At 42.1% G+C, this 72,089-nt stretch overlaps 1 protein-coding gene and 1 long non-coding RNA gene across 6 annotated transcripts; both read right to left on the bottom strand.

Annotated features, from left to right (window-relative positions):
- Positions 1-36,380: 36,380 nt before the first annotated feature.
- Positions 36,381-40,188, bottom strand: LOC124647021 (peroxidase 2-like). The gene is made up of 4 exons (XM_047187026.1): positions 39,892-40,188; positions 39,002-39,784; positions 37,204-37,302; positions 36,381-36,416 (listed from the first exon to the last, which is right to left on the bottom strand). Exons 1-4 carry the CDS (start codon positions 40,186-40,188, stop codon positions 36,381-36,383), a joined length of 1,215 nt encoding a protein of 404 aa, XP_047042982.1.
- Positions 40,189-40,922: 734 nt separating this feature from the next.
- Positions 40,923-43,591, bottom strand: LOC124708312. Of its 5 annotated transcripts, none has more exons than XR_007005095.1 (6): positions 42,560-43,591; positions 42,368-42,473; positions 41,940-42,102; positions 41,544-41,864; positions 41,391-41,459; positions 40,923-41,309 (listed from the first exon to the last, which is right to left on the bottom strand). It is a non-coding gene; the product is annotated as an uncharacterized LOC124708312 (long non-coding RNA). The 5 variants fall into 5 exon arrangements; XR_007005096.1 differs by having other exon boundaries at positions 41,544-41,835; XR_007005094.1 differs by having other exon boundaries at positions 41,544-42,102; positions 42,560-43,399; positions 43,471-43,591.
- Between the last annotated feature and the right edge of the window lie 28,498 nt (positions 43,592-72,089).

Here is a 72,089-nt window from a genome sequence, read left to right as displayed (position 1 = left end):
AGAAGTTCCAAGATCAAGTCGAGGCACCAATAGCCTGACAAACAACACCCCACACAAACTTCGCGTCAACATACTCAAAGAAAAGATTTACGATGTTTTCATTTTCATTACAGAATTGATAGTGTGGGCTGCCTGCCTAATTACTTTCAACGAGTTATCCTTTGTAGGAATTACATTATGCGAGATAAGACAAAGCCAGATCTTGGCCTTGAGGGGAGCTTTGCTTTTCCAAATGTGCTTGAAACATTTGTCCAAGCCATTACTACACAAATGCTTGTAAACTGACTTCACAGTAAAAAAATTCACTTCTGACCATTTCCAGAAAGGTTTGTCTCTCTCATCAGAGAGGTTAATCTGGATTAGCAATCCTAGCAAACCATCATTTGTTTAGGCAGGTCTGCGTTTAGCCACCTTCTAAAATTAAATCCCCAACTCAAAGTAGCAACACCAGCAATAGTAATTGATTGTTCATTGCAAATGTTGTAAACATCACAAAACTTATCCTTCAAGGGACAATGCCCTCACCACGAATCACACCAAAAACTTTTCGGATTTCCATCCAACCTACATTCTTCTCCCACATAGATACAAATCATTCACATGCATCATGTATGCCCACGGAGGGGAATCTACAGGCTTGTGTTTTGAATAAAAAACAGCAGAATCCCTCAAATATTTTCTCCTCATGAAATCATGCCAAGGACCGGAACTATTCTCGATTTTCCACCACCATTTACACATCAAGTTGTTGTTGAAAATATAGAGATATTTCAAATTAACCCAACCCACCTTTTCTTCTTCTTTGGTTTACAGATCCACTTCCATTTGAAAGAAATGATATTTTCTTTTATCTGCACTCCCAGCCCAGAATAAACATATGATAGATCTATCTAGTTCCTCAATATTTGATTTATGTAACAATCTCATCGACATTTGGTAAATAGCAATCCAATAAAAACATGCATCAACTTTAATCACTATGCCTCCAATAAATATTGTATTACCAATGCATCCACTTATTTTATTCTTAGCTTTCTCCCCAAGAAAACCCATCTCAGCTACAATTGTCCTTCTATCAGACACATGAGTACCTAAATATTTAATTTGCCATTTACCCTTCACAATTAAGCATTTCAGCATAACATTGAGATTTTTCATCACTACACGGAGGATGGCCTCCATCGCGGATCGATCATCGTCGTTTTCTCCTACGCTGATGTCGATAATGTCCCACATATGGCACACCTAGAGGATCACCTTCATCAGCAGGAACCGTGTGTTGTAGTTGTTCCTCGTCAGCATGGGTTAGGTCGTTCCTGAGCCGCCTGATGAGCGCAGATTGCACACCGTTGGGAAACCCAAGAGAAAGATATGATGAGCACAGCAGCATGTTTTTCCTCAGTAAGAAACCAAGGTTTAATCGACCAGTAGGAGAAAGCCGTGACTTCTGAAGGTGTTGTTGGCTGACTATTGGCAGGGCGCACTACCGGCGTCAGCAACAACGTGGAACCTGCACACAATACAACCAAAATACTTTGCCCCAATTTTCAGTGAGGTTGTCAATCTCACCGGTTTTGCTGAACACAAATGATTAAATGTATCGGGTGGAAGGAGATGTTTACAGTAATTAAAGATAACATTGCTTGCAGTAAGTAACAAAATATGATTGCAGTGGATGAATTTATCAGTGTAAAGGAAAGGACCGAGATCCACAGTTCACTAGAGGTGCCTCTCCATAAAGATAAATAACATGCTGGATGAACAAATTACAGCTGGGCAATTGACAGAATACCGACCATACATGACAAGATGATTACTCTGAGATTCTTTTGGGCATCACACCATAATACATAGACCGTAATCCAACTGTGTCTATGACTAATAATCCACCTTCCGGTTATCGTCCGAACCCCTTCCAGTATTAAGTTGCAACCTACAGATTATCGCATTAAACAATGTGTGTAAACTAAACAATAGAACCTCGGATAAAACATTGTTGTTTTCTCCCTTGTAGCAACAACACATCTACAATCTTAGAAGTTATTGTCACTCTTCCAGAAAACTAGAGGCATGCACCTACTATCGAGTATAAATACTCCCTCTTGGAGTCACAAGCATCTACTTGGCCAGAGTATCTACTAGCAACGGAGAGCATGCAAGATCACAAATAACATATGACAAGAATATATAATCGATCTCAACATAGTATTCAATATTCATCGGATCCCAGCAAACATAACATGTAGTATTACATAAAGATGATCTTGATTCAAGGTGGCGATGGGGACAGGGATGACCGGGGATGACTCCACCGTCCCCGCCCCGATCCCCGCTAGTCCCCATCCCCGCCAGTACGCACTAGGCTATCGGGGGCGAAACGTCCCCTGTCCCCGCGAACGGCGGGTACCCGATCCCCGTCGGGGACTCCACGGGGACCTTGACGCTGACGTGAGATCTGGGAAGGCAGCTGGGAGTAACGAAGGGATGGCAGTGAAGGGCTGATGCCGATGCGGCCAACACGGCGGTCTGTTGTGGAAGGACGCCAGGGACAAGCTGATGTTGGGGATGCCGTCATCGAGCTGATGCAGAACAGATCTTGAGCGCTGATGCAGGGGGATTCCGACGACGAACTCGTCCTTGCACTGGCGGAGGGGCTCGTGCAGGAGAGGAAGGACCGAAGGAGGACGGGGAAGGGGCTCATGGAGGAGAGGAAGGACCGAAGGAGGCGCTCGTCGCTCGCGGTCGTGGAGCAGGATTGCAGGGAGGTCGTGGCATCGTGGAAGTCTGGAAGTGATGAGGGGAACAGGCTGCTCGTGGCCTTCGTGGGATCTGGATTTGGTGTAGTTTTATTAGACTGATAGGTAGGGTCTCGGGTATCCACGGGTACCTGTGGGGAGAATTTCCCCCCATCCCCGCCCCGCTAGCTTGTCGGGTACCTGCCCCGCTATCCCCACGGGGACAATTTATCCCCCGTACCCAGTTCTTAGCGGGTATATCCCCGCGGGTATCCGCCCCCACGGGGAAAACTGCCATCTTGAATCTTGATCATGTAGGGCAGCTCACAAGATCTAAACATGAGGCACAAATTGGAGAAGGCAACCATCTATCTACTTCTATGGACCCATAGTCCAGGGATGAACTACTCACGCATCACTTCGGAGGCGGGCATGGCGATATAGATGTCTCCGGCGATGATTTCCCCCTCCGGCAGGGTGCCGGGAAGAGCTTCAGAACCCTCCCGAGTTAGGGTCTGAAATGGCGGCCGCAACGGAATTTTTCGTGGATGGAGGCTCGGGTATTCAGGGTTTTCCCGAGATCGTGAATAAATAGGCAGAAGGGCGAGGTCGGTGGAGGCCAGGGGGCCCACACCACCCCTAGGCGCGGGCCAGGGCCAGGCCGTGCCTAGGTGTGGTCTGGCCGCCCTGCTGCCTTTCTTCGACCCTCCTTCGAACTTCGTCTTCGTTACGGAAAAATATTGACTTTGGCTTTTGTTTCGTCCAATTTCGAGAATATTTCCCCTATAACTTTTCTGAAATACAAAACAGCAGAAAACAGGGAACTGGCACTGTGGCATCTTGTTAATAGGTTAGTGCCGGAAAATGTATAAAAGTGCAACGAAGTATGAGCAAAACATATACAAATTGGTGTAAAACAAGAGTGGAGCATCAAAAATTATAGATACGTTTGAGATGTATCAAGCATCCCCAAGGTAAGTGATAACAAAATAATTTTTGAGGTGACATGAGGCCAACACAATCTGGATCAAGCATTGTAAAGCATTGTGAGCTGGGATCAAAGTACTTTAAACATAGGCATGATAGATACAATTCTATCAATAGAACTTAGCAGCTATGCTATAACATGAGAAGTAACTCAAACAAAGTATCATGAATAATAGTGCATTGAAAGCAACTGTTTGTTTATGAGCATAGAGAAAACATAGTAAAGTGGTACTGAACAGGTCCTTTATGAAGTAGCAAAACATAAATGCTAGGACACCTTCAAAGTTCAGAGGGTGACTAGATACAAGTAATTCAAGAACAAGCAATAGCATATATAATCATGAATCAATCAATAATAGTTTTGGGACTATGCACATTGCACTAAGAATGACAACTATGCTCTCTTAATTGGTGCATAAAGAAGAAGGTGACGACTCAACATAAAAGTAAAAGAAAGACTCTTTGCAGAGTAAGCAAGATTAACAAGTTTTATAAACCTTCCAAAAACTATGGTACTCATTATCTTTGAGCTCTCATTGCCCCTATCATAGGCATCTTGAATGGTTAAAGTTAATGTGATGGCAAATATGAGCTATATGCTTGACAAATCACAAGTTGAAAATCTCATGCCCCTTGAATACGAGTACCTAAACCTCATGCTACTAAACTTAGGTCCCAAATAAGTTCTTTTTATTGTAAGTATAGATTTATCATCGATAACTGCCAATGGGGTACCTCATGCCCCATGATATAGGAGCATTCCCATACCAAAATGACAAGACAAACAGACAATGAACATCTGAACAATCTTTTTATTTACTATGGGTATAGCTTTTTATTGAAAATGCTTCATAGAATGCTCACTATAATTCGCTTTAAATTTTCACCATGAATGATGCATGGCTTAGATTAGCGGCCCAGGCATTTCTCTAACACATAGACAAACTCCATGGACTTACAAGTTTCCATTTTATTTCGCATCGCTAGGTATCCATAGACAAAAGAACATGACATCAACTAAATATGAATAAGTGCAATGTTAAAAGCGTTTCCCATGAAAGTATGGTTGTGCTAAATCCCAACATGCAATTTGCAAACATATAAACTTCATAATATAGTCACAATGATCAAGCTTATTAAGTGCAAGAAAGTAAATATGCCATTAAATTCATGAGAGCTTTACTAACTAATTTTCTCATGCCAAAATTTAATTTGGAAGATAAATAAAAACATGATGAATATACTTGGAATAGCAATAATGCTAGTAGGTAGATATGGTGGACACAATTGGCAAACTTTGGTTATTGGTGGTTGGATGCACGAGTAGAGCTCATACTCAGTACAGGCGAAGGCTAGCAAAAGACTGGGAGCGACCAACTAAGAGAGCAATAATGGCCATAATCATGCATAGCGAAAAAACATTATCAATCAAACCATAAAGTGATATTACAAGTCAAAAACTAAATGATCATAGAGTTTTTAGTTGACTGGTTATAGTCATAACATGGTAATAAGCATGTGCCAAGTCAACCCAATAAATCATCAAAGGCGAATACCACAATATTATGCTTTTATGATGGAAACAACACATGATTCTTTCAATAGCACATTATGCACTCTCAGATATTTGATACAAGTCATGCTACCACAATAAATACTAAGAATATGACAAAAATAACATCGAACATAACATGCCAAAGTCTATGCCACAGTCTAGACAAGCTTCCTTTTGCATCATTATAAACATGAAACATTTTACTCGTCTCCAACAACAATCAACTTATTTGAAATAACTCTCAGAGATGAAAAACAATATATACCAGAGAGCTAATCATATATAAATAACGAAAACTAAAAAGCTCTGGAAAAATTTGAATGAAAGAACAAGAGTTAAACGCAGTACTAAAAAACTGGAACACTCGCAGAACAATAACAACGAAAACTAGAGCGTTCTATGAAATTAAAACAGAGCGTGTCTCCCTCCAAAACAAATATGCCGGGATCCAACCATATGCTACAGCAAACAAAACAAAAATAAAACAAAAATAAAGACGCTCCAAGAACAACACATAGCGTATGAAGCAATAAAAATATAGCGCATAGAGAGATGGCATGTTGCTTTGTTGATGAAGAGGGGATGCCCAAGCTATGACGCATGTACCTCTTGGATATTTCTTGGGGTGCAGGGGGCATCCCCAAGCTTGAGCTTTTGTCCATTCTTCATCTCATCACATCATTCTTCTCTTCCTACACTTGAAAACTTCCTTCATACAAAACTTCACACAATTCTTTGTTAGCAGCATTAGTACAATCAAAATAACAAATTCACTTGGGTTCAGTGGTAACATATATCAAAAATCTATTAAAGCATTAGCTACTGTAGCAACCTCTTCAAAAATCCATTTCATCAAAAGAACTCAAAAAGAAAGAGATTAAGAAGCAAATGCAAATAGTGGCAGAAATCTGTCAAAACAAAACAACAGGTAAAGATCAATTTTTTCGAAAATCTTCTATTGCTCATCTCGAAAAATGTTCAACAAACAAAAGTTAGATAATAACCTGGGGCATACACACTAAAATTGGTAGCTCAAAATTCCGCTTTGGCCGTTTATACGAATTTTTATGGTGACATCACAGAATCTGTTTTCAGGATAGCAACTTCCCCAAATCTTACTTTCTCCCATTAGAGGCTATTCTTGGCACAAAAACGAAATAAAAATGATAAGGAGAGGTTATTACAGAGGTAATAACTTCAAATACTCAACAAAATAAAAATTACAGAAATTAAACATGGGTTATCTCCCAATAGTGCTTTTCTTTAATGCATTTCAGCTAGGCGCAGAAAAAGAGCTAGCATCAAGTATTATCAAGTGAAGAAGCATCAAGATCAATCACTTCCTCTAAAACACAACTTGTCAAAATAGGCACTTTAGATACTGATACGTCTCCGACGTATCGATAATTTCTTATGTTCCATGCTACTTTATTGATGATATCTACATGTTTTATACACATTATATGTCATTATTATGCATTTTCTGGAACTAACCTATTAACAAGATGCCGAAGTGCCGGTTCTCGTTTTCTGCTGTTTTTGGTTTTAGAAATCCTAGTAACGAAATATTCTCGGAATTGGACGAAATCAACGCCCGGGTTCCTATTTTGCCCGGAAGCATCCGGAACACCCGAGAGCCGCCGGAGGAGGGCCCTGTGGGCCCCGGATGATAGGGTGGCGCGGCTCGGGCCCCGGCCGCGCCAGCCTATGGTGTCGTCGCCCCTTCGACCTTCTGACGCTGCCCTTTCGCCTATATAAAGCCCCTGCATCGAAAACCCTTACGGAGGAAGCCACGGTACGCGAAACCTTCCAGAGCCGCCGCCATCGCGAAGCCAAGATCCGGGGACGGGAGTCTACTGTTCCGGCACCCGCCGGACGGGGAAGTGCCCCGGAAGGCTCCTCCATCGACACCGCTGCCATCTCCACCGCCATCTTCATCACCGCTGCTGCTCCCATGAGGAGGGAGTAGTTCTCCATCGAGGCTCGGGGCTGTACTCGGTAGCTATGTGGTTAATCTCTCTCCTATGTACTTCAATACAATAATCTCATGAGCTGTCTTACATGATTGAGATTCATATGATGATGCTTGTAATCTAGATGTCATTGTGCTAGTCAAGTGGGTTTTACTTATGTGATCTCCGGAGACTCCTTGTCCCACGTGTGTAAAGGTGACGAGTGTGTGCACCGTGTGGGTCTCTTAGGCTATATGTCACAGAATACTTATTCACTGTTATGAATGGCATAGTGAAGTGCTTATTTATATCTCTTTATGATTGCAATATGTTTTGTATCACAATTTATCTATGTGCTACTCTAGCAATGTTATTAAAGTAGTTTTATTCCTCCTGCACGATGTAATGGTGACAGTGTGTGCATCCGTGTTAGTACTTGGTTTATGCTATGATCATGATCTCTTGTAGATTGCGAAGTTAACTATTGCTATGATAGTATTGATGTGTATTATTCCTCCTACATAAGCATGAAAGGTGACAGTGTGCATGCTATGTTAGTACTTGGTTTAGTCGTGTCGATCTTTCATGCACTCTAAGGTTATTTAAATATGAACATTTAATTGTGGAGCTTGTTAACTCCGGCATTGAGGGTTCGTGTAATCCTACGCAATGTGTTCATCATCCAACAAGAAAGTGTAGAGTATGCATTTATCTATTCTGTTATGTGATCAATGTTGAGAGTGTCCACTAGTGAAAGTCTAATCCCTAGGCCTTGTTCCTAAATACTGCTATCACTGCTTGTTACTGTTTTACTAAATTACTACTGCTGCGTTACTACTGCATGTTTATTTCCTGCAATATTACTACCGTCAACTGCACGCCAGCGAGCTATTTTCTGGCGCCGTACTACTGCTTATATTCATTCATACCACTTGTATTTCACTATCTTTTCGCCGAACTAGTGCACCTATTAGGTGTGTTGGGGACACAAGAGACTTCTTGCTTTGTGGTTGCAGGGTTGCATGAGAGGGATATCTTTGACCTCTTCCTCCCCGAGTTCGATAAACCTTGGGTAATCCACTTAAGGGAAACTTGCTGCTGTTCTACAAACCTCTGCTCTTGGAGGCCCAACACTGTCTACAAGAATAGAAGCACCCGTAGACATCAAGCACTTTTCACGGCGCCGTTGCCGGGGAGGAAAGGTAAAAGGCACTCATACTCCGGTTCCGGGTAACGATACTTTTCACGGCGCCATTGTGTGTGTGCTCGAAGCTATTTCCTTTAGACTCTGCAATTACGACATTTGGTTTCTTGTTTACACTAGTTAGGCATAATGGACAACAATGACCTTTTTATTCTATTTACTGATTTAAGACATGGATGGTTTGATGCGAAAATTAAAAAACCCATGGAACATATTAATATGAATGCTTTGAACACTATTGTTGCTAATGCTATGGAAAATTCTAAGCTTGGGGAAGCTGGCTTTGATGAGCATGATATTTTTAGTCCCCCAAGCATTGAGGAGAAAATTTACTTTGATGATACTATGCCTCCTATATTTGATGATGAGAATAATAATGATAGCTACTTTGTTGAATTTGCTCCCACTATAACTAATAAAATTGATTATGCCTATGTGGGGAGTAATAATTTTATGCATGAGACTCATGATAAGAATGCTTTATGTGATAGTTATATTGTTGAGTTTGCTCATGATGCTACTGAAAATTATTATGAGAGAGGAAAATATGGTTGTAAAAATTTTCATGTTACTAAAACACCTCTCTATGTGCTGAAATTTTTGAAGCTACATTTGTTTTATCTTCCTATGCTTGTTACTTTGCTCTTCATGAACTTGTTTATTTACAAGATTCCTATGCATAGGAAGCATGTTAGACTTAAATGTGTTTTGAATTTGCCTCTTGATGCTCTCTTTTGCTTCAACTTCTATTTCTCGCGAGTGCATCATTAAAACTGCTGAGCCCATCTTAATGGCTATAAAGAAAGAACTTCTTGGGAGATAACCCATGTTTTTATTTTACTACAGCAATTTTTGTTTTGTTGAGTCTTGGAAGTTGTTTACTACTGTAGCAACCTCTCCTTATCATGTTTTTGTGCCAAGTAAAGTTTCTATGTTAAAGTTGATGTTATATTTGGGATCGCTGCGCAGAAACAGCATTGCTGTCTGTCACGAATCTGGGCACAAGTCTCTGTAGAAAATTCGAAAAAATCTGCCAATTTACGAGCGTGATCCTCAGATATGTACGCAACTTTCATTAGTTTTGAGTTTTTCCATTTGAGCAAGTCTGGTGCCATTTTAAAATTCGTCTTTACGAACTGTTCTGTTTTTGACAGATTCTGCCTTTTATTTCGCATTGCCGCTTTTGTTAAGTTGAATGAGTTTCTTTGTTCCATTAACTTTCAGAAGTTTTGTGCAATGTCCAGAAGTGTTAAGAATGATTGTGTCACCTCTGAACATGTGAATTTTTGATTATGCACTAACCCTCTAATGAGTTTGCTTGAAGTTGGGTGTGAAGGAAGTTTTCAAGGGTCAAGAGAGGAGTATGATATACTATGATCAAGAGGAGTGAAAGCTCTAAGCTTGGGGATGCCCCCGTGGTTCATCCCTGCATATTTCAAGAAGACTCAAGCGTCTAAGCTTGGGGATGCCCAAGGCATCCCCTTCTTCATCGACAAAGTATCAGGTTCCTTCTCTTGGAATTATATTTTTATTCGGTCACATCTTATGTACTTTACTTGGAGCGTCTGTGTGTGCTTTTATTTTTGTTTTGTTATCTTAGTTCTCTGAATAAGTTCATCCTTGTGTGGGAGAGAGACACGCTCCGCTGGCTCGTATGAACACATGTGTTCTTAGCTCATAATATTCATGGCGAAGTTTCCTCTTCGTTAAATTGTTATATGGTTGGAATTGAAAAATGCTACATGTAGTAATTGGTAAAATGTCTTGGATAATGTGATACTTGGCAATTGTTGTGCTCATGTTTAAACTCTTGCATCATATACTTTGCACCTATTAGTGAAGAAATACATAGAGCTTGCTAAAATTTGGTTTGCATATTTGGTCTCTCTAAGGTCTAGATAATTTCTAGTATTGGGTTGAACAACAAGGAAGACGGTGTAAAGTCTTATAATGTTTACAATATGTCTTTTATGTGAGTTTTGCTGCACCGGTTCATCCTTGTGTTTGTTTCAAATAACCTTGCTAGCCTAAACCTTGTATCAAGAGGGAATACTTCTCATGCATCCAAATACTTGAGCCAATATTCATGCCATTTGTGTCCACCATACCTACCTACTACATGGTATTTTTCCGCCATTCCAAAGTAAATTGCTTGAGTGCTACCTTTAAACAATTCAAAATTTATCACCTCTTATTTGTGTCAATGTTTAATAGCTCATGAGGAAGTATGTGGTGTTTATCTTTCAATCTTGTTGGGCAACTTTCACCAATGGACTAGTGGCTTCATCCGCTTATCCAATAATTTTGCAAAAAGAGTCGGCAATGGGATTCCCGAGTCCCAAATTAATTAAAAAAAATAGACACTCCTCCATGGTATGTGATTGTTGGACGGCACCCGAAGGATTCGGTTAGCCATGGCTTGAGAAAGCAAAGGTGGGGAGGAGTGTCATCATAATAAAACTAAAATAAAAAGGCACTCCTTCATGGTATGAGATTGTTGGCGGGCACCCGAGGATTCGGTTAGCCATGGTTTGTGAAAGAAAGGTTGGAAGGAGTGCCATCCAAAAATAAAATAAAATGGGAGCCGCTCTTTGAAGGTTTGTCTGGCAAGGGGGTTAGAGTACCCGCTACCATTCGTTGACAACAACAAACACCTCTCAAAACTTTATGCTCTCTTGATGTTTTCAAAATCAAAGCTCTAGCACAAATATAGCAATCGATGCTTTCCTCTTTGAAGGACCATTCTTTTACCTTTATGTTGAGTCAGTTCACCTATTTCTCTCCATCCCAAGAAGCAAACACTTGTGTGAACTTTGCATTGATTCTTACATATTTGCATATTGCATTTGTTATATTGCTTTGCATTGACAACTATCCATGAGATATACATGTTACAAGTTGAAAGCAACCGCTGAAACTTAATCTTCCATTGTGTTGCTTCAATACCTCTACTTTGAATTATTGCTTTATGAGTTAACTTTTATGCAAGACTTATTGATGCCTGTCTTGAAGTACTATTCATGAAAAGTCTTTGATTTATGATGCACTTGTTTACTCATGTCATTACCATTGTTTTGATCGCTGCATTCATTACATATGTTTACAAATAGTATGATCAAGGTTATGATGGCATGTCACTTAAGAAATTATCTTTGTTATCGTTTTACCTGCTCGGGACGAGCAGAACTAAGCTTGGGGATGCTGATACGTCTCCGACGTATCGATAATTTCTTATGTTCCATGCTACTTTATTGATGATATCTACATGTTTTATACACATTATATGTCATTATTATGCATTTTCTGGAACTAACCTATTAACAAGATGCCGAAGTGCCAGTTCCTGTTTTCTGCTGTTTTTGGTTTCGAAATCCTAGTAACGAAATATTCTCGGAATTGGACGAAATCAACGCCCGGGTTCCTATTTTGCCCGGAAGCATCCGGAACACCCGAGAGCCGCCGGAGGAGGGCCCTGTGGGCCCCGGATGATAGGGTGGCGCGGCCCGGGCCCCGGCCGCGCCAGCCTATGGTGTCGTCGCCCCTTCGACCTTCCGACGCTGCCCTTTCGCCTATATAAAGCCCCCGCATCGAAAACCCTTACGGAAGAAGCCACGGTACGCGAAACCTTCCGCGAGCCGCCGCCATCGCGAAGCCAAGATCCGGGGGACGGGAGTCTCCGTTCGGCACCCTGCCGGGACGGGGAAGTGCCCCGGAAGGCTCCTCCATCGACACCGCTGCCATCTCCACCGCCATCTTCATCACCGCTGCTTGCTCCCATGAGGAGGGAGTAGTTCTCCATCGAGGCTCGGGGCTGTACCGGTAGCTATGTGGTTAATCTCTCTCCTATGTACTTCAATACAATAATCTCATGAGCTGCCTTACATGATTGAGATTCATATGATGATGCTTGTAATCTAGATGTCATTGTGCTAGTCAAGTGGGTTTTACTTATGTGATCTCCGGAGACTCCTTGTCCCACGTGTGTAAAGGTGATAGTGTGTGCACCGTGTGGGTCTCTTAGGCTATATTTCACAGAATACTTATTCATCGTTATGAATGGCATAGTGAAGTGCTTATTTATATCTCTTTATGATTGCAATATGTTTTGTATCACAATTTATCTATGTGCTACTCTAGCAATGTTATTAAAGTAGTTTTATTCCTCCTGCACGATGTAATGGTGACGAGTGTGTGCATCCGTGTTAGTACTTGGTTTATGCTATGATCATGATCTCTTGTAGATTGCGAAGTTAACTATTGCTATGATAGTATTGATGTGTATTATTCCTCCTACATAAGCATGAAGGTGACAGTGTGCATGCTATGTTAGTACTTGGTTTAGTCGTGTCGATCTTTCATGCACTCTAAGGTTATTTAAATATGAACATTTAATTGTGGAGCTTGTTAACTCCGGCATTGAGGGTTCGTGTAATCCTACGCAATGTGTTCATCATCCAACAAGAAAGTGTAGAGTATGCATTTATCTATTCTGTTATGTGATCAATGTTGAGAGTGTCCACTAGTGAAAGTCTAATCCCTAGGCCTTGTTCCTAAATACTGCTATCACTCGCTTGTTACTTGTTTTACTAAATTACTACTGCTGCGTTACTACTGCATGTTTATTTCCTGCAATATTACTACCGTCAACTGCACGCCAGCGAGCTATTTTCTGGCGCCGTACTACTGCTTATATTCATTCATACCACTTGTATTTCACTATCTTTTCGCCGAACTAGTGCACCTATTAGGTGTGTTGGGGACACAAGAGACTTCTTGCTTTGTGGTTGCGGGGTTGCATGAGAGGGATATCTTTGACCTCTTCCTCCCTGAGTTCGATAAACCTTGGGTAATCCACTTAAGGGAAACTTGCTGCTGTTCTACAAACCTCTGCTCTTGGAGGCCCAACACTGTCTACAAGAATAGAAGCACCCGTAGACATCAGATACCCCTGGAGATGATTCAACATGTAAACCACTCTTAGTTGTACTAAAAGTTTTATCAACTTTAAACATATTATGGGGTTTTGGTTTAGGTGCCTTGGGAACATACATGAATTTTTGCTCTTTTCCCACAAAAGCTTTCTCCTTCTTAAACCCAAGAGAGGAAAAGATTGAATTTAAAGTTTCCATGGCCTCCTCTAGTTTACCAATTCTAAGGTTTATATTATCATGGGTATTGCTAGCTTCTAAAATAGTGATTCTTTTATTGATACTTTCTATTGATTCATTAATTTGGCTAACATTATCAAGTCAATTTGGCAAAGTTTTCTCTAGAGAGCTTAGTATTTCTATAAGATCTTCCAAAGTGATCTCCGTTTTAAAAACATTAGTAGGTGGGATTCCTACCAAGCTTTCAATTAGATTGCAGGCTTCCAAAGCGGGAGTACCCAGAAAATTACCCCCGTGAGAGTATCCAAAACATGCCTATTCCAGCTAGATAAACAAACATAAAAATTTCTAAGGAGGATCATAGTAGAATATTTTTTAGTACATCTATGATGAGCATTACTTATTCTATACCAAGCATCTTTCAAACGTTCTCCCCCTTGTTGCTTAAAAGAATGAACCTCAACTTTAGGAATACTCATTTTAGCAAAATTAAAACTAAGCAACAGAAATAACAGCAATAATCAAAACTATTTTTTTTGCTTTTCATATAATGAAGCAAACAAGACAAAGTAAAATAAACTAAGCAAAACTATAACTAAGTAAAGAGATTGGAGATGAGAGAGTCTCCTTGCAGAAATCCTCTTCCTCCACGGCAACAGCGCCAGAAAAGTAGCTTGATGAGTGCATATTGCACAACATTGGGGAACCCCAAGAGGAAGGTATGATGAGCACAACAACAAGTTTCCCTCAGTAAGAAACCAAGGTTTAATCGACCAGTAGGAGAAAGCCGTGACTTCTGAAGGTGCTGCTGGCTGACTATTGGCAGGGTGCACTACCGGCGTCAGCAACAACGTGGAACCTGCACACAACACAACCAAATTACTTTGCCCCAACTTTCAGTGAGGTTGTCAATATCACCGGTTTTGCTGAACACAAAGGATTAAATGTATCAAGTTGAAGGAGATGTATGCAGTAATAAAAGAGAATAGTGTTTGCAGTAAGTAAACAGAATGGGATGGCAGTGGATGAATTTATCAGTGTAAAAGAAAGGACCGAGGTCCACAGTTCACTAGAGGTGTCTCTCCATAAAGATAAATAACATGCTGGGTGAACAAATTACAGCTGGGCAATTGGCAGAATACCGACCATACATGACAAGATGATTACTATGAGATTTGTTTGGGCATTACAATATAATACATAGACCGTAATCCAACTGCGTCTATGACTAATAATCCACCTTCCGGTTATCGTCCAAACCCCTTCCAGTATTAAGTTGGAAGAAACAGATTATCGCATTAAGCAATGTGTGTAAAGTAAACAATAGAATTACCCACGGATAAAACATTGTTTTTTTCTCCCTAGTGGCAACAGCACATCTACAATCTTAGAAGTTATTGTCACTCTTCCAGAAAACTAGAGGCATGAACCTACTATCGAGCATAAATACCCCCTCTTGGAGTCACAAGCATCTACCTGGCCAGAGTATCTACTAGCAACGGAGAGCATGCAAGATCACAAATAACATATGGCAAGAATATATAATCGATCTCAACATAGCGTTCAGTATTCATCGGATCCCAACAAACACAACCTGCAGTATTACATAAGGATGATCTTGATCATGTAGGGCAGCTCACAAGATCTAAACATGAGGCACAAATTGGAGAAGAAAACCATCTAGCTACTGCTATGGACCCATAGTCCAGGGATGAACTACTCACGCATCACTTCAGAGGCTGGCATGGGAATGTAGATGCCTCCGGCGATGACTTCCCCCTCCGGCAGGGTGCCAGGAAGAGCTTCACAACCCTCCCAAGCTAGGGTCTGCAATGGCGGCCGTGATGGAACTTTTCGTGGATGGAGGCTCGGGTATTCAGGGTTTTCCCGAGATCGTGAATAAATAGGCGGAAGGGCGAGGTCGGTGGAAGCCAGGGGGGTCCGACACCACCCCTAGGCGCGGGCCAGGGCCAGGCCACGCCTAGGTGTGGTCTGGCCGCCCTGCTGCCTTTCTTCGTCCCTCTTTCGGACTTCATCTTCGTTACGTAAAAATATTGACTTCGGCTTTTGTTTCGTCCAATTCCGAGAATATTTCCTGTACAACTTTTCTGAATTACAAAACTGCAGAAAATAGGAAACTGGCACTGTGGCATCTTGTTAATAGGTTAGTGCTGGAAAATTTATAAAAGTGCAACGAAGTATGAGCAAAACATATACAAATTGGTGTAAAACAAGCATGGAGCTTCAAAAATTATAGATACGTTTGAGACGTATCACCGCCGCCCATATCATGCAGAGAGTGTGGGACGTTGAGCGTGTCGGCACTAGAGTTATTCCCATACGCAACCGCGGCGTCTGCGCCTTTCTTTGATGGGCCATCAGAGTCCTTCATCATTGCTTGCTTTGGCTTGTTACAACGAGGGTCTGATACCACTTGTCGACTTCATCCCTCCCCCCACACACACACGATCACGAACGATAGAGAGAGAGTTCGGAGAAAGACGATGAACACTTGTGTTTTTGGTGTGATGAGCGCATATTGCACACCATTGGGGAACCCCAAGAGGAAGGTATGATGAGAAAAATAGCAAGTTTTCCCTCGGTAAGAAACCAAGGTTTAATCGACCAGTAGGAGAAAGGCGTGACTTCTGAAGATGTTGCTAGTTGACTAGTGGCAGGATGCACTACCGGTGTCAGCAACAATGTGGAACCTGCACACAACACAACCAAAGTATTTTTCCCCAACTTATAGTGAGGTTGTCAATCTCACCGGTTTTGCTGAACACAAAGAATTAAATGTATAGTGTGGAAAGAGATGTTTGTTTGCAGTGGAATTAAAGAGAACAATGTTTATGGTAAGTAAACAGAACATGATGATTGTATTAGTGTAAAAGAAAGGAACGGGGTTGATGTCTACTCACGTTTCTTTTCCTGTAGATAGTGTTGGGCCTCCAAGAGCAGAGGTTTGTAGAACAGCAGCAAGTTTTCCCTTAAGTGGATCACCCAAGGTTTATCGAACTCAGGGAGGAAGAGGTCAAAGATATCCCTCTCAAGCAACCCTGCAACCACAAAGCAAGAAGTCTCTTGTGTCCCCAACACACCTAATACACTTGTTAGATGTATAGGTGCACTAGTTCGGCGAAGAGATAGTAAAACACAGGTGGTATAGATGGTGGTAATATTGCAGAAAGTAAAGATGTAGTAAAACAGTAAACAAGCGGCACCAGAAAATAGCTTGCTGGTGTGGAAAGCAATTCTTTGTGATGGAAACAAGGCCTAGGGATCATACTTTCACTAGTGGACACTCTCAACATTGATCACATAATAAATAAGTTCTCTTTCCTTTGTGCTACATATACTCTTGTTAGATGATGAACACCACTAATTGTGTAGGATTACACGAACCCTCAATGCCGGAGTTAACAAGCGCCACAACATTCGATATTCATGTTTAAGTAACCTTAGAGTATAATAGATCTTTGCAAAATAAACCAAGTACTATCATAGCATGCACACTGTCACCATCACACTATGAAGGAGGCATAGATCACATCAATACTATCATAGCGATAATCAACTCCATAACCTACAAGAGATTATGATCATAATCTACGACAAGAACTACACAATGCACACACTGTCACCATTACACCATGCAGGAGGAATAGACTACTTTAATAACATCACATGAGTAGCACATAAATAAATAGTGATACAAAACACATTACAATCATAAAGGGATATAAATAAGCACTTCACTATGCCATTCATAACAGTGAATAAGTATTCTGTGAAATATAGCCTAAGAGACCCACACGGTGCACACACTGTCACCTTTACACACGTGGGACAAGGAGTCTCCTGGAGATCACATAAGTAAAACCCACTTGACTAGCATAATGACATCTAGATTACAAGCATCATCATATGAATCTCAATCATGTAAGGCAGCTCATGAGATTATTGTATTGAAGTACATAGAGAGAGATTAACCACATAGCTACCGGTACAGCCCCGAGCCTCGATGGAGAACTACTCCCTCCTCATGGGAGCAACAGTGGTGATGAAGATGGCGGTGGAGATGGCAGCGGTGTCGATGGAGAAGCCTTCCGGGGGCACTTCCCCGTCCCGGCGGCGTGCCGGAACAGAGACTCCTGTCCCCCAGATCTTGGCTTCGCGATGGCGGCGGCTCTGGAACTTTTCTCGTACCGTGGCTTATTCCTATCGTGTTTTAGGTCAGGGACCTTTATATAGGCGAAGAGGCGGAGTCGGAGGGCTGACGAGGCGGCGACACACTAGGGGGCGCGGGCGCAGCCCTGGCCGCGCCGCCCTATCATCCGGGCCCACCGGGGCTCCTCTCGGTGGCTCTCGGGTGTTCTGGAAGCTTCGTGGAAAAATAGGATGCCGGGCATTGATTTCGTCCGATTCCGAGAATATTTCCTTACTAGGATTTCTGGAACCAAAAACAGCAGAAAACAGGAACTGGCCCTTCGGCATCTCGTCAATAGGTTAGTTCCGGAAAACGCATAATAATGACATATAATGTGTATAAAACATGTAGGTATCATCAATAAAGTAGCATGGAACATAAGAAATTATAGATACGTTTGAGACGTATCAAGCATCCCCAAGCTTAGTTCCTGCTCGTCCTCAAGTAGGTAAACGATAACAATGATAATTTCTTAAGTGACATGCCATCATAACCTTGATCATACTATTGTAGGCATATGTAATGAATGCAGCGATCAAAACAATGGTAATGACATGAGTAAACAAATGAATCATAAAGCAAAGACTTTTCATGAATAGGACTTCAAGACAAGCATCAATAAGTCTTACATAGGAGTTAACTCATAAAGCAATAATTCAAAGTAAAAGGTATTGAAGCAACATAAAGGAAGATTAAGTTTCAGCGGTTGCTTTCAACTTGTAACATGTATATCTCATGGATATTGTCAATGTAAAGTAATATAACAAGTGCAATATGCAAGTATGTAGGAATCAATGCACAGTTTACACAAGTGTTTGCTTCTTGAGGTGGAGAGAGATAGGTGAACTGACTCAACATAAAAGTAAAAGAAAGGTCCTTCAAAGAGGAAAGCATCGATTGCTATATTTGTGCTAGAGCTTTTATTTTGAAAACATGAAACAATTTTGTCAACGGTAGTAATAAAGCATATGTATTATGTAAATTATATCTTACAAGTTGCAGACCTCATGCATAGTATACTAATAGTGCCCGCACCTTGTCCTAATTAGCTTGGACTACCGGATCATCGCAATACACATGTTTTAACCAAGTGTCACAAAGGGGTACCTCCATGCCGCCTGTACAAAGGTCTAAGGAGAAAGCTCGCATTTTGGATTTCTCGCTTTTGATTATTCTCAACTTAGACATCCATACCGGGACAACATGGACAACGGATAATGGACTCCTCTTTAATGCATAAGCATGTGGCAACAATTAGTGTTCTCATATGAGATTGAGGATATATGTCCAAAACTGAAACTTCCACCATGATTCATGGCTTTAGTTAGCGGCCCAATGTTCTTCTCTAACAATATGCATGCTCTAACCATTAAGGTGGTAGATCTCTCTTACTTCAGACAAGACGGACATGCATAGCAACTCACATGATATTCAACAAAGAGTTGATGGCGTCCCCAGAAGCATGGTTATCGCACAACAAACAACTTAATAAGAGATAAAGTGCATAAGTACATATTCAATACCACAATAGTTTTTAAGGCTATTTTGTCCCATGAGCTATATATTGCAAAGGCGAATGATGGAATTTTAAAGGTAGCACTCAAGCAATTTACTTTGGAATGGCGGAGAAATACCATGTAGTAGGTAGGTATGGTGGACACAAATGGCATAGTGGTTGGCTCAAGGATTTTGGATGCATGAGAAGTATTCCCTCTTGATACGAGGTTTAGGCTAGCAAGGTTATTCGAAACAAACACAAGGATGAACCGGTGCAGCAAAACTCACATAAAAGACATATTGTAAACATTATAAGACTTTACACAGTATTCCTTGTTGTTCAACCCAATACTAGAAATTATCTAGACCTTAGAGAGACCAATTATGCAAACCAAATTTTAGCAAGCTCTATGTATTTCTTCATTAATAGGTGCAAAGTATATGATGCAAGAGCTTAAGCATGAGCACAACAATTGCCAAGTATCACATTATCCAAGACATTTTACCAATTACTACATGTAGCATTTTCTCGTTTCCAACCATATAACAATTAACGAAGCAGCTTCAACCTTCGCCATGAACATTAAAAGCTAAGAACACATGTGTTCATATGAACCAGCGGAGCGTGTCTCTCTCCCACACAAGGATGAACTTATTCAAACAAAACAAAAATAAAAACAAACAGACGCTCCAAGTAAAATACATAAGATGTGACTGAATAAAAATATAGTTTCACTAGAAGAAACCTGATAAGTTGTCGATGAAGAAGGGGATGCCTTGGGCATCCCCAAGCTTAGATGCTTGAGTCTTCTTAAAATATGCAGGGATGAACCACCGGGGCATCCCCTAGCTTAGATCTTTCACTCTTCTTGATCATAGTATATCACCCTCTTCTATTGACCCTTGAAAACTTCTGCCACACCAAACTTCAAGCAAACTCATTAGAGGGTTAGTGCATAATCAAAATTCACATGTTCAGAGGTGACACAATCATTATTTACACTTCTGGACATTGCACAAAACTTCTGAAAGTTAATGGAACAAAGAAACCCATTCAACAAAGCAAAAGCGGCAATGCGAAATAAAAGGCAGAATCTGTCAAAAACAGAACAGTCCGTAAAGATGAATCTGAAAGGGGCACTTAACTTGCTCAAACGGAAAAACTCAAAACTAATGAAAGTTGCGTACATATCTGAGGATCACGCTCGTAATTTTGCAGATTTTTTCGAATTTTTTACAGAGACTTGTGCCAGAATTCGTGACAGACAGCAATGCTGTTTCTGCGCAGCGATCCCAAATATAGCATCAACTTTAACATAGAAACTTTACTTGGCACAAAAACATGATAAGGAGAGGTTGCTACAGTAGTAAACAAATTCCAAGACTCAACAAAACAAAAATTGCTGTAGTAAAATAAACACATGGGTTATCTCCCAAGAAGTTCTTTCTTTATAGCCATTAAGATGGGCTCAGCAGTTTTAATGATGCACTCGCAAGAAATAGTATTTGAAGCAAAAGAGGGCATCAAGAGGCAAACTCAAAACACATTTAAGTCTAACATGCTTCCTATGCATAGGAATCTTGTAAATAAACAAGTTAATGAAGGGTATAGTGGCAAGCATAGGAAGACAAAACAAGTGTAGCTTCAAAAATTTCAGCACATAGAGAGGTGTTTTAGTAACATGAAAATTTCTACAACCATATTTTCCTCTCTCATAATAACTTTCAGTAGCATCATGAGCAAACTCAACAATATAAATATCACATAAAGAATTCTTATCATGAGTCTCATGCATAAAATTATTACTCTCCACATAAGCATAATCAATTTTATTAGTTGTAGTGGGAGCAAATTCAACAAAGTAGCTATCATTATTATTCTCATCATCAAATATAGGAGGCAAAGTATCATCAAAGAAAATTTTCTCCTCAATGCTTGGGGGACTAAAAATATCATGCTCATCAAAACCAGCTTCCCCAAGCTTAGAATTTTCCATATCATTAACAACAATGGTGTTCAAAGCGTTCATACTAATATCATTGCTACCTGCATGCAAATAAGATTCCATAGGTTTTTTAATTTTCGCAGCAAACAATCCATGTCTTAACTCAGGAAATAGAATAAGAAGCTCATTGTTGTCCATTATACCAGACTAGTGTAAACAAGAAACCAAAAGATGCAATTGCAGGATCTAAAGGAAATAGCTTCGAGTACTTACAACGGCGCCGGAAAATAGCTTAGTAGCCGAGATCCGGAGTGTGAGTACCTTTTACCTTTCCTCCCCGGCAACGGCGCCAGAAAATAGCTTGATGTCTACTCACGCTTCTTTTCCTGTAGACAGTGTTGGGCGTCCAAGAGCAGAGGTTTGTAGAACAGCAGCAAGTTTTCCCTTAAGTGGATCACCCAAGGTTTATCGAACTCAGGGAGGAAGAGGTCAAAGATATCCCTCTCAAGCAACCCTGCAACCACAAAGCAAGAAGTCTCTTGTGTCCCCAACACACCTAATACACTTGTCGGATGTATAGGTGCACTAGTTCGGCGAAGAGATAGTAAAACACAGGTGGTATAGATGGTGGTAATATTGCGGAAAGTAAAGATGCGAGTAAAACAGTAAACAAGCGGCGCCAGAAAATAGCTTTCTGGCATGGAAAGCAATTCTTTGTGATGGAAACAAGGCCTAGGGATCATACTTTCACTAGTGGACACTCTCAACATTGATCACATAATAAATAAGTTCTCTTTCCTTTGTGCTACATATACTCTTGTTAGATGATGAACACCACTAATTGTGTAGGATTACACGAACCCTCAATGCCGGAGTTAACAAGCGCCACAACATTCGATATTCATGTTTAAGTAACCTTAGAGTATAATAGATCTTTGCAAAATAAACCAAGTACTATCATAGCATGCACACTGTCACCATCACACTATGAAGGAGGCATAGATCACATCAATACTATCATAGCGATAATCAACTCCATAACCTACAAGAGATTATGATCATAATCTACGACAAGAACTACACAATGCACACACTTGTCACCATTACATCATGCAGGAGGAATAGACTACTTTAATAACATCACATGAGTAGCACATAGATAAATAGTGATACAAAACACATTGCAATCATAAAGGGATATAAATAAGCACTTCACTATGCCGTTCATAACAATGAATAAGTATTCTGTGAAATATAGCCTAAGAGACCCACACGGTGCACACACCTGTCACCTTTACACACGTGGGACAAGGAGTCTCCGGAGATCACATAAGTAAAACCCACTTGACTAGCATAATGACATATAGATTACAAGCATCATCATATGAATCTCAATCATGTAAGGCAGCTCATGAGATTATTGTATTGAAGTACATAGAGAGAGATTAACCACATAGCTACCGGTACAGCCCCGAGCCTCGATGGAGAACTACTCCCTCCTCATGGGAGCAGTGATGACCCACAAGTATAGGGGATCGGAATAGTCTTCGAGGGAAGTATTACCCAATTTATTGATTCGACACAAGGGGAGACAAAGAATACTTGTAAGCCTTAACAGCGGAGTTGTCAATTCAGCTGCACCTGGAAACGGACTTGCTCGCAAGAGTTTATCAGTAGTAATAGTTTTATAGCAGTAGGAATAGTAAAATAACAACGGCGGTGAAATAAAGACAGCGAGTAGTGATTATAGTAAACAGCAGGATTAAAATACCGTAGGCACGGGGACGGATTAACGGGTGTTGCATGGATGAGAGAAACTCATATAACAATCAAAGCGAGGGCATTTGCGAGATAATAATAAAACGGTATCCAAGTACTAATCAATCAATAGGCATGTGTTCCATATTTAGTCGTACGTGCTCGCAATGAGAAACTTGCACAACATCTTTTGTCCTACCAGCCGGTGGCAGCCGGGCCTCTAGGGAAACTACTGGAAATTAAGGTACTCCTTTTAATAGAGTACCGGAGCAAAGCATTAACACTCCGTGAACACATGTGATCCTCACATCACTACCATTCCCTCCGGTTGTCCCGATTTCGTCACTTCGGGGCCATTGGTTCCGGACAGCGACATGTGTATACAACTTGCAGGTAAGATCATAAACAACGAATATCTTCATCAATCAATAACATGTTCAGATCTGAGATCATGGCACTCGGGCCCTAGTGACAAGCATTAAGCATAACAAGTTGCAACAATATCATAAAAGTGACATCTACGGATACTAGGCACCATGCCCTAACAATCTTATGACTATTACATGACCAATCTCATCCAATCCCTACCATCCCCTTCAGCCTACAGCGGGGGAATTACTCACACATGGATGGGGGAAACATGGCTGGTCGATGGAGAGGCGTTGGTGGTGATGGCGGCGATGATCTCCTCCAATTCCCCGTCCCGGCGGAGTGCCAGAACGGAGACTTCTGGCTCCCGAGACGGAGTTTCGCGATGTGGCGGCTCTCTGGAGGGTTTCTGGCGACTTCGACTTCTCCCCGTGCGTTTTTAGGTCGAGGGCGATAAGTAGTCCGAAGGAGGGCGTCGGGGGCCAGCCGAGGCCGCTGATGCGCGTAGATGTACACGTCCGTTGGGAACCCCAAGAGGAAGGTATGATGCGCACAGCGGCAAGTTTTCCCTCAGAAAGAAACCAAGGTTTAATCGGACCAGTAGGAGCCAAGAAGCACGTTGAAGGTTGATGGTGGCGAAATGTGATGCGGCGCAACAACAGGGATTCCGGCGCCAACGTGGAACCTGCACAACAAAACCAAAGTACTTTGCCCCAACGAAACGAGTGAGGTTGTCAATCTCACCGGCTTGCTGTAACAAAGGATTAACCGTATTGTGTGGAAGATGATTGTTTGCAAGAAAACAGTAAAGAACAATTGCGGTAGATTGTATGCGATGTAAAGAATAGGACCGGGGTCCACAGTTCACTAGAGGTGTCTCTCCCATAAGATAAAAGCATGTTGGGTGAACAAATTACGGTCGGGCAATTGACAAATAGAGAAGGGCATAACAATGCATATACATGATATGATAAATATAGTGAGATTTAATTGGGCATTACGACAAAGTACATAGACCGCCATCCAACCGCATCTATGCCTAAAAAGTCCACCTTCAGGTTATCATCCGAACCCCATTCAGTATTAAGTTGCAAAGCAACAGACAATTGCATTAAGTATGGTGCGTAATGTAATCAACAACTACATCCTTAGACATAGAATCAATGTTTTATCCCTAGTGGCAACAACACATCACAACCTTAGAACTTTCTCGTCCCCTGTCCCGGTGTCAATGAAGGCATGAACCCACTATCGAGCATAAATACTCCCTCTTGGAGTTAAGAGCAAAAACTTGGCCGAGCCTCTACTAATAACGGAGAGCATGCAAGATCATAAACAACACATAAACAATAGATTGATAATCACCATAACATAGTATTCTCTATCCATCGGATCCCGACAAACACAACATATAGAATTACGGATAGATGATCTTGATCATGTTAGGCAGCTCACAAGATCCAACAATGAAGCACAACAAGGAGAAGACGACCATCTAGCTACTGCTATGGACCCATGGTCCCGGGGTGAACTACTCACTCATCACTCCGGAGGCGACCATGGCGGTGTAGAGTCCTCCGGGAGATGAATCCCCTCTCCGGCAGGGTGCCGGAGGCGATCTCCTGAATCCCCCGAGATGGGATTCGCGGCGGCGGCGTCTCTGGAAGGTTTTCCGTATCGTGGCTCTCGGTACTGGGGTTTTCGTGACGGAGGCTTTAAGTAGGCGAAAGGGCAGGTCAAGAGGCGGCACGAGGGGCCCGAGTGACGAGGCCGCGCGGCCGGGGCCCGGGCCGCGCCGCCCTGTCATCTGGCCACCTCGTGGCCCACTTCGACTCCCCTTCGGTCTTCTGGAAGCTTCGTGCAAAAATAGGACCCTGGGCGTTGATTTCGTCCAATTCCGAGAATATTTTGTTACTAGGATTTCTGAAACCAAAAACAGCAGAAAACAAGAATCGGCTCTTCGGCATCTTGTTAATAGGTTAGTTCCAGAAAATGCGTAAATACGACATATAATGTGCATAAAACATGTAGGTATCATCAATAAAGTAGCATGGAACATAAGAAATTATCGATACGTTGGAGACGTATCAGCATCCCCAAGCTTAGTTCTGCTTGTCCCGAGCAGGTAAAACGATAACAAAGATAATTTCTGAAGTGACATGCCATCATAATCTTGATCATATTATTTGTAAACATATGTAATGAATGCAGCGATCAAAACAATGGTAATGACATGAGTAAACAAGTGAATCATAAAGCAAAGACTTTTCATGAATAGTACTTCAAGACAAGCATCAATAAGTCTTGCATAAGAGTTAACTCATAAAGCAATAAATCAAAGTAAAGGTATTGAAGCAACACAAAGGAAGATTAAGTTTCAGCGGTTGCTTTCAACTTATAACATGTATATCTCATGGATATTATCAACATAAAGTAATATAACAAGTGCAATATGCAAGTATGTAGGAATCAATACACAGTTCACACAAGTGTTTGCTTCTTAAGGTGGAGTGAGATAGGTGAACTGACTCAACAATAAAAGTAAAAGAAAGTTCCTTCAAAGAGGAAAGCATCGATTGCTGTATTTGTGCTAGAGCTTTTATTTTGAAAACATGAAACAATTTTGTCAACGGTAGTAATAAAGCATATGAGTTATGTAAATTATATCTTACAAGTTGCAAGCCTCATGCATAGTATACTAATAGTGCCCGCACCTTGTCCTACTTAGCTTGGACTACCGGATCTTTGCAATGCCATGTTTCAACCAAGTGTCACAAAGGGGTACCTCCATGCCGCCTGTACAAAGGTCTAAGGAGAATGCTCGCATTTTGGATTTCTCGCTTTTGATTATTCTCAACTTAGACATCTATACCGGGACAACATGGACAACAGATAATGGACTCCTCTTAAATGCATAAGCATGTAGCAATAATTATTATTCTCATATGAGATTGAGGATATATGTCCAAAACTGAAACTTCAACCATGATTCATGGCTTTAGTTAGCGGCCCAATGTTCTTCTCTAACAATATGGATGCTCCAACCATTAAGGTGGTAGATCCTTCAGACAAGACGGACATGCATAGCAACTCACATGATATTCAACAAAGAATAATTGATGGTGTTCCCCAGAAGCATGGTTATCGCACAACAAGCAACTTAATAAAAGATAAAGTGCATAAGTACATATTCAATACTACGATAGTTTTTAAGGCTATTTTGTCCCATGAGCTATATATTGCAAAGGTGAATGATGGAATTTTAAAGGTAGCACTCAAGCAATTTACTTTGGAATGGCGGAGAAATACCATGTAGTAGGTAGGTATGGTGGACACAAATGGCATAGTGGTTGGCTCAAGGATTTTGGATGCATGAGAAGTATTCCCTCTCGATACAAGGTTTAGGCTAGAAAGGTTATTTGAAGCAAACTCAAGGATGAAACGGTGCAGCAAAACTCACATAAAAGACATATTGTAAACATTATAAGACTCTACACCGTCTTCCTTGTTGTTCAAAACTCAATACTAGATATTATCTAGACCTTAGAGAGACCAAATATGCAAATCAAATTTTAGCAAGCTCTATGTATTTCTTCATTAATGAGTGCAAAGTATATGATGCAAGAGCTTAAACAGGAGCACAACAATTGCCAAGTATCACATTATCCAAGACATTTTAGAATTACTACATGTAGCATTTTCCAATTCCAACCATATAACAATTTAACGAAGAAGAAACTTCGCCTTGAATATTATGAGTAAAGCCTAAGGACATATTTGTCCATATGCAACAGCGGAGCGTGTCTCTCTCCCACAAAGTGAATGCTAGGATCCATTTTATTCAAACAAAAACAAAAACAAAAACAAACCGACGCTCCAAGCAAAGAACACAAGATGTGATCTGAATAAAAATATAGTTTCATGGGAGGAACCTGATGATGTTGTCGATGAAGAAGGGGATGCCTTGGGCATCCCCAAGCTTAGACGCTTGAGTCTTCTTAAAATATGCAGGGATGAACCACGGGGGCATCCCCAAGCTTAGAGCTTTCACTCCTCTTGATCATAGTATATCATACTCCTCTCTTGACCCTTGAAAACTTCTTTCACACCAAACTTCAAGCAAACTCATTAGAGGGTTAGTGCATAATTAATAATTCACATGTTCAGAGGTAACACAAACATTCTTTACACTTCTGGACATTGCATAAAGCTACTGGACATTAATGGATCAAAGAAATTCATCCAACATAGCAAAAGAGGCAATGCAAAATAAAAGGCAGAATCTGTCAAAAACAGAACAGTCCGTGAAGACGAAATTTAAAATGGCACCAGACTTGCTCAAATGGAAAAACTCAAAACTAATGAAAGTTGCGTAAATATCTGAGGATCACGCTCGTAAATTGGCAGATTTTTTCGAATTTTATACAGAGACTTGTGCCCAGATTCGTGACAGACAGCAATGCTGTTTCTGCGCAGCGATCCCAAATATAACATCAACTTTGACATAGAAACTTTACTTGGCACAAAAACATGATAAGGAGAGGTTGCTACAGTATTAAACAACTTCCAAGACTCAAATATAAAACAAAGTACTGTAGTAAAAACATGGGTTGTCTCCCATAAGCGCTTTTCTTTAACGCCTTTCAGCTAGGCGCAGAAAGTGCAAATCAAGTAACATCAAGAGTAGAAGCATCAACATTATTACCTTGGGAGCTGGGAGTTTTCTCAACAATGCATTGTATCTGGTCTATATAAGTAACTCCTCTCTCATTGCTCCTAGGCTTACTATTCTCATCAAACAAATTTTCAGGAACAAGCCAAGCATAGTTATTCTCCAAAGCTTCATGCATCCCTAGTAATTTACTAGGTATAGGCGCTTTAATTTCCCTACCATCATTAACATTATTAGTATACTTAATTCTATCCATATCCATCTTTTCAAGTATTTGTTTAAAATTAGGAAAAAAACCAAGCCTCTTATGCTTAATAAAAACTTTTCTAGCTTCTTTAACTATATCCTCAAATTCTCTAACAAGGACTTTTAAAACAAAATTTCTCTTTTCCCCCATCTCCATATCCGAAAGTGTAAGAAACATATGTTGTATTATGGGATTAAGATTAACAAATTTAGTTTCCAGCATGTGTACTAAAGAAGCAACAGCAATTTCATAAGTAGGAGCAAGTTCTACCAAGTGTCTATCTTCAAAATCTTCAGCGGTGCTAACATGAGTGAAAAATTCTTCTATATTATCTCTTCCAATTATAGACCCTCGGCCTACCGGTATGTCTTTTAGAGTGTACTTAGGAGGAAACATGATGCAATAAGCAAAAAGTAAACTAGGCAACAAAGTAAAGACGAGTAACTAATTTTTTTGTGTTTTTGATATAGAGAGCAAGACAATAAATAAAGTAAAGCTAGCAACTAATTTTTTTGTGTGTTTTGTTTAGGTGCAACAAACAAAGTAGTAAATAAAATAAAGCAAGACAAAAACAAAGTAAAGAGATTGAGAAGTGGAGACTCCCCTTGCAGCGTGTCTTGATCTCCCCGGCAACGGCGCCAGAAAAAGTGCTTGATGCGCGTAGATGTACACGTCCGTTGGGAACCCCAAGAGGAAGATATGATGCGCACAGCGGCAAGTTTTCCCTCAGAAAGAAACCAAGGTTTAATCGGACCAGTAGGAGCCAAGAAGCACGTTGAAGGTTGATGGTGGCGAAATGTGATGCGGCGCAACAACAGGGATTCCGGCGCCAACGTGGAACCTGCACAACAAAACCAAAGTACTTTGCCCCAACGAAACAGTGAGGTTGTCAATCTCACCGGCTTGCTGTAACAAAGGATTAACCGTATTGTGTGGAAGATGATTGTTTGCAAGAAAACAAGTAAAGAACAATTGCGATAGATTGTATGCGATGTAAAGAATAGGACCGGGGTCCACAGTTCACTAGAGGTGTCTCTCCCATAAGATAAAAGCATGTTGGGTGAACAAATTACAGTCGGGCAATTGACAAATAGAGAAGGGCATAACAATGCATATACATGATATGATAAATATAGTGAGATTTAATTGGGCATTATGACAAAGTACATAGACCGCCATCCAACTGCATCTATGCCTAAAAAGTCCACCTTCGAGTTATCATCCGAACCCCATTCGGTATTAAGTTGCAAAGCAATAGACAATTGCATTAAGTATGGTGCGTAATGTAATCGACAACTACATCCTTAGACATAGAATCAATGTTTTATCCCTAGTGGCAACAAGCACATCACAACCTTAGAACTTTCTGTCACTCGTCCCAGGTGTCAATGAAGGCATGAACCCACTATCGAGCATAAATACTCCCTCTTGGAGTTAAGAGCAAAAACTTGGCCGAGCCTCTACTAATAACGGAGAGCATGCAAGATCATAAACAACACATAAACAATAGATTGATAATCACCATAACATAGTATTCTCTATCCATCGGATCCCGACAAACACAACATATAGAATTATAGATAGATGATCTTGATCATGTTAGGCAGCTCACAAGATCCAACAATGAAGCACAATTAGGAGAAGACGACCATCTAGCTACTGCTATGGACCCATAGTCCAGGGGTGAACTACTCACTCATCACTCCGGAGGCGACCATGGCGGTGTAGAGTCCTCCGGGAGATGAATCCCCTCTCCCGGCAGGGTGCCGGAGGCGATCTCCTGAATCCCCCGAGATGGGATTCGCGGCGGCGGCGTCTCTGGAAGGTTTTCCGTATCGTGGCTCTCGGTACTGGGGTTTTCGCGACGGAGGCTTTAAGTAGGCAAAAGGGCAGGTCAAGAGGCGGCACGAGGGGCCCAGGTGACAGGGCCGCGCGGCCAGGGCCTGGGCCGCGCCGCCCTGTCATCTGGCCACCTCGTGGCCCCACTTCGACTCCCCTTCGGTCTTCTGGAAGCTTCGTGCAAAAATAGGACCCTGGGCGTTGATTTCGTCCAATTCCTAGAATATTTCGTTACTAGGATTTCTGAAACCAAAAACAGCAGAAAACAACAACTGGCTCTTCGGCATCTTGTTAATAGGTTAGTTCCAGAAAATGCGTAAATACGACATATAATGTGCATAAAATATGTAGGTATCATCAATAAAGTAGCATGGAACATAAGAAATTATCGATACGTTGGAGACGTATCAGCCGCCACACACTAGGGCCGCGCGGGCCCCTCCTGGGCCGCGCCGGCCTAGTGTGTGGGGCCCTCGTGCCCCCACCTGGCTTGCCCTTCTGGCTCCGCCAATATTCTGGGAAAATAGGGCCTTCGCATAAATTCCGAGGATTTTCCTGAAAGTTGGATTTCGCACAAAAACGAGACACCAGAGCAATTCTGCTGAAAACAGCGTTAGTCCGTGTTAGTTGTATCCAAAATACACAAATTAGAGGCAAAAAAATAGCAAAAGTGTTCGGGAAAGTAGATACGTTTTGGACGTATCAAGCAGCAGTGGTGATGAAGATGGCGGTGGAGATGGCAGCGGTGTCGATGGAGAAGCCTTCCGGGGGCACTTCCCCGTCCCGGTGGCGTGCCGGAACAGAGACTCCTGTCCCCCAGATCTTGGCTTCGCGATGGCGGCGGCTCTGGAACTTTTCTCGTACCGTGGCTTATTCCTATCGTGTTTTAGGTCAGGGACCTTTATATAGGCGAAGAGGCGGAGTCGGAGGGCTGACGAGGCGGCGACACACTAGGGGGGCGCGGGCCCAGCCCTGGCCGCGCCGCCCTATCATCTGGGCCCACCAGGGCTCCCCTCTGGTGGCTCTCGGGTGTTCTGGAAGCTTCGTGGAAAAATAGGATGCTCGGGCATTGATTTTGTCCGATTCCGAGAATATTTCCTTACTAGGATTTACGGAACCAAAAACAGCAGAAAACGAGAACCGGCCCTTCGGCATCTCGTCAATAGGTTAGTTCCGGAAAACGCATAATAATGACATATAATGTGTATAAAACATGTAGGTATCATCAATAAAGTAGCATGGAACATAAGAAATTATAGATACGTTTGAGACGTATCAGGGGTCCACAGTTCACTAGAGGTGTCTCTCCATAAAGATAAATAACATGCTGGGTGAACATATTACAGCTGGGCAATTGACAGAACAAAGACCATACATGACAAGATGATTACTATGAGATCAGTTTGTGTATTACAACATAATACATAGACCGTAATCCAACTGCGTCTATGACTAATAATCCATCTTCCGGTTATCGTCCGAACCCCTTCCAGTATTAAGTTGCAAGCAATAGATTATCACATTAAGCAATGTGTGTAAACTAAACAATAGAATTACCCTTGGATAAAACATTATTGTTATCTCCCTAGTAGCAACAACACATCTACAATCATAGAAGTTATTGTCACTCTTCTAGAAAACTAGAGGCATGAACCTACTATCGAGCATAAATAATCCCTCTTGGAGTCATAAGCATTTACTTGGCCAGAGCAATTACTAGCAACGGAGAGCATGCAAGATCACAAATAACATATGACAAGTATATAATCGATCTCAACATAGTATTCAATATTCATCGGATCCCAGCAAACACAACATGTATAATTACATAAAGATGATCTTGATCATGATAGGCAGCTCACAAGATCTAAACATGAGGCATAAATTGGAGAAGACAACCTTCTAGCTACTGCTGTGGACCCATAGTCCTGGGATGAACTACTCACGCATCACTTCGTAGGTGGGCATGACGATGTAGAGGCCTATGGTGATTATCTCCCCCTCCGGAAGGGTGCCGGGAAGAGCTTCAGAACCCTCCCGAGGTAGGGTCTGCGATGGCAGCCGCGACGGAACTTTTCGTGGATGGAGGCTTGGGTGTTTAGTTTTTCCCGAGATCGTGAATAAATCGGCGGAAGGGCGAGGTCGGTGGAGGCCAGGGGGGCCCACACCACCCCTTGGCGCGGCCAGAGGCGAAGCCACGCCTAGGGCTGGTTTGGTCGCCCTGTGGCCTTTCTTCGTCTCCCCTCTGGCCTATGTCTTCGTTACGGAAAAATATTGACTTCGGTTTTTGTTTCGTCCAATTCTGAGAATATTTCTTGTACAACTTTTCTGAAATACAAAACAACAGAAAATAGGGAACTGGCACTGTGACATCTTGTTAATAGGTTAGTGCCGGAAAATGTATAAAAGTCCAACGAAGTGTAATCAAAACATATATAAATTGGTGTAAAACGAGCATGGAGAGCATCAAAAATTATAGATACGTTTGCAACGTATCATGGTGCAACATACAACCTAGTAACTTTCTCTCTTCTTCTTCCTTTTATTCGATGTGAATACAAAGCATGCCGTGACCGTCGCCACGTTCCCTAATGAATCGTGTCATCCCACGACTCGGAACAAGCCTACAGTGATCCTACAAACGTGGAGGTGATCGCACTAAACATGACTCAATCCTCCTAAAGTTTCTCTAACTGAAACTCCAAAGAAAATCGAACACAGACACATAACCTGACGAAACTAAAGAAAAGAACAGCGACAACTAAATATTATTCAACAAGGTTCAGGAAAGCCGTCCTCTACGTGTCTGGTCCCCTCAGGGGGACGGAGACGTCGCATCCCTTAAGAGAAATAACCACACGGCCGGACGAGGGGCATCATTGTCAGCCATGCGGCTACTCTAGTTACCGTGCAGGAAATGGATATATTGTACGTACTTCGTGAAGAATTCGTGGAAGAAGAGGCGTATGAGCTTAGCCTTCTCGCCGGTGGTGGCTTTTTCCATTGTCTCTGTCACAATATGTTTTCTTTGAACCTTTTGATATCTCTGTTAGACAGCTCCACTTGACCACTAGTTTATGGGTGTTATGGTCAAGAGACTCGATGTGTGAACCCATATTGATGTAATATTTTCCTGAAAGTTCCTTTCAAAAAGTGAGATCCGCCCTCAGTTAACCAATCTAGGAACTCCTAATCTGGAGAAAATGGTGTCCTTAATCATTCTGATTGATGAAGCCGCATGCCCGCATCTACATGAGGGAGGAGGTAGAGCTTCTACCCATTTTATAACACAATCAACAACCACAAGTATATGAGTATTTCCATTTGATGGCACGAATGGCCCCGTATAATTCATTCCTCGTACATCAAACGGTTCAATGACTAAGTTATAGTTCACATGAATTTCTTGTCTTTTGCCTATGTTACCATTTATTGGAATGCATAAAACAAATTTAGTAGTCTTTAAATAAACTAGGCCAATAAAATCCAGACTGTATTTTTTTTGCAGCGGTCTGATCACCACCATGATGTCCTCCGTATAGGCTATTGTGACAAGCTAGCCTATAGGATAGCATGCATCTCATGGCCGGGCACACATTTTCTAATAATTCCATCCAGACAATGTCGATATAATTTTCATTTTATATCACAAGCAAAACTAAAGCTAGGAATTCCTTTTCAGTTACACCAAATTGTCTTTCTTCATTAATGAATAAGTGACTAACGTAATGGATAACAATAAATTTCTTGTCTACATCTCGCTGTCCTAGAACAGCTCACATGCCTCCTTTCTTCGTCATACCAGTTCTTCTAGGCTTAGCTCCTGTAGAAAAATCACTAGCATCACACATTATTTTAAAGGGTTTCTTCCAATATTGTTGGATAATAGGAGTTGTTATAAGGGCCTTGAGATCATTTTGTGTTTTTGGGTATCAAAAGTCTGTTTGACTATGATAATGAAATTAAGAAATGATGATTATCTATGGTTTGCAACTCTCTGTTATATTGTTATATACATATCAGTAGTCATTATTTTATTATTATTTTACTTTAATCGGAAAGGATGCTTCTTTTTTACCAACGTCTGTTGTATTCCTAAATAGAGTATATCAATGGATAATTTTTTAGTTAACTGAAAATTACCACGGATTTAATTTATTTTATTTTACATAATAGGTTTGAAAGTGGAGATCATCTTCAACATGTGGCTATTGAAAGGTCAAGAAACTTGTTACAGAATTAGACTTAAGTATTTATATGGTATTTTGATGCACCTTTTCGGTGAGAAGTTCGTATAATGATAATCTTTTAAACAGAAAATTGGAGGAAGAAATTCTTTGAGTTGGAAGGAGAGCTTACGGTTGTTGTTAGAAGCAAGGACTACACATCACCAAAACAAAAATCTAGGTGATAGGAAAACATTGCTCGAGGAGGCATACTGAAATTACCGAAATAAGCGAGTACAATAGGTCAATCGTGGATAGAGAGGGGAAGAGCAGCACACCTGGTGAGGCACGGAATGGTGAGGGAAATAAGGAAGCACACAACATTTAAGTACAGGAGATGGCATGTCAGCGCTAAATAGGTGGTTGGAAATTGATTATCACGAGCTTAACATATTGCACTTCGGAAAGAGAAAAAACTATGAATTGGTTCATATAGATAATCTATTATATACTAAAAGTAAAATACGGATGTTTAAATAGAGACACCACATTAATCCACATCATCCTAATTATTGTGGTTGTTAGATCTATAATTTACGGTGAAGATTTAAAGATAACAAAGGTCACGTAAAATCGTGGTTGGCATGAAAAACGGTCAAGGATGTCACATATGGGAAGAGGTCTTTCTTTAGGAAACTGTCACGTACAACACAAAATTTGGCCACAAAAAAAAGCTGCCGGAGATCTAGCAGGCCACGAACTAACAAGAAATATCCAAGCTTCCATACGTGAAGCACTCAAACACATAGGTTCTAACTTTAAAAAGGAAACAATAAAAAGGAGAAAAAACTAGCTAATGTGTGCATCGCTAGGACACTATCTACAACGTCAAGAAACAAAGGAACCCTGTCACGTACAGGCCTATCACTAGAAATCATGTACATGCATGCAAATAATGTAATAATATCTACTGCTTTATGTACCATCAAACAAACTTGGCAAGTATTTTTCGCGGCAAGAAAATAATGAAATAATGTCTTCTGCTTTTCACAATTTTTTGCGACAAGAAAATATTTTTTTTATTTTTTTATACCAATCACACTGAAGCTCGGGAGCCAAAATAAATCTTCCCAATATATCATATTAACACATCTGTATTTTAATACTATGATATTACTAAGACTGTTGTATTTTTTTGCAAGATTGTACATATAGGCTAAAAAATATTTTTATATATAACCTTTTGTTAGAAGAATGAATGGCACCACCCTATCATATAAATCAAGCTATATAATATTTACAATTTATTTTTGGTCATTTTCTTTGTGAGTTCAGAATCAGAAAATGAGAGATAAAACATGATTTCATTTTTATAAGAGCTCCATATCAAGTAGTGGAACCGAGTTTTCTATAGAATTTACCCACTAATATGCACATATAATCATGTTCTTTACACGAACAAGTGTTCGGGGGCAACCTTTGAAGGATGAGCTAAAAAAAATGGAACAAAAATGCATGAATTGAAAAAATATCAATTCGACTCGCATTGATGCCTTATGTGAAAGAAAACATGCGGAAGACACATGTAAGAGTGTGTGGTGATCATGAATTAGTTTCTACGTTTAATATTTTATTTATTATAGATAACATATATATTCAACTATACATGTGTGCAAACGTCTTAGCTTATATATACCAACTATTTTTTTCAACAGCGATACCAACTAGGAGATTGGATTACAACATATAGTTATGCATAAAATGATAAATATGCATAGAGCTCCTGACCACCTACAGCAGAGAGCATACCCCAGTTGATGTAAAAGCCTCCTAGATTGTAGCTTAGTTTGTCGGTTTCCGAGCTCTAGCTTTTTATGTTATAAAAATATTATTAAGAAAACATAAACCACTACCATCCGATTTCTCTAGCATTTAAAAAAAAGTAAGATTTTTTTCATCATTTTTGAAAAAATACGTGATTTTAAAATTTCAAAACTAGGACCCGGTCAGCTAGACGACCGCCGATCGGCACACTGGCTGCTGACCAAGGTTTTGGTTTGATGCATACGGTATTGCTTCATGTTGCTTTCATGCATACGGTATAATGGCTGACAGGCCTTATGGCTAGTCGGCCACTAGCTGTCGGTTGGCGTCTGGTTGCCGACAGATTCCTAGATTCGTAAATTTTTTAAATCACGCATTATGTGTAAAAAACTTCAAAAAGGAATTATTTTAAAAAATTGCATTTCTCTAGGAGATATTTCATTTTCCTTTGTTAATTGTTTGCAACATACTAATGTATTAATTTACAAAATAGAGATAAAGTTAACAAGTACCAATGTATGTATTTTGTAAAATAATTTCGCAATGAAGGAGATAAATAGAAGGAAAAAAGGTTTAAATAAATTAAAATTATTTTTTAACATTTTTCACTATAGATGATGCCCTCGCATTTGCGAGGGCCACCTCGCTAGTTACTCATAATGTTACTCTGTAGCAAACTATGAGCTTAATTACTCATATTGTTAACTTTAAAGACCAGTGGCAAGGCGCATTCAACTAGTGAGTTCAAAGATAGGAGTAACAATTGACAAGCATATACAATAGAGTTTAGCACATTGAATTACCTCATGAATCGCATAGAATGTTGCCGTTGGAGGTAGTGGCCAAACAAGAATTACAAACATGGTTCGTGAATGAAGTGAATGAAAGGTGCACCAGAACAGATTTTTTTTTCTCGAAATGGGAGCATGCCCCAGCCTTTGCATTGACTGATGCATACACCTTCTTATTTTCTTATTAAAAGTTTCATCGTTTACAATTTATGGATCACAAAGGGTTGAAACATGAATCAACCATTTTGAAAATAACAAAGAGATACATATAGGGATTAGTCATCCAAACAGATATCCTAGCAACAAGTCGCCATCCACACCGGTTGAATAAATTCAGTGCTACCTTTTTCAAACGGTTGCACCCAGAAACCATGTCCTGGCGCAGCTCCTCCGGCTGGAGACATGACCACATACGGAGCCAGTGCGATGCCAGCGGGATAACCTGAAAAAAGGAAGATTGTTTGGATCTGTTAAAAATGATATCATTGTGTGTGTTTCATATAGCCCATAATAAAGCACAAGCTCCCACCCAAATTTGCGCTTTATCTTGTTTCTTAACCCCATGCAACCAATTTCCAAACAAATTCGTCATATTAGTTGGAGGTATTATACTGGATGTCATATGAACAACACGCCAAACAACTTTAGCAAGCGGACAGTCAAAGAATAAATGTTGTATGGTTTCATCTTGATTGCGGAAACAATACTTCATATTCCCCTGCCAATTTCTTTTTGCAAGATTTTCTTTAGTTAATACTACTTTTTGATGGAGGAACCACATAAAAATCCTAATTTTCAGGGGGATCTTAATCTTCCAAATGTATTTTTTGAGATAAGTAGTAAGACCATTCATGTGATGTAAATAAAGGGCTTTGACCGTATACACACCAGAGGTAGTTAGCTTCCAAACAAACACATCCTTATGTTCTGTTAGCTGGACATCCATGAGTTGGCGCACCAAGTGCAGCCACTGTGCCCATCTATTCTCCGAAAAAGCTAGTCTAAATTCTATATTTAGCGGGCTATGAGATAAAACATCAGCCACCGAAACATTTTTTCGTTGTACTATGTTATATAAGGATGCATATTGATGAGATAAAGGTGTGTCACCGAGCCATGTATTTTCCCAAAAGCGTGTGCTTACCCCATTGCCGATTTTGAAAGATCCTATACGAAAAGAAATCATCCTTAACTTTCATAAGTCCCTTCCAAAAAGGTGAGCCTGTGGCCTTTTCCTTAACTTGGGATAAAGTTTTTGAGTTGAGATATTTATTATGAATTAGTTCTCTCCATACACCTTCTTTGCTAACTAGTTTGTAAAGCCATTTTCTTAACAAACATCTATTCTTAATGTCAAGAACCTCAATTCCAAATTTCTCAAAAAAAAAGAACCTCAATTCCAAGACCCCCTTGATCCTTTGGTCTACATATAATATTTCATTTGGACAATCTATATTTCTTCTTATGGCCATCACTTTGCCAAAAAAAAATCTATATCTAAAAAAGTTTAATCTTTTTCTAACACCCTTTGGTATTTCAAAGAAAGACAACATGAACATGGGTAGGCTAGTAAGAACAGAGTTGATTAGGACAAGTCTATCACTATAGGATAGAATTTTTCCCAACCAACTTGCTATTTTTTTCTCAAACCGGTCTTCCACCGGTTTCTATTCTCCGTTTCTTAATTTTCGAAAGTGAATTGGTATTTCTAAATACCGGAAAGGAAAGGAACTTGACTCACAACCGAACAAAATCATATACTGTTATTCTAATTCTTTCGCTTGTCCGAAACAAAAAATTTCACTTTTATGAAAATTAATTTTCAGTCTAGATAGTTTTTTCAAAAATACTCAGAATCAATTTCATATTGAGGGCCTTTTCTAGATTGTGTTCCATAAAATTAATGGTATCATCAGCATATTGAAGAATCGATACTCCCCCATCAACCAAATGCGAGATGAGATCTTCAACTTGTTCATCTTCTTTTGCTCGTGCAATAAGAATAGCTAAAACATCTGCCACTATGTTGAATAAACTAAGAACATATGCACCAAAGAGCACGATACTAAGGAACATTATTAATTCTGACTAGTCCAGGCCTCCAGGGCGTACGTCAGATGATCAACCGGTTAGGTAGGTACGGCACTAGCCTTGTTGATGAACGCGCACGTCTTCCTTATCTCGCCCTCGGCGCTGGTCTTCACTCCGATGTAGCCCATCTTCACCATGGCATCTTCGAAGTCATGGTTCCACTGGATTGGGCCTAAGAACTTGCCTCGGAAAACGGGGAGTTTCCCGGCATAGAATTTCACCAAGCTCTCAGTCTGCGAGGACGCTGTCAGCGATGCGTCGGAGTTGAAGAGCACTTCCCTGCTCAGGACGTTGCTGTAGTACTGGATGTCCAGCTTGTCGGGGGTCACAGCATCCTGCAGCACGTTTACGCTGCTGTCGGCGCTGCAGGCCCCGGTCAGCTGCCCGGCGAGCTTGGGTTCCATGGCGGTGCTGGAGTTGGCAGCCGGCGGGAGGCGGTCGGGGAAGGAGGAGCAGCCGGAGCGCCCGATGGAGTGTGCGCCGGAGAGCACGACCATGTCGTCCTGGCTGAGCCCCTTGGCGGCGAACATGGCCGTGGTTAGGTTGAGGTCGCCGAAGGGCGGGGGCAAGTTCAGGAATGTATCGGCGGCGCGTGACACATTCCCGTCGTACCGGCCGGCCGGCACGCGGTAGTTAATTCTGCCGGAGCTTAGGCTGTAGCTGGCGTCGCGGCCGGCAAAGGCGACGACGTCGGCGCAGGATACGACGCCCGGACAAGCCTTTTCCAGGGCGGCCTTTGCCGCGTCGATCACCTCGAAGCCGCGCAGACTGAGGTTCGGGAAAGCCGTCCTCTCCGAGTCTGGGCCGCTCAGCAGGACGGAGCCGTCGCAGCCCTGAAGAGAAAGAGAACCACACGGCCACGAGGGGCAGCATTGTGAGCCATGCATGCACGAACAATGAAACGAATATATACTGCAAGAAATGGATATATTGTAGGTACCTGGACGAAGCAGTCGTGGAAGAAGAGGCGTATGAGGCCGGCCTTCTCGCCGGCGGTGGCTTTCTCCACTGCCTCCTTCACGATCTTCTCCGCCTGAGGGCACCTGCCGTTGTGGGTATAGTAACCGACCCTGAGCCCAGGGGCAGGGCTCGCCGAAGGAAAAAACGGTGGGAATGGAAATGCAAAAGGCATGTTGGGAATCGGGCGTGGGAAGCCGTAGCCGGCGTAGACTGGAAATTCGCAGGACACGGCGCCGAGCAAAGACGCGATCACGGCGACAAGGGCAAGTTTGGCCATCTTCCTAGTAGCTAACTGCTTGGGTCAGCTAGCTGCTCGTTGTGTTTGCTCGAGACTCGAGATCGAGAAGACAAGATGGGATGAAGCAAACTCTTGCTGTTTTGCATGTGTATTTATAATCCGGCCGGCCTGACTTTTGCAGCCGATGTTTGTCAACTGGCCAGCAGGGAACACGTACATACAAGTTGATGTGCGTGCCACATGGCCATGATCGACCATACGGCGACTTCTTCTACGGAGTACCATCATCCTTCATCTATAGTTGGAAACTAGAAGGACCTGTCGCGCTTTGCGGCGCCCGTTTTTGTTGTTGTTCACGTGATGTGTGTGCACTGGCTTCACCTAGGAGCAAAGGCTATAATTTATATGTATGTAATTTATTTTTTTAGTTTCATACCCATGATCTGTTGTTTATCTTTTCCAGACAACATTTACATAGATAAGATAGATTTTTCCAGAAAATACTAAGATGCCCAATATAAAATATTGTACTTCCAAGCAACACAACGCCGATGCATAAAATTAACAAAAACTTTGAGAATTATCATCCATGCATGAAAGTGATTGGGCCAGAAAAATCTACAACAGTGAGAAAATATGAAATAATAAAAACATTGCTTATAATAAAAATAATTAATCACTAATGTCGATCGAACAGCTAGACAAAGTAAACTTCGAAGCATAAGAAGCTAGGGAAGCTAGGCAATTAGTAACAATTGCGAGGAAAAGAGAAATGAATAATAAAAGTCAGCAGTGATGGTGCAATATGAAATTCTTGTAGTGTTCCGCAGCGCTAGGACCATACATTTTCAAACCATTTATAAGAGTCATTATTTTTGTTAGCTAATAAAAAAAAGTGCGATCAACCAGAAGAGAGACCTTTATCAAAGGTACTAACAACTTGTGATGACTTGGAACTAACGAAGGCTATAGAAGAGATTAAATCCAATATACCCTGGAAGAAATATTTTCCCAAACGCTCAATGCTTCTAGCATTCAGGCATCACATGGATATGAGCAAAAGCACCTTTTCACAATGCCTACAGTACGACTTAAAAATGAAGTTCCCTATTGGTATTTAACCTTCTGCTCTTTCCAAGATCCAGTCTTTGGTAAAGTTGCTGTCAAATGAAAATAAACCAGATCAGTCATGCAAATGTATAAACGTATGGAATTTAAGATGTACCCTTCTTAGTTCTTACCTACAGCATGGATCATCTCAGTCTTGGGAGACCTTAAACCTTCTGCTCTTCCCAAGTGAGATCCAGTCTCTGATAAAGATTCTGGTCAATAAAACTAAATCATTGCATCATGCAAAAGTAAAATAAATATATAGAATTCAAGGAGGGGTGTACCTCTTATTTATAGCCGTGGTCATTTCTTGTTTTACACACTCAGTAACTCCCCATTTCGAAAGAAAAGTAATGCTGGCATGCCACGAGAACTAAGCTGACCTACTACTATTACATTCAGTGCCTGAGGAGGAAATTGAATCAATAGTGGATAGTCAGTCGGCACACAGTACTTTTTGTTTAACTATTGCTCGTATTACATCACGAAACCGAGCTTTGGTTACAATCATCCTTAGTCAGCTCCTCAACATCAGGAGGAACTGATCCACCTAATCTAGCCAGCTCATGGGCAACTCTGTTTCCAAGACAGCTCACTTTTAGAGACTACACAATGAGCAAGCGATAGAATAAGATTTTTAATATCTGAGACAAATCTGGAAATGACTGATTTACTCATACCTTTCGCATTCAGTTCAGGTATAAGGGCTGGGCAGTCATTTACGGTAGTTTGATGCTGCTTCTACCCCACAGATATAGTAGGTACGAAAATATATGGACAACAATCACACAAGATTCCAGCCAGAAGTGAATCGATGCACACTCTAGTAGTATGAGATAACAGCTGAAGCTCCATACAGACAACACCATTCTTATTATAGAAGATCCACGATAAAAGTGAATATAAAAAAAACGTTGACCAACGGGGGAATGATCCCTCCCTTGGCTATACGTTGTTAGGTAGGATGAGACTTTCCCGGTTTATTCGCCCCTGCTGCGAAATTACCGCGCATGGGGATTCGAACCCGGGTGGGCTGGCTGCGCACTCGCTTGCCTTGCCACTGAGCTCTCATAAAAGTGAATATAAGATATGTGCTACATTGATATACCTGTGGAACCAAATTCTCTACACCACATACGGTAAATGTTTTCCTGGGATAAACCTTACAATACTGCTCGACAAATATTGCAATCAGCAGAAGCAATCAGCATGAACTGGATACGCGAATATGAAACCAAAAAAAAAATCACACGCAGTAGATACAAATATTGAGCGCAAAGTTGAAAAAAGATATATTTACCTGCCGATCTGTTAGGGATAGAATGTGTCAGGCTTTGTCCCAAGCTTCATGTACTTCACTGTCAAGGACTCCATGATCTGCTAAAGATGCTCAGCATTTATTTTCGGATTTTATGGTGACCATCACTGCATCAAAGCATGCACCATATTCTTTCTCAGTAACATCATCAAACAACATTCATCCCACATTGAAGCCAAATTGGTGAGGAATTTCATACTGCAAGTACATTAGAGAGAGGGTGAAAGCATCTTACAAATAATATCCATAGCATGGTGTTTCGCATATTACCTGGAGCTATTAATCAATAAAACCTACAACATGGTGCAATCTATTCATTTCAAATAGCATGCCTAACCTGTAGCTTTCACAATGCCCATAGGTGTGCCATACTACGCAAATATTATTCCAAGTTTGCACACAATTTAGAAAACTATAGGTAGCCATTTGAGCTTACCGACATAATAGCTCTTAGATGCATCAATTATCACAAGTCATTTCCATGCCAACGCTCATTTTCACAGCTAAAACAGAGTAAGAGCAATGGTTTCTGTAAGGCTGGGTTCATTGTAATGCTCATGTAAGTGTAGCATCCAATTAGACTGGATGTCTGAAATATGCAGCCACCGACCGACTCATCTTCGGATGCAGCAAGAAAATTGGTTTCAATACTGAGATTGATTCAGTTGTACACGGTTTGCAGAAATCACCATGAAGTGAACGGTGGATTTTCTTTTCAGTCTTGCATTGACACCTAAAAGGTGCAGACCCAATTTGTGCATAGTTTTGAGTACTCGAATCCACCACAAATATCAATCTGCAGGGCCCTAAACCTCTGAAAAACTGGAACATAAAAGGCATCTAAGATGAGAGAATTGGGGGGAGGGGGGCGCCTTTGAAGCGGGAGATCCGACCTGCCACTTGAGTGCTCCTTGGGCCAACTGGGTGTACATGACGCCCAAATCGAAGTGATCAGCACAGGCGCCGTTGCTCGGCTCACCGGCGAGTGGAGGAGAGCCGCCGCGGTGCAGCGAGCATGAGCGGCCGGGGACAGCGGGATGCGCTGAAACCATGTCGTCGTGTGGCTGAGAGCGCGTGGGGATGCGGCGCAGGGAGTGGAAGCCAGGTCGGCGGTGCGGTTGAGAGCAAATGGGGATGCGGAGGCGGCGAGGCTGAGAGCAGCGTGGGAGCAAGGGGAGGCGGTTGGGAGGCGCGGAGACGAAAGGATCGGATTTTGGGTGGGGCGAAGGGCATCTCCAACCGCGCGTCCCAAACCGCCCCCGCACGTCCATTTGGGTCGACCCAGACAAAAACGTGGCCCAGCGCGGGGACGCACCGCAAAAGCGGACGGCCGCGGCGTCCGGAACGACGCAAACCCGGCCCAAATCTAGGCTAGGTTTGCGTGGCCGCGGATGGCACGCGCCGTCCGCTCGCGCCCGCGCGCTGGTCGCCTCGTCTCCCTTGGGCCCACCTGTCGGTGACCAGGGAGACTATTAAATGGGGACTGGAGAGGATCTGGCCCTTGATACGTCCAAAACGTATCTACTTTCCTGAACACTTTTGCTATTATTTTGCCTCTAATTTGTGTATTTTGGATGCAACTAACACGGACTAACGCTGTTTTCAGCAGAACTGTTCCGGTGTCTCGTTTTTGTGCAGAAATCCAACTTTCAGGAAAATCCTCGGAATTTATGCAGAAGGTCCTATTTTCCCAGAATATTGGCGGAGCCAGAAGGGCAAGCCGGGTGGGGGCACGAGGGCCCCACACACTAGGCCGGCGCGGCCCAGGAGGGGCCCGCGCGGCCCTAGTGTGTGGCGGCCTCGGCTGGCCCCCGACGCCCTCTTTCGGACTACTTATTGCCTACGACCTAAAAACGCACGGGGAGAAGTCGAAGTCGCCGTAAACCCTCCAGAACGCCGCCACATCGCGAAACTCCGTCTCGGGAGCCAGAAGTCTCCGTTCTGGCACTCCGCCGGGACGGGGAATTGGAGGAGATCATCGCCACCATCACCACCGACGCCTCTCCATCGACCAGCCATGTTTCCCCATCCATGTGTGAGTAATTCCCCCGCTGTAGGCTGAAGGGGATGGTAGGGATTGGATGAGATTGGTCATGTATAGTCATAAGATTGTTAGGGCATAGTGCCTAGTGTCCGTAATTGGTACTTTGATGATATTGTTGCAACTTGTTATGCTTAATGCTTGTCACTAGGGCCCGAGTGCCATGATCTCAGATCTGAACATGTTATTACTTCATCATGATATTCATTGTTTATAGTCTTACCTGCAAGTTGTATACACATGCCGCTGTCCGGAACCAATGGCCCCGAAGTGACAGAAATCGGGACAACCGGAGGGGATGGTAGTGATGTGAGGATCACATGTGTTCACGGAGTGTTAATGCTTTGCTCCGGTACTCTATTAAAAGGAGTACCTTAATATCCAGTAGATTCCCTTGAGGCCCGGCTGCCACCGGCTGATAGGACAAAAGATGTTGTGCAAGTTTCTCATTGCGAGCACGTACGACTATATATGGAACACATGCCTATTGATTGCTTTGTACTTAGACACCGTTTTATTATTATCTGCAAATGCCCTGTTTGATTGTTACATGAGTTTCTCTCATCCATGCAACGCCCGTTATCCGTCCCCGTGCCTACAGTATTTTAACCCTGCTGTTTACTATAATCACTACTCGCTGTCTCTCGTTACTCTGCTGTTGTTATTTCACTATCGCTATCGCTATAAAACTGTTACTACTCGATAAACTCTTGCGAGCAAGTCTCGTTTCCAGTGCAACTGAATTGACAACTCCGTTGTTAAGGCTTTCAAGTATTCTTTGTCTCCCCTTGTGTCGAATCAATAAATTGGGTTTTACTACCCGCGAAGACTGCTGCGGTCCCCTATACTTGTGGGTTATCAAGACTCGTTTTCTCGGCGCCGTTGCCGGGAGCATAGCTTTATTTGGAAGTTCACTTGGATTGATATTGTTCGCTGCAAATTCTCCGTCATGGGTAAACCTCGCGATCCTAAAGTCGCCATATTACCATCCACTACAAGAAAAGGTACAACTCGAGTACCTCTGCTGCTCTTGATTCACCATCTGTGATTGATAAACTTGTTTCACCGCCACATGCTTCACATGCTGGTACTTCTGCTGAATCTGAAAACACTTATAATATTGATGATGCTTCTGCTGTGCTTGATGATAGTGATTCATTGGGATCTTTTCTAGATGCTACAATTGCTAGGTCTAGACAAATTGAAAATACTGAAACTCCTAATGCTACTACACCTGTTAATTCACCTGAACTTGATTTTTCTAGTGATGATCCTGATGAAGATTATGTGGAGCTTAATGATGATCTTATTAATAGATGCAATGCTACTGCTGATGCAAGCAAAATTAAAAAGTTTCTCACACAATATACTGTTAGACATAAGTTATCTCCTGATCCTAAATTTGCTACATCTCCTATATGCATTAAGGATAAAGATTATGATTTTTCTCTTGATCTGTCTCATATAGCTATTGTAGAGAAAGCACCCTTTTGTGGTACTGAAAAAGAAAGTGTTGTAGAACACATGATTGAACTTTCTTCTATGAGTAGCTTGTTTTCCGATGATGTCAAGATGCGTACTTATTTTGTCGCTAAATTTTTTCCTTTCTCATTAAAGGATGATGCTAAAACTTGGTATAATAATTTGCCTCCTGGTTCTATTAAAAGTCCAACTGATTTGCGTGATGTTTTCTTTCGAAAATACTTTCCTGCTAGTGCTCAACATGTCGCTTTATAAAAATTTTATAGATTTGACCAGGGAGATGAAGAGAAATTGCCTGAGGCTTGGGCAAGATTTTGTTCTCTTATCAGAGCTCGACCTGGACATGATTTAGAAAAGAATGATCTACTTGATATATTTTATAGTGGACTAACCATTGGGTCTAGGGCATATTTGGATAGTTGTGCTGGTTGTGTTTTCAGGAAAAGAACTCCAGTACGAAGTCGAAGAATTATTGGCTAAAATAGGCCGGAATCATGATGATTGGACTACGCCCGAACCAATTCCAACGCCAATATTGAAGAAGAGGGGTTTAATTAAATTGAATGATGAAGATATGAGGGAAGCCAAGAAGTCTCTCAAGGAGAAAGGTATTAAATCCGAAGATGTGAAGAATCTACCTCCCATAGAAGATATATGTGAGATAATTCCCCCTTCATCCATGATTGAGGTAAACTCCCTTCAGCCGCTTTACTAGGGAAGATATTCCGTATTTAAAACCTCCTGCGCAATGCTTAGATGAGTTTGATAATTATATTGTTAAGCAAGAAAATTTTAATATGAGAGTAGAGAATCATCTAATGGAAAATTCTCGAGCTATTGGTGAATTGCATGGTATTGTAGAGAGAACCTCCAATGATGTTAAGATGCTTGTTAAACATTTTCAAATGGTTCAAACTCAAATTGATCAGCTTACTAAAGTGCAAAGTGACTTATTAAAAAATAATTCTAAAGAGAAACATGCTTATGAAGTAACAACTAGAGGTGGTGTCTCTACCCAGGATCCTCTATATCCCGAAGGGCATCCCAAAAGAATTGAACAAGATTCTCAACGCATTGAACCTAGTGCTCCATCTAAGAAAAAGAAGAAGAAACATAAAAATGTTGTAGAATCCTCCGAACCCGTTAATGATCCTAATAGTATTTCTATTTCGATGCTGAAACCGAAAGTGGTAATGAACATGATAATAATAATGGTAATGATAAGAATGATGTTTCGATAAAGAAGAAGTTGAAGATGAACCTCGAAAAGCATGCTAAAAATAAAAAGTATACTAAAGAAGATTTTATTGCTAAGAAACATGGTAATGAAAGGGAACCTTGGGTTCAAAAGCAAATGCCTTTTCCTGCTAAGAAACTAAAATCAAAGGAAGAAGAACACTATAACAAATTCTGTGATTGGATGAAACCTTTATTCTTGCAAATCCCTTTGACTGATGCCGTTAAATTGCCTCCTTATTCAAAGTATATGAAAGATATTGTTACTAACAAAAGGAAAATTCCTAATGAGGAGATTTCCACTATGCTTGCTAATTACTCTTTTAATGGTAAAGTTCCAAAGAAGTTGGGCGACCAGGTATACCTACTATTCCTTGTTCTATTAAGAATAATTATGTTAAAACTGCTCTATGTGACTTGGGAGCTGGTGTTAGTGTTATGCCTTTCTCTCTTTATAAGAGACTTTACTTAGATAAGTTGATACCTACTGATATATCTTTGCAAATGGCTGATAAATCTACTGCTATTCCTGTTGGTATATGTGAGAATGTTCCTGTTCAAGTTACTAATAACCGCTTGATATTAACTGATTTTGTTGTGTTGGAAATGCCTCGAAGATGATAATATGTCTATTATTCTTGGGAGACCTTTTCTTAACACCGCAGGGCTGTTATTGATTGCAATAAGGGAAAAGTTACTTTCAATATTGATGACAAGGAGCATACCGTTTATTTTCCCAAGAGGATTGAGAAAGCATGTGGAGTTAATACAATTTCTAATGTGAGAACTATCAAAGTGGGAACTATCGATTGTCCTATATATGAGCCTAAAGAAGAATATCAAACTCTTGTGATTGGATCCATATCAATACAATTCAAGGTAACATGATTGATTTGAGGTTTATTTCTTCTTATGCTATGTAAAATTTATTTGGTGGCAAGACTTGATCAACCTTGTTAACAAATACTTTTTATATGTATAGAGGAGGTAAACAACATCTCTTTCTTCCTCCACTTGTTCCACTTGCTGTAGCACTTTTGTTTTGTAAAGTTCCTTAGTTAGTTAGAGATTTCAAAAAAATTCCTGGCCAGTAATAATAAACTTAATACCCAGAAATGTGCATTTTTCAAAGTTTTCAAAAATTCACAAAAATTATACCGTTGGTCCTATTTTTCGACGAGGCACCTGGGAACACCTGGGGATGACCAGTGGGGCACCCCAGGGTGGCACCCCACAGGCCGGCGCGGCCAGCAAGGGGGGCGCGCCACCCTGGTGTGTGGGTCCCCCTTTGCCCCATTTCAGCATCTCTTCCTCCCACTCTCTTCTCTCTCCCGAAAAAACTCGCACCAGGTTCCTCTCACTCGCGTTTTTGCTCAAGAGCTCCAGATTTCTCGATCTCTTTGCTCAGCCCAGATTTCTGTCTGAAATTTGGCACATTTGCTCTCCGGTATGTGACTCCTCCAACCATCCAAGTAGAATTTTGTTTGGTTGAGTATATCTTGAATATTTTTCTGCTGTAGGTAACATGTTTAGTGAGCTTGCATGCTTGTTCTAAATGGTAGAAACTAGTTTTGATGCATGATTAGTACTCTAGCAAGTTCCTATGGTAGTTTCCCTCAATTATATGTCACCAAATCAGATTTTATATTGTTTGTTGAAAAATTTCAGAAAAGGGGGATGGACAACTTTAACTTTGGAGAAGTGTTCCAAGGGGAGACAACAAGCACGGGGAGGCCCTCGAGGTCATCCACCCGATTCAGGCAATCCTACAATGAGGATCTTATCGCACCAAGCTTCGCACCCGAGGAGGACAATGGAGTCCCTAATGCTTCATCCTTCCCATGTTATGACTTTTTGAGAAATGCAGGTTTGTTGGATGATTTCTTGACCCTTGTCGGTAAGGCGGGTTTAACCACCTATGTGGGAGATGAGAGTGAGCAATACTACACGCTCACTAAAATCTTTGTGGAGAGCTTCAAGTTCAACAATAAGCACTTTCACCCGGCAATTTCATTCAAGATCTATGGTAAACCTATTACTATGAAGTTGGAAAATTTTTGTGCTGCATTAGGTATTGTCCCTGTAGGTACAGCAAGGAGGATCGAGGACAACCCCAAGGAATTGCTGGAGCTCTATCGAGGGATCACCAATGATGACTGTCGCACCATTCAGCGCGGCAAGATAAGAAACATTCAACTCCCCGCCATTAAGTATTTTGCTTATTACATTGGCACTAGCATTCTTGGTAGGGAGAACACTAGTAACATATCTAGCTATCACCTTGGTTTCTTAATTGCTGCGCTCACTGGGGACACACCTTATCATCTTGGTGCTCTTGTTGCTCGCCGCTTGTCTAACAAGGGGCCTATATTTGGAGGAATTATTGCTTCGCGCGTTTTAGCATATTTAGAGCTTCCTCTTGACCCTACTGATGTAAAAATAACCCCTATGAGGCTCGATATTGCTGCTATGAAGAGTCACCAATTTGTTACGGCCGACTCTAGTTTAGATAACATTGTCTATAGAATATTGTTTGATGACGGGGAAGAGAGGGAAATCCTTTTGCCGCAGCCAGATTTGTTCAGTATTGACAGGAAACCATGGTCGCGCTCTAAGGAGGAGGTGGATGAGCAATTGAAGATACAAGGCTTCCACCAGCAGCATGACTCCGAGGACGCCGAGCCCTCTTATGACTACACCGTCACGTATCCGGGTGCTTCTTCCAGCACATACCCGGAATATGATCCATCTTCGTCGTACTACGGCATCCAAAAGCCTAAGCTTGGGGGGAGGTATACCGGCATCACTCATTCTTCGCATATTATGGTTGCTGGATACTTGTATATACTTCTTGAGTTTCTTTGAGTGGTTTTCTAATGAGAGGAAGATGATATTTGGGGAGGTGCTGCCTGAAAACAGATTCTGGACTGCCACTAGAAAAATTCGTGCGCACAGCCAGAACGTTATTTTGAGCTGCCAATTTTTGTGCATGTTCCCCAGGTTGTTATCTAACTTTCATTAGTTGAACACTTTTCGAGCTGAGCAACGGAAGATTTTTGTAAAAATCAATTTCTGTACTGATGTCAGGTTTTGGCAGATTTCTGCCATCCTGCTTTTCTGTGTTTCTTTTAGTTTTCATTTTCTTATTCGTACTTTGTTTCTTTCCTAAAACACTAAAATACCAAAAATATTTCTGTTGTTTCTCTTCATCACTTGTTTATTTTAGTTTCTTGATTTTATCTTACTTTATTTGCTATTGCTAGTTTGCTATAAGAAAACCCAAAAAGATTTGGCTTTGTTTGCTTGTTTCCTTTTGTTCTTGCTTCCAAATTCGAAAACACCAAAATATTTGCTGTTCTTTTTTGGTTTTGTAAAGTTCTTTATGAGTTCAATGGTCTTCGGTGGCTGGAGCGTGGTTTTCATTCCATATTATTCAAGCTACACAAATGAAAAGGCAATAATCACGATCTACGACAATCTGATTGTGGTGAGAGGCTGGTATGAACTCTATTTGTTTTCATTTTTGTACATATACTCATCCATGTGAGCATGCTTGGTTGGTTCATGTGAGGTACATGTCATTTAAGAAAGTCTAGTAGTTCATGATCTCTCATGTTTAGCTCCAATCTATTAATATGAGTAGCATGTCATGAATGTTTGCTTGCATTGTTTTATTCATAAATAGGTATGATATTGCGGTATCCTCCTCTCGAATAATTCGTTTGAATTAACTTGGCACATGCTCACGCATGCATATGACTGAACAAAAGTCAATTAAGCCTCGATGATTTACATTGCTTCGTAGTTCTTGTATCACTCTTATGCCTCGGTTAATTTATTTTGCCGCAAGCATGATTATGACAATTCATTGCTCTCTTGATTTGTCGCTCTCTAGTCTTTTGCTAGCCTTCACTTGTACTGAGCGGGAACGCTGCTCGTGCCTCCAAACACATGAAAACCAAGTTGTTCCAAAGTGTCCACCATAAATACCTATGCATGGCATTTCAAACCATTCCAAGTAAATTTTCATGACCTTTAAACCTTCAAAATGCTCCTCAATTTGTGTTTATGTTTTATAGCTCATGAGGAAGTATGTGGTGTTTATCTTTCAATCTTGTCATTTACTCCGGACGGACTTTCACAATGGACTAGTGGCACATCCGCTTATCCAATAATTTTGCAAAAAGAGCTGGCAACGGGGTTCCCAGCCCCAATTAATTAACCTTCATAAATTTATAAATAGACACTCCTCCATGGTATGTGATTGTTGGTTGGCACCCGAGGATTCGGTTAGCCATGGCTTGAGAAAGCAAAGGTGGGGAGGAGTGTCATCTAAATAAAACTAAAATAAAAAGGCACTCCTTCATGGTATGAGATTGTTGGCAGGCACCCGAGGATTCGGTTAGCCATGGTTTGTGAAAGCAAGGTTGGAAGGAGTGCCACCCAAAAATAAAATTTCATGGGAGCCGCTCTTGAAAGTCTGGTTGATGAGGTAGTTAGAGTACCCATTACCATTCGTTGACAACAACAAACACCTCTCAAAACAATTTTACTCCTGTTTTAAAAATGAAAAGCTCTAGCGCATGTTAATCCCTGCTTCCCTCTGCGAAGGGTCAATCTTTTACTTTTACATTGTGTCTCCATCCTTTCTTTGAGTACTTTCTTGAGAGCACAACTGTCATTCTTAGTGTAATATGCTTGTCTCAAAATATGATTGATTGTGGTATAACTTTGATGCTTTTATCTTTGACAATCACTATTTCTAGTCTTTCTATGAACTTCAGAGGTGCCTGAGCATTTATGTTTTGCTGATCGAACATGGGCAAGCGAGATACCACACTATCATACTCTTTTATGAACATTGCAATCCTGCTTATATACATGATTCATGATGCTTATTATTAATTGTTGGTACCTTTCCATGATTGACATAGCTATTAGATGATCTTATTTGCATGTATCTTATTATGAACTGCCTAAGTGTTAGCCATAGCATGAGAATATTTACATCATATGAACAAATGTGTTCGTGAAAGTTCTTTTATCGCTCGGTTGTTAACTGAATTGCTTGAGGACAAGCAATAAGCTAAGCTTGGGGGAGTTGATACGTCCAAAACGTATCTACTTCCCGAACACTTTTGCTATTGTTTTGCCTCTAATTTGTGTATTTTGGATGCAACTAACAAGGACTAACACTCGTTTTCGCAGAACTGTTCGGTGTCTCGTTTTTGTGCAGAAATCCAACTTTCAGGAAAATCCTCGGAATTTATGCAGAAGGTCCTATTTTCCCAGAATATTGGCGGAGCCAGAAGGGCAAGCCAGGTGGGGGCAGGAGGGCCCCACACACTAGGCCGGCGCGGCCCAGGAGGGGCCCGCGCGGCCCTAGTGTGTGGCGGCCTCGGCTGGCCCCCGACGCCCTCTTTCGGACTACTTATTGCCTTCGACGTAAAAACGCACGGGGAGAAGTCGAAGTCGCCAGAAACCCTCCAGAACGCCGCCACATCGCGAAACTCCGTCTCGGGAGCCAGAAGTCTCCGTTCTGGCACTCCGCCGGGACGGGGAATTGGAGGAGATCATCGCCGCCATCACCACCGACGCCTCTCCATCGACCAGCCATGTTTCCCCCATCCATGTGTGAGTAATTCCCCCGCCGTAGGCTGAAGGGGATGGTAGGGATTGGATGAGATTGGTCATGTAATAGTCATAAGATTGTTACGGCATAGTGCCTAGTGTCCCTAATTGGTACTTTGATGATATTGTTGCAACTTGTTATGCTTAATGCTTGTCACTAGGGCCCGAGTGCCATGATCTCAGATCTGAACATGTTATTACTTCATCATGATATTCATTGTTTATGGTCTTACCTGCAAGTTGTATACACATGTCGCTGTCCGGAACCAATGGCCCCGAAGTGACAGAAATCGGGACAACCGGAGGGGATGGTAGTGATGTGAGGATCACATGTGTTCACGGAGTGTTAATGCTTTGCTCCGGTATTCTATTAAAAGGAGTACCTTATTATCCAGTAGATTCCCTTGAGGCCCGGCTGCCACCAGCTGGTAGGACAAAAGATGTTGTGCAAGTTTCTCATTGCGAGCACGTACGACTATATATGAAACACATGCCTATTGATTGCTTTGTACTTAGACACCGTTTTATTATTATCTGCAAATGCCCTGCTTGATTGTTATATGAGTTTCTCTCATCCATGCAACGCCCGTTATCCGTCCCCGTGCCTACAGTATTTTAACCCTGCTTGTTTACTATAATAACTACTGCCGTCTCGTTACTCTGCTGCTGTTATTTCACTACCGCTATCGCTATAAAACTGTTACTACTGATAAACTCTTGCGAGCAAGTCTGTTTCCAGGTGCAACTGAATTGACAACTCCGTTGTTAAGGCTTTCAAGTATTCTTTGTCTCCCCTTGTGTCGAATCAATAAATTGGGTTTTACTACCCGCGAAGACTACTGCGATCCCCTATTCTTGTGGGTTATCAGCCCTCCACTCCACTCCCCACTCCACTCCCCGCAGCGAAACCGCCGCCATGGCCACGAAGCGGCGGTTCGCTTCCGGAGCCAACGACGACGAGGCGAGCAGCAGCCGTCGTCGTCCGCCGGCGCTGCGGCCGTCCGGACGAAACCCAGGCGGCCTCCACATCGGAGAGGCCGCCCGCGGCGGCGCGGCATTGCCGCAACCGCCGCCGCTGCTTCTGGAGCCCAAGCCCGAGTCCTCGGAGGAGGACCCGGACCTCCGTGCCGCGCTCCTCATCTCGGCGGCGGAGGAGGACGCGAAATGGCCGCACCTCCATGCGGCCATTCGCACCTCCGAGATGGAGGAGGCGGCCCGGCGGGAGGTCGAGGAGGCGGAGGGCTGGGAGCTCTACGCCCAGGCCCGCCAGGCGCGACGGGAGGAGGAGGAGGCGGCGCGGCGGGAGGAGGCCGGGCGCCGCGCCGACGAGGAGCGCCGCGAGGAGCAGCGGCGGCGGGGAGCGGCGGCGCCATGTGGCCGGGCGCCGCGCCCGGCGAGAGAGGCGGCAGCGCCTCGGGGAGGAGGCGCTCGCTCCGTGCGCCGCCGCAGCCTCGGGTGGCTCCGGACCCCCACTCGCCGTGGGAGGAGGCCCCGTGGTCTCCGTGGCCGGAGTCCCCGGCGCAGTCGAGCCACAACGGCGCCTCGCCGCCCGGGGACGTCGTCCACGACGACGACGTCGCCGACGACGCCCACGAGGGCTAGGCGGCGCACCGGCGGCCACCGCGCCGCCGACCAAACCCTAATAGAGGGTTTTTATATTAGTTTAAATTTAAAAGCCCATATAGGGGCTTCTTTTGTTAGTTTTATTTGCCCAAAATAGGGCTATGTACAAATTTGCCCAAAATAGGGCATATGTTCAGTGAAATTTCGTTTAAATTCGCATTTTGTTTTTGTTTTCGTGGTTCTCCGGTTATGCGATGCGTCCGCGCGTTGGGCGCAGCGCACGACCCAAACGGACACGCGGACGCGGGCCACTGTCCGCGTGTCCGGCCGGCGACCCAAACGGCCCAAAACGGGCATCTCCAACTGCGCGACACAAATGGACGCGCTGGGCCGTCCATTTTGGGACGTTTGGGTCGCCGCCCGGACACGCGGACAGCGCCCCGCGTCCGCGTGTCCGTTTGGGTCGCGCGCTGCGCCCAACGCGCGGACGCATCACATAATCCGGAAACACGAAAATAAAAGGAAAAAAGCAAATTTAAACGAAATTTGATTAAAACATATGCCCTATTTTGGGCAAATTTATACATAGCCCTATTTTGGGCAAATAACTAACAAAAGAAGCCCCTATATGGGCTTTTAAATTTAAACCTATACTAAAAACCCTCTATTAGGGTTTGGTCGGCGGCGCGGTGGCCGCCGGTGCGCCGCCTAGCCCTCGTGGGCGTCGTCGGCGACGTCGTCGTCGTCCACCCCGGGCGGCGACGCGCTGTCGTGGCTGGAGTGCGCCGGGGACTCCGGCCACGGAGACCACGGGGCCTCCTCCCACGGCGAGTGGGGGTCCGGAGCCACCCGGCGCCGTGTCGGCGCACGGAGCGGCGCCTCCTCCCCGAGGCGCTGCTGTCTCTCTCCGCCGAGCGCGGCGCCCGGCCTCCCGGCGCCGCCGCCCGTCCTCCCCGCCGCCGCTGCTCCCGGCGGCGGGCCTCGTCGGCGCGGCGCCCGGCCTCCTCCCGCCGCGCCGCCTCCTCCTCCTCCTCCCGTCGCGCCTGGAGGGCCTGGGTGTAGAGCTCCCAGTCCTCCGCCTCCTCCACCTCCCGCCGCGCCGCCTCCTCCATTTCGGCGGTGCGAATGGCCGCATGGAGCTGCGGCCATTTCGCCTCCTCCTCCGCCGCCGAGATGATCAGGGCGGCGCGGAGGTCCGGGTCCTCCTCCGAGGACTCCGGCTTGGGCTCGATGAGGAGCGGTGGCGGTTGCGGCAATGCCGCACCGCCGCGGGCGGCCTCCCGATGTGGAGGCCGCCGCGGTTCCCTCCGGACCGCAGCGCCGGCGGCCGACGCCGACTGGCTGGCCGGCCTCGTCGTCGTTCGCTCCGGGAGCGAACCGTCGCTTCGGGGCCATGGCGGCGGTTTTTGCTCGGGGAGTGGAGTGGGGACTGGAGTGAAGGGCCGGATCCCCTCCGAGTTCCCATTTAATAGTCTCCCCGGTCACCGACGAGTGGGCCCAAGGGAGACGAGGCGACCAGCGGGCGGACGCGAGCGGACGGCGCGTGCCATCCGCGGCCACGCAAACCTAGCCCAGATTTGGGCCAGGTTTGCGTCGTTGCGGACGCCGCGGCCGTCCGCTTTTGCGGTGCGTCCCCGCGCTGGACCGCGTTTTTGTCCGGCTCGACCCAAACGGACGCGCGGGCGCGGTTTGGGTCGCGCGGTTGGAGATGCCCTAAGGCATCGAAGCAAATCGAGACTCAAGCGACGAACCGCCATGTCGCAGCTACTCCACACGTCCCAAGCAAGCAGAAATAATCAGCAGAACAAATCTAGTATCCCTAAGAGCACCTACAGGGCACTGGGGCCCACGAAAGTGACCTGCCGAGCAACCACAAGCTCTGCCAACCCTGGGAGCTTAGTGCTCTTAGGGACTAGTAGGAAATGATGAGGCATATAGAAGCGGTTAACTAATTAGCATGTACTAGGATATATCCATGTACATAAATAGTGGTGGTCACATTTTTCACTACTTAAGTACATAATGAAATAATCTAACTTAGATTCCTGCTGCATGTGCCTGCGTGTGTGGACCCAAGGCACGTACATATATACGTGCTTCTATAAAGAATACAGAAAATATGCATAATTCATATGCTACCTTACCGTGCTTTATTACTCCATTCGTCCTGGTTTATAGTCATGTGTATGTTCTTATGTTATTAATTTAATTTATATAATATAAATTGTATAACATAAAAATTACACCATGAGAAAATATAACATCTAAAATTTCTAATGATATATATTTTATACATATATAACTCATACTATTAAGTTGGTTAAATTAACGATGTAAAATACCCGCAAGACTAATAAACCAGGACAGAGGTAGTAGGCTAGTTATAAGGCTACTCATAGTGGGGAGTAACATAAGGTGGTGTCATGCATAAGTTACTAATCCAAGTTACTACTTATATAGTGGAAAGTAATATAGGAGTGGTAGTATCATGGAAAGTCTCATTTATTAGTTTGTAGATTCATTTTATCTTGGGGTGTGTGATGTTATAGTAACATAGCTACTTACCACCTCCATCTCTTTCTTTATTTATTGTTATTCCATGTCACTAAAACACCTTGGAGTGTGTGATGTTACTACTACCTCCATACCGGATTAATGGGCAATTACGCATTTCGAGAAACAAGTTTAACTATAAATTTGGTTAATAAAATATAAGATATATGTCACAAAAATTATACTGTTGGATTCGTATTCAAAAAATGTTTTCAATACTATAATTTTTGTGATATATATCTTATAATTTATTGATCAAATTAGTAGTCAAACTTGTTTCTCGAAGTGCGTAATTGCCTATTAATCCGGTATGGAGGTAGTAGCTAAGTTACTCAATCTAATGAAAAGTAGTCCCTCCGTCTCAAAGGATAGGGCGTAAATGTTTTGGCTCGATTATTAAGGAGGGTTCCAGCGAGGAAAATCTTTCTTTATTTACCCCTAATAAATTCCGAGATTTGTTCCATGATTTTCTGTCCCTAACTCCTTGTTTCTCTCCCGCATGGCATGCGCAGATCTTCTGGCTCACCGCATAGCCACTCGCATGGAAACAATAATTGCCCGCTCTCCTACTTTTCCGCTTCTCTCTGCCCCATGCGCCATGCACAACCACTGCCCCATTCAATAATTACTCCTTCCTTTTTTGGGTCAATGTAAACGGCACGAAGGGGTAGTTTTGGAAAGAGCTAGATAATACAACGGCCGCGCCTTAATCTATGGTGAAAGTTTGGAAAAAATTACGCCTTAAGCATTGGGACGGAGGGAGTAACTTAGTATCATGCATGGTTGCATTAATTAGACTATTGACACATTTTTTTGAAAAATGTGATGTTACGGTAATTAGCTATGTTGCTATGTCCTCATCTCTTCTCATTAATTGATTACCACATCAAAAAAATTGTTGAGCTTAAATCTAAGTTAGTGCTGAAGTTACTTGCACTATGAATAATCTTAGAGCAAGTATAATGAAACCTAGTCAGCAGGCTATAGCTTTGACACATCATTAAAATCTTATGTAAAAAATAGTGAAAGGAGGCCAGAGAGAGAGAGAAAGAGAGAGAGAGAGAGAGAGAGAGAGAGAGAGTCAAGAAGACTCTTCTTCTACCGCCGACTTTAGTTAGTCAAATAATGAACTTATTATATGATTGGGCTTTACAATGGATCTAGATGATATGACCTGGTCATATAACCAACGTCGTTCTCTTATTAATCTTGCTCTTAGATGTATGAACTTTTGGAGCGTCAGTATCATTAACGGTTTACTACCTCCTTTCTGAAATAATCTACATTCTAGCTTCAAAATATATTCTGAAATAATTCACATTCTAGCATTTTTTGTCAACAACAACACTGAAAATGAAGTGGTTTTGCTCTCTTTATTGGACGTTGTTATTTTCAACGGTTTTGCTATGTCTCAATCAACTGAGATTTTATTAAGTCTAAGTCACTTACAAAAAAGTACTTGAGTTGCACTTTTCTGTTAAAAAGTGCAATTGCACTTTTCTGCCAGAAATGTGCAACTCGACCGAGTTGCACTTTTCTTTTGAACTGCAGTTGCACTTTTGTGAGGTGACTGAGACTTAAGAAAATCTCAGTCAACTTAGACATAGACACACCCTAATTTCAATGTAGTTTGGATTGGTTGTTCATATATCTAAGTAATACTAATAAATGCAATACTAGTTTGCCTCATTTTTTCTAGAATATAGATTGAATCATAACGGAGAGAGTATGTTATTACTCTGTTGGGTTTTCATTTAAATTTATTTGCGTTTTGAACACAACCACACTCAACATGCGTATCCCCACCTGCATGTAATTCGGAACATACTAATGTTGAGTAATTTTTCTAGTTACTTGTTATCGATAAAAGAAAATGAAATGAAGTGAAAATACTCTAGATATCAGTTCTCGAATAATAGTGTTTGCAAGTGAATTATTTTTGTTTTCATTGTCACGGTCAAAGTTTGCAAGAACAGTAGCTGTACTAGGATTAATTAATTGGTTGTGTGCATGTATTATACTCGACGTGCATGGAACTATACAGCTAACCCCTCGATCGTACTCCCAACCAATAAATGCATGTGCAACCAGCTAGTTAAGAAACGGCTGGGGCATTGCAAGAGGAAGTTCGAAGTTTCCCGGCATTGCATGTGGAACTAACTCCCTGTTGGCACATTACGATATTTGATATTACCGCACGCAGTTAGCAAGGCCGGGCGTAGGGGAGTCGAACAGGTCAACCAGTTTTTAGTGGCCCAAATTAATTGACTAAATTTTTGTTTGACTTTGAAAAAATATATTTATCTAATCGTTAACAATGTGCTCGTACAAGAAGACACTGTGGTTCGAAATCTCAGCAGTGCTATAATTTTAGCAAAAAAAAAAAATCTCTAGCCAATATAGATGAAAAAAAAGGAGAACTTAATTAGGAGGCGAACGCATGACTTACTCGATCACCAAAGAAGAACGGAAATAAGTTGTACCACAATAGATGTTTTGTACTAGTACCGCTCCACAAGCCCTTCGTTTTTGGTTCATCCATCCATTCTCTTATATATGTATCTATACCAATAAAAAAAGGCCCAGAGGGGCAGATCCATAAGATCCGAGCCATCCAATCTTCATCCAACCCATCATGTATCACCGGTGTTTGGTACTAAAATACATTGTCAGTCGAACCATCACTGTCTTCCTAAAGAGATCCCGTCACCCATCTCCAAGTTTTCCGAACCATCACCACGCACAGAACCCCCTCCCATGTTGCCACCGAGTGCTTGTAGCCGTCGTTGTAGATCCCATCGCCCCTGCTCCGCAATTCACCCTACACCTGATCCGACGCCCGTCGTGCCTCGCCTTCTCCTGCCCACCCGCCGCCATCACATGCACCGTCCTCTCGGTATGCCCATGATCCCCTAATTCACGGGAACTATATGGAAACGGTTCACTCAATTCTTACACTAGTTGGGAGAAACCTACCAGCCGCGTGTCATTTTTGGCTACCAGCCGCGAGCCAAAGCCCACCACTTGTACCTCGCCAGTGGTAAGGTCTTACTACCCGCGTGCATACCCGACACGTGACTAGTATGTCAGGTACTACTCGCGTGCGCATCCGGCATGCTGCCAATAAGCTATTAGTCGCGTGCCCAAGTCCGGTCCGCTACCAGTGCCCAGCTATCCACGTGATTTTACACAAAACTACCCTAAAACAAAAACAAAGCAATCGAGTCCATGTCGCCTCTTTGTGGTGTTGACGAGATCTAGGAGAGGATTTGGTCGCCGATGCAGGGAACCAACGGTGGCGGAGAACGGCGTCGGAGGTGGGCATCGGAGGTGGTCGCCATCATCTGAGAGGAGCAGGTCGCCGGCGGTGGCAGAGCGGTGGCGGAGCAGGGGTTTGGAGGTGGGCGTCGGAGGTGGTCGTCAGAGAGGAGGTGGTTGTCGTTGTCGGAGAGGAGGTCATCGTCGTTCATTGCCGGAGAGGAGGTGGTTGCTGGAGGTGGTGGTCATCTTTGGGTAGAGGAGGAGTGAAAGAATGGGAAGAGGAGGAGGGAAAGAAGGGGAAGAGGAGGAGGGAGAAGGTGGAGCAGGGAAAGAGGAGAGGAGGAGGGATAAGGTGGAGAAGGGGAGATGGAGCAGGGGATGATAACGCGTGAAGCACACGTCCGTTGGGAACCCCAAGTGGAAGGTGTGATGCGTATAGAAGCAAGTTTCCCTCAGTATGAAACCAAGGTTTATCGAACCAGTAGGAGTCAAGGGCCACGTGAAGGTTGTTGGTGAAGGAGTGTAGTGCGGCGCAACACCAGGGATTCCGGCGCCAACGTGGAACCTGCACAACACAATCAAGATACTTTGCCCCAACGTAACAGTGAGGTTGTCAATCTCACCGGCTTGCTGAAAACAAAGGATTAAACGTATGGTGTGGAAAATGATGTTTGTTTGCGAAGAACAACAGAGAACAGAGATTGCAGTAGATTGTATTTCAGATGTAAAAGAATGGACCGGGGTCCACAGTTCACTAGTGGTGTCTCTCCAATAAGATAAATAACATGTTGGGTGAACAAATTACAGGTGGGCAATTGACAAATAAAGATTCAATACATATCATGAAGATCACTATGAGATTTAATCAGGGCATTACGACAAAGAACATAGACCGCCATCCAGCATGCATCTATGCCTAAATAGTCCACCTTCAGAGTTAGCATCCGCACCCCTTCCGAGTATTAAGTTGCAAACAACGGACAATTGCATTAAGTATGGTGCGTAATGTAATCAACACAAATATCCTTAGACAAAAGCATTGATGTTTTATCCCTAGTAGCAACAGCACATCCACAACCTTAGAACTTTACGTCACCTGTCCCGGATTCAATGGAGGCATGAACCCACTATCGAGCATAAATACTCCCTCTTGGAGTTACAAGTATCAACTTGGCCAGAGCCTCTACTAGCAACGGTGAGCATGCAAGAACATAAACAACACATATACGATAGATTGATAATCAACTTGACATAGTATTCTATATTCATCGGATCCCACCAAACACAACATGTAGCATTACAAATAGATGATCTTGATCATGTTAGGCAGCTCACAAGATCTAAACATGATAGCACAAGAGGAGAAGACAACCATCTAGCTACTGATATGGACCCATAGTCCAAGGATGAACTACTCACGCATCAATCCGGAGGCGGGCATGGTGATGTAGAGCCCTCCGGTGATGACTCCCCTCTCCGGCAGGGTGTCGGAGGCGATCTCCTGAATCCCCCGAGATGGGATTGGCGGCGGCGGCGTCTCTGGAAGTATTTCCGTATCGTGGCTCTCGGTAATAGGGTTTTCTCGACGGAGGGTATAAGTAGGCGGAAGGGCAACGCAGGGGGGCGCCCGAGGGGCCCACACCATAGGGCGGCGCGGGCCCCTCCCTGGCCGCGCCGCCTTATGGTCTGGCCACCTCGTGGCCCCACTTTGTATGCTCTTCGGTCTTCTGGAAGCTCCGTAGAAAAATAAGACCCTGGGCGTTGATTTCGTCCAATTCCGAGAATATTTCCTTCGTAGGATTTCTGAAACCAAAAACAGCATAAAACAGCAACTGGCGCTTCGGCATCTTGTTATTAGGTTAGTGCCGTAAAATGCATAATAATGATGTAAAGGATGTATAAAACATGTGAGTATTGTCATAAAAGTAGCATGGAACATAAGAAATTATATATACGTTGGAGACGTATCAAGCATCCCCAAGCTTAGTTCCTACTCGCCCTCGAGTAGGTAAACGATAACAACAATAATTTCTGAAGTGACATGCTACGAACATAATCTTGACCAACATTATTGTAAAGCATATGAGATGAATGGTGTGATTCAAAGAAATAGATTGCTAACAAAGAGATAATGACTAAACAACTGAATCATATAGCAAAACTTTTCATGAATAGTACTTTCAAGACAAGTATCAACAAGACTTGCATAAGAGCTAACTAATAAAGCAATGGATTCACAGTAAAAGGCATTGAAGCAACACAAAGGATGATTAAGTTTCAGCAATTGCTTTCAACTTGTAACATGTATATCTCATGGATATTTGTCAACATAGAGTAATATAACAAGTGCAATAAGTAAACATGTAAGAATCAAGGCACAGAGTTGACACAAGTGTTTGCTTCTAAGATAGAAAGAAGTAGGTAAACTGACTCAACATAAAGTAAAAGAATGGCCCTTCGCAGAGGAAAGCATGGATTACTATTTTTGTGCTAGAGCTTTTATTTTGAAAACATAGAAACAATTTTGTCAACGGTAGTAATAATTCATATGTGTTATGCATAATACTTCCTACAAGTTGCAAGCCTCATGCATAGAATACCAATAGTGCCCGCACCTTGTCCTAATTAGCTTGGATTTACATGGATTATCATTGCATAACATATGTTTCAACCAAGTGTCACAAAGGGTACCTCTATGCCGCCTGTACAAAGGTCCAAGGAGATAAATCGCATTTGATTTCTCGTTTTTAATAGATCTCAACTTAGGACATCCATACCGGGACAACATAGAAAAAAGATAATGGACTCCTCTTTAATGCATAAGCATTCAACAACAGATAATATTCTCATATGAGATTGAGGATGAATGTCCAAACTGAAAACTTCCACCATGATACATGGCTTTGGTTAACGGCCCAATGTTCTTCTCTAACATATGCATACTCAAACCATTTGATCATGATAAATCACCCTTACTTCAGACAAGACGAACATGCATAGCAACTCACATGATATTCAACAAAGGTGTAAAAAGTTGATGGCGTCCCCAGAAACATGGTTACCGCTCAACAAGCAACTTATAAGAACTAAAACACATAGCTACATATTCAACACCACAATAGTTTTTAAGCTATTTTCACATGATCTAGATATTGCAAAGACAAAGGAATGAAATTTTAAAGGTAGCACTCAAGTAATTTACTTTGGAATGACAGAAAAATACCACGTAGTAGGTAGATATGGTGGACACAAATGGCATGGGTTTTGGCTCAAGGTGTTTGGATGCACGAGAAGCATTTCCTCTCAGTACAAGGCTTTGGGCTAGCAAGATTGTTTGAAGAAAACACAAGTATGAATAGGTACAGCAAAACTTACACAAGAACATATTGCAAGCATTATAAGACTCTACACTTGTCTTCCTTGTTGTTCAAACACTTTTACCAGAAAATATCTAGACCTTAGAGAGACCAATCATGCAAACTAAATTTCAACAAGCTCTATGGTAGTTCTCCACTAATAGATTAAACTACATGATGCAAGAGCTTAAACATGATCTATGAGAGCTCAAAACAATTGCCAAGTATCAAGTTATTCAAAACCATATGAAGCATTTTCTGATTCCAACCAAATAGCAATCAACGAAGCAATTTTCAGCCTTCGCCATGAACATTAAAGCATAACTAAGAAAACAAGTGTTCAAATGAAAAAGCGGAGCGTAATATCTCCAATACAAGGATGGTGCGATCCAACTTTATTCGAACCAAAACAAAAATAAAAGCAAACAGACCCTCCAAGTAAAGAACATAAGATGTGATGGAATAAAAATATAGTTTCACTAGAAGTGACCTGATAAGTTGTCGATGAAGAAGGGGATTCCTTGGGCATCCCCAAGCTTAGATTCTTGAGTCTTCTTAAAATATGCAGGGATGAACCACCGGGGCATCCTCAAGCTTATACTTTTCACTCTTCTTGATCATATTGTATCATCCTCTTCTCTTGACCCTTGAAAACTTCCTTCACACCAAACTTAAAGCAAACTCATTAGAGGGTTAGTGCATAATCAAAAATGCATATATTCAGAGGTGACATAATCATTCTTAACACTTCTGGACATTGCACAAAGCTATTGAAAGTTAATAGAACAAAGAAATCCATTCAACATAGCAAAAGAGGCAATGCGAAATAAAAGGCAGAATCTGTCAAAACAGAACAGTGCGTAAAGACGAATTTTTCAGAGGCACTTAACTTGCTCAGACGAAAAAACTCAAAACTAATGAAAGTTGCGTACATATCTTAGAATCACGCACGTAAATTGGCAGATTTTTTTAATTTTTTTTACAGAGAGATCTACGCAAATTCGTCACAGACAGCAAATCTGTTTCTGCGCAGTAATCCAAATCTAGTATCAACTTTACTATAGAGACTTTACTTGGCACAAAAACATGATAAGGAGAGGTTGCTACAGTAGTAAAAACTTCCAAGACTCAACTATACAGTAGTAAAATAAAACCATGGGTTATCTCCCAAGAAGTGATTTTCTTTAACGCCTTTCAGCTAGGCGTAGAAAGTGCAAATCAAGTAACATCAAGAGAAGAAGCATCAATATCATAATTTGTCTTACAAACACAACTTGTTGCAGAGAGTACCTTAGATGATCCATTATCTAAATTTCCCATGGTGGTACCAAGGGTTTTATCAATTTTAGGCCTATAATAATTCTTTGGTTTAGGCACCTTAGAGACATACATGAATTTTTGCTCTTTACCCACATAAGCTTTCTCCTTTAACTTAAGAGAAGAAAAAGTTGAACTCAAGGTTCCCATAGCTTTTTCAAGTTCACTAATCCTATTGGTTTGATTATCATGGATAACACAAGTTTCTAGGATAGCAATTCTTTCATTAATTCCTCCTAGGGATTTATCAAGTTTATCAGTATTATCAAGTAATATTCCCAATTTAGTCTCAACACTTGGAAATTTTTTCTCTATGGCTTCCAACTTTTTCATGACATCCTCAAGATAGATTTCAATTTTAATTTCATTAACAGGTGGTATTCCAACTAGACTCTCAATGATGCAACTAGCTTCTAAAGCAGGAGTACCTAGGAAATTACCTCCCGAAAGAGTATCAAGAACATACCTATTCCAGCTAGATAGGCCAACATAAAAGTTCCTAAGAAGGATAATAGTGGAGTGTTTCTTAATGCACCTATGATGAGCATTACTAATTCTGTACCAAGCATCTTTGAAACTTTCTCCACCTTGTTGCTTAAAAGAACGAACTTCAACTTCAGGATTACTCATTTTAGCAGTAATAAAAGTAAACTAAGCAAACAGAATAAAGTAAAAACAAGTAACTAATTTTTTTGTGTTTTTGATATACAGCAAGTAAACAAGACAAAAAGTAAAGCAACTATTTTTTTATGTTTTTAATATAAATCAAACAAGACAGTAAATAAAATAAAGTAAAGCAAGACAAAAACAAAGTAAATAGATTGGATGTGGAAGACTCCCCTTGCAGCGTGTCTTGATCTTCCCGGCAACGGCGCCAGAAATTTAGCTTGATAACGCGTGAAGCACACGTCTGTTGGGAACCCCAAGTGGAAGGTGTGATGCGTATAGAAGCAAGTTTCTCTCAGTATGAAACCAAGGTTTATCGAACCAGTAGGAGTCAAGGGCCACGTGAAGGTTGTTGGTGAAGGAGTGTAGTGCGGCGCAACACCAGGGATTCCGGCGCCAACGTGGAACCTGCACAACACAATCAAGATACTTTGCCCAACGTAACAGTGAGGTTGTCAATCTCACCGGCTTGCTGAAAACAAAGGATTAAACGTATGGTGTGGAAAATGATGTTTGTTTGCGAAGAACAACAGAGAACAGAGATTGCAGTAGATTGTATTTCAGATGTAAAAGAATGGACCGGGGTCCACAGTTCACTAGTGGTGTCTCTCCAATAAGATAAATAACATGCTGGGTGAAAAAATTACAGGTGGGCAATTGACAAATAAAGATTCAATACATATCATGATGATCACTATGAGATTTAATCAGGGCATTACGACAAAGAACATATACCGCCATCCAGCATGCATCTATGCCTAAATAGTCCACCTTCAGGTTAGCATCCGCACCCCTTCCAGTATTAAGTTGCAAACAACAGACAATTGCATTAAGTATGATGCGTAATGTAATCAACACAAATATCCTTAGACAAAGCATTGATGTTTTATCCCTAGTAGCAATAGCACATCCACAACCTTAGAACTTTCTGTCACTGTCCCAGATTCAACGGAGGCATTAACCTACTATCGAGCATAAATACTCCCTCTTGGAGTTACAAGTATCAACTTGGCCATAGCCTCTACTAGCAAGGAGAGCATGCATGAACATAAACAACACATATACGATAGATTGATAATCAACTTGACATAGTATTCTATATTCATCGGATCCCACCAAACACAACATGTAGCATTACAAATAGATGATCTTGATCATGTTAGGAAGCTCACAAGATCTAAACATGATAGCACAAGAGGAGAAGACAACCATCTAGCTACTGCTATGGACCCATAGTCCAAGGATGAACTACTCACGCATCAATCCGGAGGCGGGCATGGTGATGTAGAGCCCTCCGGTGATGATTCCCCTCTCCGGCAGGGTGCCGGAGGCGATCTCCTGAATCCCCCGAGATGGGATTGGCGGCGGCGTCTCTGGAAGTATTTCCGTATCGTGGCTCTCGGTAATAGGGTTTTCGCGAAGGAGGGTATAAGTAGGCGGAAGGGCAACGCCGGGGGGCGCCCGCGCCGCCTTATGGTCTGGCCACCTCGTGGCCCCACTTCGTATGCTCTTCGGTCTTCTGGAAGCTCCGTGGAAAAATAAGACCCTGTGCGTTGATTTCGTCCAATTCCGAGAATATTTCCTTTGTAGGATTTCTGAAACCAAAAACAGCAGAAAACAGCAACTGGCGCTTCGGCATCTTGTTAATAGGTTAGTGATGTCTACGGGTTCTTCTATTCTTGTAGACAGTGTTGGGCCTCCAAGAGCAGAGGTTTGTAGAACAGTAGCAAGTTTCCCTTAAGTGGATCACCCAAGGTTTATCGAACTCAGGGAGGAAGAGGTCAAAGATATCCCTCTCATGCAACCCCGCAACCACAAAGCAAGAAGTCTCTTGTGTCCCCAACACACCTAATAGGTGCACTAGTTCGGCGAAGAGATAGTGAAGTACAGGTGGTATGAATAAGTATGAGCAGTAGTACGGCGCCGTAAAAGTGCTTGCCGGCGGGCGGTTGATGGTAGTAATATTGCGGGAAGTAAACATGCGATAGAACAAGAAACAAGCAGCGATTACGTATTTAGGAACAAGGCCTAGGGATCATACTTTCACTAGTGGACACTCTCAACATTGATCGCATAATAAATAACTCTTTCTCATATGTGCTACATACACTCTTTTGTTGGATGATGAACACATTGCGTAGGATTACACGAACCCTCAATGCCGGAGTTAACAAGCTCCACAATTCAATGTTCATATTTAAATAACCTTAGAGCATAATAGATCATTGCAAAATAAACCAAGAACTAACATAGTGCACACACTCGTCCACATTACACTATGAAGGAGGAATAGATCACATCAATACTATCATAATGACAATTAACTCCACAATCTACAAGAGATCATGATCATAGCCTACGACAAGAACCACACGGTGCACACACTAATCACCTTTACACCATGCAGGAGGAATAGACTACTTTAATAACATCACATGAGTAGCACATAACTAGTAGCGATACAAAGCTCATCATATGGATCTCAATCATGTAAAGCAGCTCATGAGATCATTGTATTGGAGTACATAGGAGAGAGATTAACCACATAGCTACCGGTACAGCCCCGAGCCTCGATGGAGAACTACTCCCTCCTCATGGGAGCAGCAGCGGTGATGAAGATGGCGGTGGAGATGGCAGCGGTGTCGATGGAGAAGCCTTCCGGGGGCACTTCCCCGTCCGGCAGGGTGCCGGAACAGAGACTTCTGTCCCCCGAATTGGAGTTTTGCGATGGCGGCGGCGCCCCAGTAGTCTTTCTGGAGTTTCGTCAAGTGGTACGGTGTTTTTAGGTTACGAGGGGTTAAGTAGGCGAAGAGGCGGCGTCAGAGGGGCACCAGGGCGCCCTCCTCATAGGCCGGCGCGGCCAGGGGCCTGCCCGCGCGGCCTTGTGGTGTCGGGGCCCTGGGCCTCCTCTCCGTCTCCCCTTCGGTGTTCTGGAGCCTTCCGGGAAAAATAGGAGGTTTGGCGTTGATTTCGTCCAATTCCGAGAATATTGCCCGAACGAGCCTTTCCGGAACCAAAAACAACGAGAACAAAGAACCGGCCTTTCGGCATCTCATCAATAGGTTAGTTCCAGAAAATGCACGAATATGACATAAAGTGTGCATAAAACATGTAGTTATCATCAATAAAGTAGCATGGAACATAAGAAATTATCGATACGTTGGAGACGTATCAGCATCCCCAAGCTTAGTTCTGCTCGTCCCGAGCAGGTAAAACGATAACAAAGATAATTTCTTAAGTGACATGCCATCATAACCTTGATCATACTATTGTAAAGCACATGAGATGAATGCGAGAGATTCGAAGCAATGATGAAGATAATGAGTAAACAAATGAATCATATAACAAAGACTTTTCATGAATAATACTTTCAAGACAAGCATCAATGAGTCTTGCATAAGAGTTAACTCATAAGCAATAAATTCTTAGTAGAAAGCTTTGAAACAACACAAAGGAAGATATAAGTTTCAGCGGTTGCTTTCAACTTTAACATGTATATCTCATGGATAATTGTCAACACAAAGTAATATAACAAGTGCAATAGGTAAACATGTAAGAATCAATGCACACAATTTACACAAGTGTTTGCTTCTAAGATAGAAAGAATAGGTAAACTGACTCAACAATAAAGTAAAAGAATGGTCCTTCAAAGAGGAAAGCATCGATTGCTATATTTGTGCTAGAGCTTTGATTTTGAAAACATATAGAGAGCATAAAAAATAAAGTTTTGAGAGGTGTTTGTTGTTGTCAACGAATGGTAATGGGTACTCTAACCCCCTTGCCAGACAAACCTTCAAAGAGCGGCTCCCATTTTATTTTATTTTTGGGTGGCACTCCTTCCAACCTTTCTTTCACAAACCATGGCTAACCGAATCCTCGGGTGCTCGCCAACAATCTCATACCATGAAGGAGTGCCTTTTTATTTTAGTTTTATTATGATGACACTCCTCCCCACCTTTGCTTTCTCAAGCCATGGCTAACCGAATCCTTCGGGTGCCGTCCAACAATCACATACCATGGAGGAGTGTCTATTTTTGTTAATTAATTTGGGACTGGGAATCCCATTGCCAGCCTCTTTTTGCAAAATTATTGGATAAGCGGATGAAGCCACTAGTCCATTGGTGAAAGTTGCCCAACAAGATTGAAAGATAAACACCACATACTTCCTCATGAGCTATAAAACATTGACACAAATCAGAGGTAATAACTTTTGAATTGTTTAAAGGTAGCACTCAAGCAATTTACTTTGGAATGGCGGAGAAATACCATGTAGTAGGTAGGTATGGTGGACACAAATGGCATGAATATTGGCTCAAGTATTTGGATGCATGAGAAGTATTCCCTCTCTATACAAGGTTTAGGCTAGCAAGGTTATTTGAAGCAAACTCAAGTATAAAATGGTGCAGCAAGACTCACATATAAACATATTGTAAGCATTATAAGACTTTACATCGTCTCCTTGTTGTTCAAACACCTCAACCGAGAAAATATCTAGACTTAGAGAGACCAATCATGCAAACCAAATTTTAACAAGCTCTATGTAATTATTCATTAATGGGTACAAGGTACATGATGCAAGAGCTTAAACAAGATCTATATGAGCACAATAATTGCCAAGTATCACATTATTCAAGACATTACACCAATTACTACATGTAGCATTTCCCGTTTCCAACCATATAACAATTAACAAAGCAGTTTCAACCTTCGCCATGAAAATTAAAAGCTAAGAACACATGTGTTCATACGAACCAGCGGAGCGTGTCTCTCTCCAAAACAATCATTTATTCAAACAAAAACAAAAACAAAAACATACAGACGCTCCAAGTAAAGTATATAAGATGTGACAGAATAAAAATATAGTTTCAAGAGAAGGAACCTGATACTTTGTCGATGAAGAAGGGGATGCCTTGGGCATCCCCAAGCTTAGATGCTTGAGTCTTCTTGAAATATGCAGGGATGAACCACCGGGGCATCCCCAAGCTTAGACTTTTCATTCTTCTTGATCGTAGTATATCATCCTCCTCTCTTGACCCTTGAAAACTTCCTTCACACCAAACTTCAAGCAAACTTATTAGAGGGTTAGTGCATAATCAAAAATTCACATGTTCAGAGGTGACACAAACATTCTTTTCACTTCTGGACATTGCATAAAGCTACTGGACATTAATGGATCAAAGAAATGAATCCAACATAGCAAAAGAGGCAATGCGAAATAAAAGGCAGCTGTCAAAAACAGAACAGTCCGTAAAGACGAATTTAAAGCTGGCACCAGACTTGCTCAAATGGAAAAACTCAAAACTAATGAAAGTTGCGTACATATCTGAGGATCACGCTCGTAAATTGGCAGATTTTTTAGAATTTTCTACAGAGGCCTGTGCCCAGATTCGTGACAGACAGCAATGCTGTTTCTGCGCAGCGATCCCAAATATAACATCAACTTTAACATAGAAACTTTACTTGGCACAAAAACTTGATAAGGAGAGGTTGCTACAGTAGTAAACAACTTCCAAGACTCAAATATAAAACAAAGTACTGTAGTAAAAAAAACATATGGGTTATCTCCCAAGAAGTTCTTTCTTTATAGCCATTAAGATGGGCTCAGCAGTTTTAATGATGCACTCGCAAGAAATAGAAGTTGAAGCAAAAGAGAGCATCAAGAGGCAAATTCAAAACACATTTAAGTCTAACATGCTTCCTATGCATAGGAATCTTGTAAATAAACAAGTTCATGTAGAGCAAAGTAACAAGCATAGGAAGATAAAACAAGTGTAGCTTCAAAAATTTCAGCACATAGAGAGGTGTTTTAGTAACATGAAAATTTTTACAACCATATTTTCCTCTCTCATAATAACTTTCAGTAGCAACATGAGCAAACTCAACAATATAACTATCACATAAAGCATTCTTATCATGAGTCTCATGCATAAAATTATTACTCCCCACATAAGCATAGTCATTCTTATTAATTGTAGTGGGAGCAAATTCAACAAAGTAGCTATCAAATATAGGAGGTATATTGTAATCATAATCAAATTTATCCTCCATAACAGGTGGTAACAAAAGACTACTATCATTATAATCATCATAAATGGGAGGCAAAGTATCATCAAAGTAAATTTTCTCCTCAATGCTTGGGGGACTAAAAATATCATGCTCATCGAAGCCAGCTTCCCCAAGCTTAGAATTTTCCATAGCATTAGCAACAATAGTGTTCAAGGCATTCATATTAATATGTTCCATGGGTTTTTTAATTTTCGCATCAAACCATCCATGTCTTAAATCAGGAAATAGAATAAGAAGCTCATTGTTGTCCATTATGCCTAACTAGTGTAAACAAGAAACCAAATGTCGCAATTGCAGAGTCTAAAGGAAATAGCTTCGAGCATACACACAATGGCGCCAG

Source organism: Lolium rigidum, chromosome 4 (assembly GCF_022539505.1).
Source record: "Lolium rigidum isolate FL_2022 chromosome 4, APGP_CSIRO_Lrig_0.1, whole genome shotgun sequence".
NCBI classification, from domain to species: domain Eukaryota; kingdom Viridiplantae; phylum Streptophyta; class Magnoliopsida; order Poales; family Poaceae; genus Lolium; species Lolium rigidum.
This window is presented reverse-complemented; position numbering and strand designations above follow the sequence as displayed.

Excerpts from the sequence above, each read along its gene's own strand:
- LOC124647021 (XM_047187026.1), bottom strand. The coding sequence starts at position 40,188 with ATGGCCAAACTTGCCCTTGTCGCCGTGATCGCGTCTTTGCTCGGCGCC. Across the intron at positions 39,785-39,891 it reads TCCACGACTGCTTCGTCCAG|GGCTGCGACGGCTCCGTCCT; the intron begins GTACCTACAATA and ends CTTTCTCTTCAG. Across the intron at positions 36,417-37,203 it reads GGTGCAACCGTTTGAAAAAG|GAATCTGTCGGCAACCAGAC; the intron begins GTAGCACTGAAT and ends TTACGAATCTAG.